Genomic DNA, 72,089 nt, shown 5'->3' with positions numbered 1-72,089 from the left:
ATGAGCACATTCTATCTTGATTTTAAACATCAATTGTGTGAACTAAGTATTTGTTTTGATATTTTGTTGCTTTTATCCCTGCATCTACCAAAATGCCATAGCATAGAATCCCAGTGAACATTTAACAACGAAATAAGTAAACTTACAAAGATAACTGATTTTTAAATGTGTTTTTTAATTGGAGGAAAATTGTTTTACAGTGTTATGTTGCTTTCTGCCATACAACCACACAAATCAGTCATAATTATATATATATATATATATATATATATTCCTTCCCACTTGAGCCTCCCTCCCCTCCCCCCATCTCCCGCTAGGTCATCATAGAGTGCCAGGGTGGGCTCCTCATGTTATGTAGCAACTTCCCACTAAGCTATCTGTTTTAAACAAGATAGTGTATATATGTCAATGTTACTTTCTCAGTTCATCCCATGGTCTCCTTCCCCTGCTGTGTCCACCAGTCTGTTTTCTACATCTGAGTCTCCATTCCTTCTCTGCAAATAGGTTCATTAGTACCATTTTCTTTTATATTCCATATTTCTGAGTTAATATACAATATTTGTTTTTCTGTTCCTGGCTTACTTCACTCTGTGTAATAGGTTCTAGGTTCATCCACGTCATTACAACTGACTCAAATTCATTCTTTTAGTAGCTGAGTCATATTCCATTGTCTATACGTACCACTTCTTTATGCATTCATCTGTTGATGGATATCTGGGTTGCTTCTATGTCCTGGATATTGTAAATAGTGCCACAATGAACACTGGGGTACATGTATCTTTTACAATTGTGGTTTGCTCAGGGTTTATGCACAGTAGTGGGATTATTTTGTCATTTGTTGTTCAATCGCTAAGTCATGTCCACTCTGCAACCCCATGGACTGTATCACACCTGGCTCCTCTGTCTTCCACTATCTCCCACAGTTTGCTCAAACTCATGTCCATTGAGTCATTTATGCTTTCTAACCATCTCATCCTCTGTCACCCCCTTCTCCTCCTGTCCTCAATATTTCCCAACATCAGGGTCTTTTCCAATGAGTTGGCTGTTTGCATCAGGTGGCCAAAGTTTTGGAGCTTCAGCAGTTGTCCCTCCAAAGAATATTCAGACTTGACTTCCTTTAGGACTGACTGGTTTGATCTCCTTGCAGTCCAAGGGACTCTCAAGACTCTTCTCTAGCACCACTATTCAAAAGAATCCATTGATGGATGTTCAGCCTTCTTTATGATCCAACTCTCACATCCGTACATGACTACTGGAAAAACCATAGCTTTGACCATATAGACCTTTGTCAGCAAAATGATATCTCTGCTTTTTCATATTGTGTCTAGTTTTGTCATCACTTTCCTTCCAGTGAGCAAACATCTTTTAGTTTCACGGCTGCAGTTACTGTCTGCCATGATTTTGGAGTCCAAGAAAGTGAAATCTGTCACTGCTTCCACTTTTTCCCAATTTATTTGCCATGAAATGATGGGACTGAGTGCTGTTATATTAGTTTTTCGACTGTTTAATTTCAAGCCAGCTTTTTCACTTTCCTCTTTCACTCTAATCAAGAAGCTCATTAGTTCCTTTTCACTTTCTGCCATTAGACTGATATCATCTGCATATCTGAGGTAGTTGATATTTCTCCCAGCAAAGTTGATTCCAGCTTGTGATTCATCCAGCTCAGTATTTTGCATGATGTACTTTACATAGACATTAAATAAGCAGAGTGACAATAAACAGCCTTGTTATACACCTTTCCCAATTTTGAACCAGTCCATTGTTCCATGTCAGGTTCTAATTGTTGCGTCTTGTCCCACATTCAGCTTTCTCAGGAGACAGATAATGTGGTCTGGAAATCCCAACTCCTTAAGAATTTCCCACAGTTTGCTGTGATCCACACAGTCAAGGGCTTTAGTATAGTCAATGAAGCAGAAGTAGATGCTTTTCTGGAACTCCTTTGCTTTCTCCATGATCCAGTGAATGTTGGCAATTTGAAATTTGATTTCTCTGCCTTTTCTAAACTCAACTTGTACACCTGGAAGTTCTCAGTTCACAAACTGCTGAAGTCTAGCTTGAAGGATTTTGAGCATAACCTTGGTAGCATGTAAAATGAGCACAATTGTATGGTAGTTTGAACATTTTTGGCATTGCCCTTCTTTGGGATTGGAATGAAAACTGATCTTTTCCAGTCCTGTGACCACTGGTGAGTTTTCCAAATTTGCTGACATATAGAGTGCAGCGCTTTCACAGCATCATCTTTTAGGATTTGAAATAGCTCAGCTGGAATTCCATCACTTCCACTAGCTTCATTCGTAATATTGCTTCCTAACAACTACCTGACTTCACACTCCAGGATGTCCTGTTCTAGGTGAATGACCACACCATTTTGGTTATCTGGGTGGTTGAAACCTTTATTGTCTAGTTCTTCTCTGTATTCTGGGCTTCCCTTGTGGCTCAGCTGGTAAAGAATCCGCCTGCAATGGGGGAGACCTGGATTTGATCCCTGGGTTGGGAAGATGTCCTGGAAAAGGGAATGGCTATCCACGCCAGTATTCTGACCTGGAAAATTCCATGAACTGTATAGTTTATGCAGTTGCAAAGAGTCAGACACAATTGAATGACTTTTACTTTCTGTGTATTCTGGTTACTTCTTAAACTCTTTGCTGGGTCATATGGTAGATTGATTGCTAGTTTTTTTAAGGAATCTCCATACTGTTCTCCATAAAGGCTGTACCAGTATACATTCCCACCTACAGTTCAGGAGGTTCCATTTTATCCTCATCCTCTCCAACATTCACTGTAGATTTTTTTGATGATGCCATTCTGAATAATGTGAAGTGATATCTCATTTTAGTTTTGATATGCATTTCTCTAATAATGAGTGATTTGGAGCATCTTTTCATTTATTTATTGGCCATCTATATGTCTTCTTTGGAAAAATGTCGCTTTAGGTCTTCTGCCCATTTTTTTTTTTTTTGGTTGCGTTGTTTGTTTTTCTGATATTGAACTGTATGAGCTGCTTATCCATTTTGAAGATTAATTCTTTGTCAGTTGCTTCATTTGGAATTATTTTCTCCCTTTCTGAGGGCTGTCTTTTCATCTTTTCTATAGTTTCCTTTGTTGTGCAAAGGCTTTTAAGTTTAATTAGGTTCCATTTGCTTCTTTTTGTTTTTATTTCCTTTACTCAAGGTGGTAGGTCAGAGAGAATATTGCATCAATTTATGTCAAAGAGTGTTCTGCCTATGTTTTCCTCTAAGAGATTTAGAGTTCCTGGCCTTACATTTAAGTCTGTTATCCATTTTGAGTTTATTTTTGTGTATGGTGTTAGGGAAGTGTTCTAATTTTATTCTTTTACATGTAGCTGTCCAGTTTTCCCAGCACCACTTATTGAAGAGGCTGTCTTTTCTCCATTGTATATTCTTGCCCCCTTTGTCAAAGATAAGATGTCCATATGTGCCTGGGTTTATCTCTGAACTTTCTAAAAGATAGCTGATTTTTACTAGTCTTAAAATTTGCTTGAGCATATAACAGAAATCAGTAAGGTGATAACAGGCAAGCCAACAAGCCATCTTCTTGAACTATCTAATGTCATTCATTCAATAAGTATTTATTGCACATTTCAGTCAGAAACAATGTCCTTCCTCCAGGGCTCAGAAGCAAAAAAAAATGAATAATTACATTCTTGGGATAGCTACTATAGTAGATGCACTGTTGGAGGATTTAACAAGATTTTCTAAATCTTCCTTCAGCAGTCCAGGCAAGACTACCTGGGAGAGATGACCTTTTGGCTATTTGTTATTAGAGTATTTACCATGTCAAATAATATTCAAGTGTGAGTAAGAAATTGTCAGGCAAACACTTATGTAGAAATAGATTATTCCAAGAGCACTGAACCACATATTTGCAGGTGCAGAATATTTTTTAAAAAGACACAAAGTTAATATTTATTAAAAGTAAATAGAGGCTAGGCATTTTGCAAAATGCAGTATCTTATTTGCTTCTCACAACCAATAATTTTCTGTATTCCTTCTTTTGTAGCTGAAAATATTCAGTCCCAGAGAAATTAAATTGCTTTCTTAAAACCACAAAACTAATTGCTGAATGGACAGGGTTTGAAATCAAGTCAGGTTGAGCAGGTAGGCCACGTGCCTAACAACTAAGCTACCCAACATCTGAACCAGAATAACTGAAAGTAGCTCAGCAGAGCTGAAATCCAGTGTGTGTGCATTAGGTAGTACAGAAGAAGACATCAGAAATATAGATTAGGGCAGATGGTAGAGAGCTGTGTGTGCTAAGGATTTAGGGTTTTGTTTTGTTTTGTTTTGTTTTCCTGAAGGTAAGAGGGCACCCCTGAAGATCTGAGTACAGCAGTGACAGGATTGGGTTGGTATTTTAGAACAGTTGCTTCCTATAACATAGTGTGCAGTAGAGAGAGAGCAAGCATAAGGAATTACCCTGAGAGATGCTGACAAACAATAAGAACTTAACTAAAGAGGTAGTGGCCTAGATTGAGAGATGAATGGAAGACTCTCTGGAGATTTGGGATGTAGTATCAGTAGAACTTGAAGAGTCATTGGATGAAAAGTGTGACTAAATAAAAAGCTTTGAAGATGCTTCAGATATTTCTGCTTTGGTTAATTGTGTGGTTTGGGGTACTGTTAACCAAAATGAGAAACTCCACAAAAGGACCATGTTTCACCAGAAGAAAATAAGCTCTGTTATGATTATCATACAGCTGAGTTACAGTATTACATTGCTTTCAGGTGGACAACATAGTGATTTAATATTTTTGTATTCCATTTAAAGTTATTATAAAATATTGGCTGTATTTTCTGTGCTGTACAATGTATCCTTATATATTATTTGTTTTACCATAGTAGTTTGTACCTCCTTAATCCCCTACCCCTGTCCTACCCCTCCTCCTAACAGTCTTCTCACCGGTAACCACTAGTTTGAGATAGCTGGATACAATCTGCTTTCTGATTTATCCCCTACCTCTGTTACATTCCCGTTTCCCATTGGTCTGCCTTTGACCTTCATGCTCCAGCCATTTTGAGCTCCATACTTGTACTTCTCTAAACAAGCCTTGCTCTTTCAATGCTGAGTATTACAGAGGCTGCTCTATCTTCTTGGACTTTCCCTTCACAAGAATACCCCTCTCCTGTGTGCTTTTAGTACTTCATACATACATCTCTTCAAAGTTATCACATCTCATTGTTACTATGTCTGCTTCCTTCATTAAATGTAAAGCCCCAACTGAGTGAGTCTTAATTTAATCACTTTGGAATACAATTTTTATTGTCCTGTAGCAAGTGCTGAGCCTGTCATTTGAGCTAATTAATGCTTTAGTAAGCCAGGACTAGAGAGATGGATGCAAAGTCTTCAGCATGCTGTTTCTTTGATAAAAGTAATATTTGTTATAAAAGCAATAGAGCATTATAGCTTAGAGAATCTTAGTTCCACAATTATCATCTTGGTGAATATTGGACATGTTACTTCTCTCTGCTATTTGGTTTTCTTACCTATAAAATAGGGATAATAGTATTACCTACTCATAGCGAAGTGAAGCCACTCAGTCATGTCTAACTCTTGGCGACCCCATTGACTGCAGCCTGCCAGGCTCCACCATCCATGGGATTTTCCAAGCAAGAATATTGGAGTGGGTTGCTATTTCTTCCTTCTCCAATCTACTTATAAGGTATTTTCTAATTTATTTTTTACAGTAGAACCTTGATAGTTAAAATATAGCAGTGTGTATATGTCAATCCCAAACTCAAAGTCTATCCCTCTCCCACTGCCCTTCCACCCTGGTAACTATAAGTTCACTCTCTAAGACTGTGAGTCTTCCTGTTTTATAAATAAGTTTGTATCATTTTTTAGATTCCTCATGTAAATGATATCATACTTGTCTTTTTCTGTCTGACTTATTTCACTTAGTATGATAATCTCCAGTTTCATCCATGTTACTGTATAACATCATTATTTCATTCTTTTTAATGGTTGAGTAATATTCCATTGTATATGTGTACCATATCTTCTTTATGGGGCTTCTCTGTGGCTCAGAGGTTAAAGTGTCTGCCTCCAGTGCGGGAGACCCGGGTTCGATCCCTGGGTCAGGAAGATCCGCTGGAGAAGGAAATGGCAACCCACTCCAGTATTCTTGCCTGGAGAATCCCATGGACAGAGAAGCCTGGTGGGCTACAGTCCACAGGGTCATAAAGAGTCGGACACGACTGAGTGACTTTACTTACTTTACTTATCTTCTTTATCTATTAATCTGCCAATGAACATTTAAGTTGCTTTAATGTCTTGGCTATTGTAAACAGTGCTGCAATGAACACTGAAGTCCACGTATACTTTCAAACCATGTATACAAACCAAGTCCACGTATACTTTCAACCATGATTTTCTCTGGGTACATGCCCAGCAGTGGAATTGCTGGATCATATGGTATCTCTGCTTTCAGTTTTTAAAGAAAACTTCATTCTCTTCTCCATAATGACTGTACCATTTTACATTCCCACCAACAGTGTAAGAGGGTTCCCTTCTTTCTATATCCTCTAGGCACTTGTTTTTAGACTTTTTGATGTGCACTCTGACTGGTGTGAAGTGATATCTCACTGTACTTTTGATTTGCATTTTTCTAATAATTAGTGAAGTAGAGTGTCTTTTTATATGCATCTTGGCCATCTGTATGTCATCTTTGAGAGAAATATCTATTTAGGTCTTTTGCCTCTTTTTTGATTAGGTTGTTTTTTGGATATTGAGCAACATGAGCTGTTTATAAATTTTTGGAGACCAATCCTTTGTCAGTTGCATCATTTGTGAATATTTCCCCCCATTCTGTAGATTGTCTTTTTGTTTTACTTTTGGTTTTTCTTCCCTTTCTTAAGATATTTGTGACCATTAAATAAGTTAGGACATATAAAGTGTTATAATGTCTTATGCATTAGAGAATTCAAACATTAGCTATTAATTTCCTGATTGATCATGATGGATTTTAATCATATGGTATTAGCCACAAGTTTCACTTTCTCTCTCTTTCCCTGCTAAGAGTAAGTCTCCCTTTTCTTAAGATCTAAGAGAAAAAAGTTCTACATTTAACAGTGAGCAATGCTCTTCACTAACCAGCTTTAAGAAAAGTAGAATTTAGGCTACTTTCATTTAGATGAAATGGTTGTCATTACGGTGTAAACAGCATTCCTTTCGTCTTCATAGCAGTCTATCAGACAGCTGCTGATAAATATATCCCTATTTTCCTCTTTTAAAGTATATTGAAACTAGAGATATTTGAGTCAATTACATAATAGAAAAAAAAACATAAGATAGTTAACAGATCTGGGTTTCTTTCAAAGTAAGTTTTATTTCTAAACTTTTGTGCTCTCAAAGTATTTTCCTACTAATCACAAAAGATCAAATTCATCATCAGACTTAAGGTTTATATCATTTAAAAATACATTGATTATATGTGCAATGATAATATTTTTATAATTAAAGAAGATGAAATTTACTCATTGGAAAAGACTCTGATGCTGGGAGGGATTGGGGGCAGGAGGAGAAGGGGACGACAGAGGATGAGATGGTTGGATGGCATCACTGACTCGATGGACGTGAGTCTGAGTGAACTCTGGGTTTTGGTGATGGACAGGGAGGCCTGGCATGCTGTGATTCATGGGGTTGCAAAGAGTCAGACACAACTGAGCTACTGAACTGAACTGAATCACAATGGTGTGATCACTCACCTAGAACCAGACATCCTGGAATGTGAAGTCAAGTGGGCCTTAGGAAGCATCACTAAAAACAAAGCTAGTGGAGGTGATGGAATTCCAGTTGAGCTATTTCAAATCCTGAAAGATGATGCTGTGAAAGTGCTGCACTCAATATGCCAGCACATTTGGAAAACTCAGCAGTGGCCACAGGACTGGAAAAGGTCAGTTGTCATTCCAATCCCAAAGAAAGGCAATGCCAAAGAATGCTCAAACTACCACACAGTTGCACTCATCTCACACGCTAGTAAGTAAAGTAATGCTCAAAATTCTCCAAGCCAGGCCTCAGTGGTACATGAACAATGAACTTCCAGATGTTCAAGCTGGTTTTAGAAAAGCAGAGGAACCAGAGATCAAATTGACAACATCCGTTGGATCACTGTAAAAGCAAGAGAGTTCCAGAAAAACATCTATTTCTGCTTTATTGGTTATGCCAAAGTCTTTTACTGTGTAGATCACAATAAACTGTGGAAAATTCTGAAAGAGATAGGAATACCAGACCACCTGACCTGCCTCTTGAGAAACTTATATGCAGGTCAGGAAGCAACAGTTAGAACTGGACATGGAACAACAGACTGGTTCCAAATAGGCAAAGGAGTACGTCAATGCTATATATTGTCACCCTGTTTAACTTATATGCAGAGTACATCATGAGACATACTAGGCTGGAGGAAGCGTAAGCTGGAATCAAGATTGCCAGGAGAAATATCAATAACCTCAGATATGCAGATGACACCACCCTTATGGCATAAAGTGAAGAAGAACCTAAAGAGTCTCTTGATGAAAGTGAAAGAGGAGAGTAAAAAAGTTGTCTTAAAGCTCAACATTCAGAAAACGAAGATCATGGCATCTGGTCCCATCACTTCATGGAAAATAGATGGAGAAACAGTGGAAACAGTGGCTGACTTTATTTTTCTGGGCTCCAAAATCACTGCAGATAGTGATTGCAGCCATGAAATCAAAAGACACTTGGCCCTTGGAAGGAAAGTTATGACCAACCTAGACAACATATTAAAAAGCAGAGACATTACTTTGTCAACAAAGGTCCATCTAGTCAAGGCTACGGTTTTTCCAGTAGTCATGTATGGATGTGACAGTTAGACTATAAAGAAAGCTGAGCACCGAAGAATTAGTGCTTTTGAACTGTGGTGCTGGAGAATACTCTTGAAAGTCCCTTGGACTGCAAGGAGATCCAACCAGTCCATCCTAAAGGAGATCAGTCCTGGGTGTTCACTGGAAGAACTAATGCTGAGGCTGAAACTCCAGTATCTTGGCCACCTGATACGAAGAGCTGACTCATTTGAAAAGACCCTGATGCTGGGAAAGATTGAGGGCAGGAGGACAAAGGGACAACAGAGGATGAGATGTTTTTTATGGCATCACTGACTCAACTGACATGAGTTTGGGTAAACTCTGGGATTTATGGTGGACAGGGAGGGCTGGCGTGCTGCGGTTCATAGGGTAGCAAAGAGTCGGACACGACTGAGTGACTGAACTGAACTGAAACAGATTAATCAACCACAGTAATTTAATGTGTTCTTTAGAGAAGTTTTTTCCATATAGTCTGTAGAGGGCGCCTCCTGACAATAAATTCATTTAATAAAATCCTGCCTGATATGGTAATAAATCAAATATTTTATTAAAATCTTGGTCCCATTCCAAATTATCCATTAATGCCTTTTAAATAAAAAATATTGTACTCTGTATCTTATTTGAAGGTTTTATCACTTATTGGATGTACTCATTATTTTGACATTTTCTGTGAAATATAAGTACTAAATTATTGAGAAATATACTGGGCTGTCTCAACTACATAGAACAGGAAAATAGATTAGTTGGTAAATCTTTATATTCTTTTATGCTCAATAACAAATAAGTTCTCAAAAGTTCTAAAGGGTTAGATATTTGTAAATAGTCTCTATTTGGAGAAGAAACAACGTTTAAATATTTCTGTCTAAGAAAGAGATCCACTGATCACATCTCAAAGTACTGGACTTTTCAGATGGATGTTTCTACTATTGGATGATTGTATTATCATTACCAAAAGCAAAGACACAGTCGTCCAGTCATAGGGCCTGTCTCTTATGAAAAAAAAAATCACTTTCTTTGGAGACAGCAAAATATTATGCTAAACCAGACAATAATCTACATCTCAATACTGAATTCCAATAGACTATTGCAGCAATATCCATCAGTCTATCCGTATACATACAAATTCAACTTTCAAATATTTCAGTCCTCCAGCACATCTGATATTGGAATTATTGGAGACTTGATAGGAAATATGTCTTAGAAGTGTTCAAGTAAATAAATTGCACCCAAAATATGAGCAGGAAAAAAATAAGAGACTATGAATGATTATACAGGGGAAACAAGTGTCTTGCACTTATCAGAGGCAATGAGAATAGAGAAGCCAGACAAAGAACAACTTAGGGAGCTGAATATAATGCCTATCAGAGATGAGGAAGAGAGGAATTTGCATAATTTATTTTTGTTTTGCAAAAATAAAAATGTTTTGCATTCCCAATGAAATCCTTTCTTCCATTCTAGACTTTCCAAGGTTAGGTAGGTGTGATTTCCTAACTTCAGAATCTAATTCCTTGCCTGCTTCCAGAATTGTTCTGTCCTTTTCTCTTCTCTCAGATTATATTTCTTGATTTTAGATCTTTAAAAATGCCTAGAAAAATAGCAAAGAAGTGTTTTTAGCAGATTTTTAGAATAACTGAAGTCATACAGCTCTGTCTCAGTTAACATTCCGCAGACAACACTAACGTGTTGACAACTACTAAACCATGATGAATTGTCCCCTAAATCAGTGCTACCACCGTCTGTATGGTCCATGGACAAGTGCCCCTCTGTGAAATTTTTGCTACTCATTAGGGATAAATAAGGAGGATGCTTGCTTTAACTGACAGTCTTGTTTAAAGAAGCTAAAGACCATGCCACCACTTTCCCTAATTATAGAGGACTAAATGCATAATATCAGGCTGCAGTTCCACTATTTTTTTTTTCAACAGCAAAACAGCTAAGAATTTAGTCCTTATTGCTAATTGTGTGATCAATGGGCCTGACACAACAGTTTCATCTGAGCCTCTTATTCTTATGCTGCTGAGGTTTTTTTTTTTTTAATCACCTACATATCTGAAGATAATGAGACAGTTCTACCAAATGAATACCTAATTGTTCTTCCAGGTTCCTCCAGGGAAAGGAAATCTTTGAGGCTTTAAAAATTGCAGGGCTCTGAAATCTCACTTCAAACTGTGGAGTATGATGCCTATTTCTAATTTACAGGAATAGGATAAGAGAGCTTTGACTGATATAGGATTTTTTAATTTGAATTAGAGAAAGCAATAATACCTTTTAGTGCAAAGGTATTGTGGTTTAATCCATAGACAGACTACAATTTATTTACATTAAATTAGAAAAATCACTACCTGTCAAGATAGGGAAAAATAAGTCTCTAGAGTGGACTGAGAACAGCCTTTCTGTGGCACAATAAAGTAGCACTATCTTATTGGAAAAGACCCTGATGCTGAGAAAGATTGAGGGCAGGAGGAGGAGGAGCTGGCAGAGAATGAGATGGTTGGATGGCATCACTGACTCAATAGACTTGAGTTTGAGCAAACCCTGGGAGATAGTGAAGGACAGGGAAGCTTGGTGGGCTGCAGTCCATGGGGTCGTAAAGAGCCAGACAAGAATTAATAACTGAACAACAACCTTTAACCTGCAGAATTATAAGCTTTAAAAATCAACAGTGTGAACTACTCCTTCAGTGTGAACTACACATAGCAATAAATTCCTCCAAAAAAAAATACAATGTGAAAAAAAGAACTGGGGAGGAGAACTTTACAATGGAGAAATCTAATGAACACCTCCACCAGGTGGCCAAGGTCAACAGCAATAGAGATTATCCCTGTTGATAGTATAGACCTTTGATATGAGATCATGAAAATGGCATTTTACCTTTTCAGTCTTCCTCTCCCAAACTCAATCTAATCATGAGGAAAAAAAAAAAAACAAAACAGTTAAATCCCAATGGAAGTACAGTTCTGCAAAATACCCAACCAGTGTTTACCAAAACTGTCAAGATTGTCCAAAACAAGCAAAGTTTAAGAAACTGTCATAGCCAAGAGGAGTCTCAGAAGACTAGTGAATGTTTTCTGGATGGAATCCTGTAGCAGGAAAAGATATCTAGTAAAAATTAAGGATATTTGGATAAAGTGTAGACTTTTGTCAATAATAATACATTTATTGGCTTATTAATTGTCACAAATGCACCATACTAATATAAGATGTTAATAATGTGGGAAATTAAGTACAGAGTATATGGTGTCTCTCTGTACTAGCTTCACAAATTTTCTGTAATTCTGTAACTGTTCTAAAAGAAAAAAATTATTTTAAAAATCAGTGGAGAGAAATCACTATAGAAATCAGGATAACTGAAATTTCTTGAGATAGTTCAAGTAGAAAAATTTAATATCAAGAATTGGTTACACACGTGATGGGAAAAGCTAAGAAACCAGACAAGAAAGAGCTAGAATCTGCTGCCACTCCAAGTGTTTGTGGCATCAAGGGATGGCATTAGCAGGCTTAGGAGCAACCATCCCAAAGAAGCTAGAATGATAGTGAGCAATCTGGAGGAACCTGGGGCTACCAAGGAAGGGACGAACTGGTGGAAAGCTGGAACCCTGAAGGTGATGCAGATCGTACAGGAAATGCCACCAGTGACAGAAGGAGAAGACATTTTCTGGATTCACCTCTTCTACTGTGTAGTCTTTTTTGCTAGTACCTCTCATTGACTTCACTAACTAGAAATCAGAAAGACATGGGAGCCTGGGCAATATGGTTATTTGAGGCAACAGAGTAGTTGGAGAAGGACAAATATGGATCTGAGAGCAAAGAGGCATCTAAAAAATGCTGCAATCTTTCTTTTAATAACATCTTGATATGTTAACACTAAGAGAAGACTGACTATTTAAGAAACTATAATCTATAATCTTTTCTACAAGGAAAGAAGAAAACCATATTTATGCACTTCCAGATGACTTTATTAGTGTTTAGTAATTCCTGTCATTTTTCACTCTCTTCTCACTTCTTACTCTCATCTCTCATTTTTAAAACTGTAATATGTTTCTCCTCTTATTATTCAGAATTAGCATTTATCTTCACAAGCAGTTTTACTCCAAACACTGTATCTTCTTAAATCAACTGTGAAACTTTTTCAAATTAGTTTCAAATGAGTTTCACTCAAAACAGCCATGTCATCTCATTGGGGAAGATAACATCAAAAGATTTATGAGCCCCTGAAAGAGAAGTCTGAAAAGAAGTTTATTCTTTTGCTATTTCATTGAAATGGAGAGAAGTAGAAGCACTTGTAATGAGCCAGAGATCAGTTGAATATAATGAATTTTCCAGTATGGCCAAACATTTGATTGTCTGAGATTAAGCACTGCTAAGAGATCGAGTGTGTCAGTGGGTGAGGCATATCAGGAAGAACACGATGCATAACCTTTCTTTGAGGCTTGTGTGAAATAAAGGTTGATACCGGTTTTGCTGTTTTTAACTTTCATTAAAGTGAGGAAATTTCACTGCCCTCCATGAATTCTCTAGCTGACACTTCCAGCTGAGAGACTAAGCCATGCTGCGGTCTGCCATATCTAAATCAAGACAAGACATGGGAGAGAACAACTCCCATCCTGCAGTCTATGATGGCATCCTCACCTTTCCACAATTCTTGTTGGAAGCCCTCAGTTGGAATTCTCTCAATAATAGGAACGCCTTATGCCCAAGAATATGGAAGGTAAAGAAAAGCAAAATCAACAGTGATACCAAATTAAAGTTTTTGTGGCTGTTCAGTCTCTAAGTCATGGCCAACTCTTGCAACCACATGAACTGCAAGACACCAGGCATTTCTATCCTTCGCTATCCCCCAGAGTTTGCTCAGACTCAGGTCCATTGAATTGGTGATGCCATCCAACCATCTCATCCTCTGTCACCCATTTCTCCTCCTGCCCTCAGTCTTTCCAGCATCAGGGTCTTTTCCAGTGAGTCAGCTCTGGGAAACAGGTGGCCAAAGTGATGGAGCTTCAGCTTGGGTTCAGTCCCTCCAGTGAATATTCAGAGTGGGTTTCCTTTAGGATTGACTGGTTTGATCTCACTGCTGTCCAAGGTACTCTTGAGAATGTTCTCCAGCACCACAATTCAGAAGCGTCAATTCTTTGGCATTCAGCCTTCTTTATGGTCCAACTCTGACATCCATATGTGACTACTGGAAAAGCCATAGCTTTGACAATATAGGCCTTTGATGGCAAATTGATGTCTCTGCTTTTTAATGTGCTGTATAGGTTTATCATGCCCCCATCCATAGTGATTTTGGAGCACAAAAAATAAATCCCTCACTATTTGCACTTTTCCCCCATCTATTTGTCCTAAAGTGATGGGACTGGATGCCATGACCTTAGTTTTTTGCATGTTGAGTTTTAAGCCAGCTTTTTCACTCTCCTCTTTCAACTTCATCAAGAAGCTCTTGAATTCCTCTCTGCTTTCTGCCACTGAAGTGGTATCATCTGCATATCTGAGGTTGTTGATATATTTCCTGGCAATCTTGATTCCAACTTGTGATTCATTAAGCCCAGCATTTCTCATGAAGTACTCTGTATAAAAGTTAAACAAACAAAGTGACAATATACAGCCTTGACATACTCCTTTCCCAATTTTGAACCAGTCCATTGCTCCATGTCTGGTTCTGTTATTTCTTGTCCTCTATACAGGTTTATCAGGAGACAGGTAAAGTGGTCTGGTATTCCCATCTCTTAAAGAATTTTCCCGTTTGTCACAATCCACACAGTCAAAGGCTTTAGTGTAGTCAATGAAGTGGAAGTAGATGTGTGTTTTTTTTTTAAATTCCCTTGATTTTTCTATGATCCAGCAGATGTTGGCAGTTTGATCTTCTGTTCCTCTGCCTTTTCTAAATCCATCTGGAAGTTCTTGGTTCACATACTGCTGAAGCATAGCTTAAAGGATTTAAAGGATTTAAAGGAGTATAATCTTGCTGTCATGTAAAATGAGTACACATGTATGGTAGTTTGAGCATTCTTTGACATTGGCTTTCTTTGGGATTGAAATAAAAACTAACCTTTTCCAGTCCTATAGCCACTATTGAGCTTTTCAAATTTCCTAGCATATTGAATGCAGCACTTTAACAGCGTCATCCTTTAGGACTTTAAATAGCTCAGCTAGAATTCCATCACTTCCACTAGCTTTATTCATAGTAGTGCTTGTGAAGGCCCTCTTGACTTTATATTCCAGGATATCTGGCTCTGAGTGAGTGATCACACCAGTCTGGTTATCCAGGTCATTAAGACCTTTTTGTACAGTTCTTCTGTGTATTCTTGCCACCTTTTCTTTATCTCGTCTGCTTCTGTTAGATCCTTGCCATTTCTGTCTTTATTGTGCCAGTCTTTGCATGAAATGTTCCCTTTGTATCTCCAATTTTCTTGAAGAGATCTCTAGTCTTTCCCATCCTATTGTTTTCCTCTGTTTCTTTGTACTGTTCACTTAAGAAGTTTTTATCTCTCCTTGCTATTCTCTGGAACTTCTGCATTCAGATAGGTATATCTTTCCCTTTCTCCTCTGCCTTTCACTTCTCTTCTTTCCTCAGCTATTTGTTAGGCCTCCTCAGACATCTACTCTGCCTTCTTGCATTTCTTTTTCTCAGGAATGATCTTGGTCACCACCTTCTGTACAATGTTACTAACCTCTGTCCATAGTTCTTCAGACACTCTGTCTACCAGATCTAATCCCTTGAATCTATTCATCACCTTCACTATATGATCAAAAGGGGTTTAAGTCATAACTGAATGACCTAGTGGTTTTCCCTATTTTGTTCAATTTGAGCCTGAATTTTGCAATAAGGAGTTGATAATCTGAGCCACAGTCAGCTCCAGGTCTTGTTCTTGCTGACTGTATATAGCTTTTCCGTCTTTGGCTGCAAAGAATATAATCAACCTGATTTCGGTGTTAACCATCTGGTAATGTTCATGTGTAGTCTCTTGGGCACTCTTTCAATCTAATAGGGATTTGAATGGCACTGTCTATATGGTGTTTGTGTATATACACTTAATGTATTACATATGTAAATATATATTTATATATTCAAAGATTATATATTGTATATGATATATAGTGGTGGTGGTTTAGTCGCTATGCCATGCCCAACTCATGACCACAAGGACTGTAGTCTGCTAGGCTCCTTTGTCCATGGGATTTCCCAGGTAAGAATACTAGCATGGGTTGCTGTTTCCTTCTCCAGGATATCTCCCCCACCCAGGAATTGAACCTGCATCCCCTGCATAGACAGATGGATTCTTTACCACTGAGCCATCTCAGAAGCCTCATGTGATATATAATTATATATTAACATGTCAGATATGCCTTCCCAGGTGGCACATGGTAATGAATCCATCTGCCAATGCAGGAGATGCAAGTGTGACCCCTGCGTCAGGAAGATCTCCTGGATGAGGAAATGGCAACCTGTTCCAGGTTTCTTGCCTGGATAACTTCATGGACAGAGGATCATTGCAGGCTTTAATCCATGGGTGTCACAAAGAGTCAGACCCAACTGAGCATGCAGGCACTCAGGGCTCAGTCATGTTGATTCTTTATGGCTCCAGGACTGTAATCCACCAGGCTCCCCTGCCCATGGAATTTTCAGGCCAGAATACAGGAATGGGTTTCCATCTCCTCCTCCAGGGAATCTTCCTGACCCAAGGATTGAATCCACACCTCTTGCATCTCCTGCATTTGCAGGCAGATTACCACAAGCATCACTTGGGAAACCCCATAACTTAAAATTTCAGAAATTATTGTGTTAGATATCTATGAGCTAAAACAGAAATTTCAGGGCACGTTTTCTTTTCCAGGAGGCTGTAATTATGGCAATGAGGAAAAGATGCTGACTTCCACACTCCATTTTCAGAACTAATCTCCACATCACCAGGGATGCCTTCATTACTTTGAAATATGCAAGCTTAACAGCATGATTTAAGCAGAATGGTGTACATCAGAAAATTGAAAGAAAATTAATGGGTTTTGTCATCATGTCCAGTACAGCTATGGCCAAACTTGGTGTGGGTAAGATTAAGAGGAAGGGTATACACAGGAGCAGAGACATGAGAAGGAAAGCAAAACAGATGCCTTAAAACTGCTCACCGTTATGAGACCTTCGTCTCCCCAACACAAGCCATTCACCAGATTGATAAGTAGCCTAAATACGTAGCCTAAACCCTCTATGCAATGGAAACTTAATCTTCTTAGGACATGAAATAATGACCTTCCCACCCTATCTTCCCCCAATTCGAACAAGAATGTCATCACACAAACTAATAGTGTAGTATAGTAAATGTTCTGTGAATAGCTGGAACATATTTCTTTTTTCTAAAACTCTAATAAGCCTCTGGCCTCTTCAGTTTTCCCATCCATCCTGCATACTGATGCCAGCTTAATCTACCTAAAACAGTAGGCAAGCAAGAAAATAAAAACTACCAATGGGGTAAAGCATCCAGGGTGCTTCAGTTCTGTTCAGTCGCTCAGTCATGTCTGACTCTTTGCGACTCCATGGACTGCAGCATGCCAGGCCTCCCTGTCCATCACCAAATCCCGGAGCTTACCCAAACTCATGTCCATTGAGCCAGTGATGCCATCCAACCAACTCATCCTCTGTCATCCCCTTTTCCTGCCTTCAACCTTTCCCAGCATCAGGGTCTTTTCCAATGACTCAGTTCTTCATATCAGGTGGCCAAAGTATTGGAGTTTCAGCTTCAGCATCAGTCCTTCTAGTGAATATTCAGGACTAATCTCCTTTAGGATGGACGGGTTGGATCTTCTTGCAGTCTAAGGGACTCCCAAGAGTTTACTCCACCACCACAGTTCAAAAGCACCAATTCTTCGGGGCTCAGCTTTCTTTATAGTCCAACTCTACAGCCACACATGACTACTGGAAAAACCATAGCTTTGACTAGATGGACCTTTGTTGGCAAAGTAACATCTCTACTTTTTAATATGCTGTCTTTGTTGGTCATAACTTTCCTTCCAAGGAGTAAGCATTTTTCAATTTCATGGCTACAGTCATCATCTGCAGTGATTTTGGAGCCCAAAAAAATAAAGTCAGCCACTGTTTCCACTGTTTCTCCATCTATTTCCCATGTAGTGATGGGACCGGATGCCATGATCTTCGTTTTCTGAATGTTGAGCTTTAAGCCAACTTTTTAATTCTCCTCTTTCACTTTCATCAAGAGGCTCTTTAAGTTCTTCTTCACTTTCTGCCGTAAGGGTGGTGTCATCTGCATATCTTAGGTTATTGATATTTCTCCCAGCAATCTTGATTCCAGCTTGTGCTTCTTCCAGCCCAACGTTTCTCATGATGTACTCTGCATAGAAGTTAAATAAGCAGGGAGACAATATACAGCCTTGACGTACTCCTTTTCTTATTTGGAACCAGCCTGTTGTTCCATGTCCAGTTCTAACTGTTGTTTCCTGACCTGCATACAGATTTCTCAAGAGTCAGGTCAGGTGGCTTGGTATTCCCATCTCTTTCAGAATTTTCCACAGTTTGTTGTGATCCACACTGTCAAAGGCTTTGGCATAGTCAATAAAGCAGAAATACATGTTTTTCTAAGGGGGGAAAAAGTCCTTTAAATCTGTACTGTTTGTAGCATACATTTTTATCTTCTTTTTCCGGGCACTAGGATTGTGACCATATTTGTTGGCTGGGATCCAAACTGTTCAGTTGTCCTCAACTATGCATCCCAGAGGTGGAAAGTTGCCCTGAGTGGACCCTGTGGGAGGGAATGAGCAAGAATAGGGTTCTGAAAGTCTGGGAACTGAAATCCACCTGAGAACCAGGAGTAAGGGGTTATTAAATGAAAGAATAGGAGATGCAGAGCCTTGAAGGCATTAAACCAGAAAATGGTATAGAGGGGTGATGGTCCAAAGGAAGGGAAATGGTCAAGAGGCTGGTCAGTGGTCAGTGGCTAGTCTAGAAAGAGCAGGAAGCAAGAATTAAAGCCAGGGAGCTCACTAAAGCCATGAATTCATGTTGAACTTTCTGTCTTGCAAAAAGAAAGCTAGTTCTTTTCTATCATCCAGAAAATGTTTCTAAAGTTGACATTTTAGTCACAAAGTAAATCTCTATAAATTCAGTAAATTGTACTGGCCATATTCTCTAATGAGTATAACTCATTAATGAGACTATGTAAAGAAAATATATTGTGCAATGCAGAGTTATTGAGAGATTGACTCCCTGGCAGGCAGCCTTCGGGTTGTTACTGAAACAAGCCAGCCTAGATGAAGGTGCCAAGAGCTCAGTGTCTGGAGATGGCAAACCCCAACTCCTTCTCAAACCATGGCACAAGACAGTGCTTGGCTTGGCCCACTATCCACTCTCCAGATATTTTTTTCTACCTCTTGAAGTATTATTAACCATCTTAGCTGATAATACTCTCAAGAGAAAAATGTCTTGAGGTAAAAACTCCAGAGCATCACAACACAGTAAGTGACAAAAAAAAAAAAAAAGCTGAAGTTTGCTATTCCTTATACATATGCTATTCCATTCCTTATAGATATACTATTCCTTATACATATATATTCATATATATATATGTATACACACACACACACACACACACACACACACACACATATATATATAAGCCATGAATTCACAACCGTCTCAGGCAAAAACAAAGAAAGGATCGAAATTCTGTGTATGGAGTTGAGCTGCATAAGTTGGTTGTATATTTTTGAGATTAGTTGTTTGTCAGTTGCTTCATTTGCTATTATTTTCTCCCATTCCGAAGGCTGTCTTTTCACCTTGCTTATATTTTCCTTTGTTGTGCAGAAGCTTTTAATTTTAATTAGATCCCATTTGTTTATTTTTGCTTTTATTTCCAGAATTCTGGGAGGTGGATCATAGAGGATCCTGCTGTGATTTATTTCTGAGAGTGTTTTGCCTATATTCTCCTCTAGGAGTTTTGACCCAGCAATCCCACTTCTGGGCATACACACCAAGGAAACCAGAATTGAAAGAGACACATGTACCCCAATGTTCATCGCAGCACTGTTTATAATAGCCAGGACATGGAAACAACCTAGATGTCCATCAGCAGATGAATGGATAAGAAAGCTGTGGTACATATACACAATGGAGTATTACTCAGCCGTTAAAAAGAATTCATTTGAATCAGTTCTGATGAGATGGATGAAACTGGAGCCAATTATACAGAGTGAAGTAAGCCAGAAAGAAAAACACCAATACCGTATACTAACACATCTATATGGAATTTAGGAAGATGGCAATGACGACCCTGTATGCAAGTCAGGAAAAAAGACACAGATGGGTATAACGGACTTTTGGTCTCAGAGGGAGAGGGAGAGGGTGGGATGATTTGGGAGAATGGGAATTCTAACATGTATACTATCATGTAAGAATTGAATCGCCAGTCCATGTCTGACGTAGGGTGCAGCATGCTTGGGGCTGGTACATGGGGATGACCCAGAGAGATGTTGTGGGGAGGGAGGTGGGAGGGGGGGTCATGTTTGGGAACGCATGTAAGAATTAAAGATTTAAAAATTAAAAAAAAAAAAAAAAAAAAATTAAAAAAAAAAAAAAAAAAAAAAAAAAAAAAAAAAAGAAATTCTGTGTATGTTGGGGAAAGAGGTGGAGAGAGTAGCAGGTAAGGTGGGCAACAGAAGGACAAGCAGTCAGTGGTGAAGGGCTAAAGAGAAGTCTCAGTCATTTCCTCTGAAAACACAAGTACTGGAGGCTGGCTTTTATGATGGCCAGTGGAGAGCTTCTCTCAGACCAGCAGCAATGGGATCTCCTGGGACTTGTGAGACATGTAAATTCTCAGGCACACATCAATTCAGTTAAGTTCAGTTCAGTTGCTCAGTTGTGTCCGAATCTATCCAACCCCATGAACTGCAGCACACCAGGCCTCCCTGTCCATCACCAACTCCTGGAGTTCACCCAAACTCATGTGCATCGAGTCAGTGATGCCATCCAGCCATCTCATCCTCTGTCGTCCCCTTCTCCTCCTGCCCCCAATCCCTCCCAGCATCGGGGTCTTTTCCAATGAGTCAACTCTTCGCATGAGGTGTCCAAAGTATTGGAGTTTCAGCCTCAGCATCGGTCCTTCCAATGAACACCCAGGACTGGTCTCCCTTAGGATGGAGGGCACACATCAGGTCTACTCAATCAAAAACTGGGCCTCTGGTTGTGGGACCCAGTGGTCTGTGTTTTAACAAGCCCTGCAGGTGGTTCTGATGCTCACAGGGAAAAAAAAAATTTGAGAACCATTGAGCTAGCAGGTAAGGCTAGTTTAAAAATAGGAGGTAGAGTGAACTATAGGAAAACTGGAAGAGAGACTTTCTTGGGAATTTCTCCTTTAAGAAAACATGAAATTTCATTTGACTAGTTCCACATTACAGAATAGCAAGTTCTATTTGCTAAACAGGTGGCACAGTGGTAAAGAATCCACCTGCCAATGCAGGAGACAAGACTCGGAAGACAAGTCACAGGAGACCTGGGTTTGATCTCTGGGTTGGGAAGATCCCCTGGGGAAGGGAATGGCAACCCACTTCAGTATTTTTGCCTGGGAAATCCCGTGGGCAGAGAAGCCTAGTGGGCTACAGTCTATGGGGTCACAAAGAGTCAGACATGACTGAGCACATGTGTATGCACACACACACACACACATACACACACACACATAGATTTACTAGACAGGTGTGCCTGGTGGCTTATATTTGTCCCTTCCATCTGCTCTTCACCCTTTCCCACCTGGGCAGGAGAAGCTGACTTATAGGGGCTGCATCAAAACGTCCCTGTCTCTGTGGTTCTGCTTAGATTCAGTCCATGGGGAGCCCCAGCATGAAAGTGCACAGAGAAAAGATGATGAGGTCAGAGGTCAGTTTATTTCCCTGGTTCCCTCTCTCTGTGGGTTGCCTCAGGCTGCCTGTGCCTTTTGATCAAGGTCATTTCTCTTCTCTAGGTGTTCTCTCTCCAACGTTCTCTTCTTCCTGATTCTAGCAGAAGCTCCCTCCCCTGATCCCCTTAAGCCTAGGAATGGTGTCAACTTTATTGCTACTATTTCTGAATAACTTTACGATTGCCTGTGGTTCTACTAAAACTCACCCACACCTTTGCAAAATAAGCTCTTTAAAAATAGCACCTTTGGCAATAAACTCACCACAAATTAACCAAACTCAAGTGTTCCATCTGCTATTTATTGGAACTCTGTGTAAGACTTAGCACCTCCTCCAATCCTCTAAACCCTCTGATGCTTCTTATCTCTGCTGCAGTTGCATCCACTTCTGGTTAACCGCTGCCAGGACCGTGTTGCCTAAAATCAACTTACCCTGGGCCCTTTCCCTAATCTCAAGGACAGTCAGGCTGACTAGCCATGTGCTGAGAGTTTCTGATTGTTGCCACCACTTCTGGGCCTGAATGGAACACTACCCCACGAGGACTGATATACGACATCCCAGACAACCATAGAAGGGATAAAATGATGAAATGAAACCAGGAAGTTGATGGTGGTTGACCAATCGGAACTAGGAGACAGGAGGGACCTAGGCAGATCATGCTCTGATGCATGGATCTTCCTTGCAGTCATGAAGAAAAGTCTCCCAGGCCAAGCAGATGGACTCCCAAGAAATACGTTGTGTCTGTGTGGCTCATGATGAAGTAGCAGTCAGCAAGGTCAACTATCACTTCCTAATGCTTCTCATTTTTCTTTTTCCCCCAAGCCATTTCCTAACCCTTAAGAAACAAAACAACAAAACACAACTATACTCTTCTGGACTTGAAGGTATAGTAGACTGATTATATATAATTGGGCTTTCTTTGATTACTTAGGATGCCAAGGAGTTTCAGAGCTGTGATAAAGAAGGTCATTTTACATTTCTATAAATGTACTCATCATGCTTAACAGATGAAGTATCATTGTGCTTTGAAAACAATCAATACAGTACTATGCAAATATAGGATAGAAACACCACTTATACAGATAAAGGAGTGTAATTTATAAACAAATGCTCAGTGTATGGCAATAATGCAAACTTATTTTAAATTTTTATTTTTTATAGTAGTTGATTTAAAATATTGTGTTAGTTTCAAATGTACGGCACAGTAATTTATTTATATATTTTTTCTTTTTCAGATTCTTTTGCCCTGTAAGTCATTACAAAATATTGAATATAGCTCTCTGTGCTATATAGTAGGTCCTTGTTGGTTATGTATTTTATATATAGTAGTATGTATATGTTAATCCCTAACTCCTAATTTATTACTCCTTTCCTCCTTTTCCCTTTGGTAATTATGTTTGTTTTGAAAGTCTGTGAATCTGTTTGCAAATATGCTTATTTATATCATTTTTAGATCCCACATATAAGTGATATCATATATATTTGTCTGAGTTACTTCATGTAGTATAATAATCTCTAGGCCCATCTGTGTTGCTGCGAATGGCATTTTCTCCTTCTCTTTCGTGGCTGAGTAATATTCCATTGTACGTATTTACCACATTTTCCTTATCCATTCCCCTGTCAATGGACATTTAGGTTGCTTCCATGTCTAGGGCTATTGTAAATAGTGCTGCACTGAACACTGGGATGCATCCATCTTTTGGAATTATGGGTTTCTCTGGATATATGCCTAGGAGTGATATTGCTGGCTCCTATGGTAGCTCTCTTTTTAGTTCTTCAAGGAAACTCCATACTGTTTTCCATAGTTACTGTACCCATTTGCATTCTTTCCAGCAGTGTAGGAGGGTTCCTTTTTGTCCATACCCTCTCTGGCATTTATTATTTGTAGACTTTTGAATGATGGCCATTCTGACTGATGTGAGGTGATACTTCATTTGAGCTGTTTTGCACTTCTATGATAATCAGTGATATGAACATCTTTTCATGTGCCTTTTGGCCATCTGACAAACTTAATTCCTTAAAAATCACTTTAAAAATTGAATGCATAAGGAAAAAATAGTTTACAAATTGTTTTGAGTTCTTACTATCTGATGACCAGGTGATACAATAAGTAATGTTTATAAATTTCCAGCTGGTATTATTTAAAACTCTGGTTTCTAAACTGTGCCTCACTGAATAAGAGGTATTTTCAGAGATTCTAAACCATATGTATATCTTCACAAACAATACCATTCAAACTGCCTGAAGGAACAGATTAACATTGAAACTCTTGAGTAAATTTTAATTTAAAATATTATACAATAATAATGATGTGGCAATGTAAGTTCACTGAATATAGCAAACATATCATTGTGAGGCAGAATGTTGGTAGTAGGGGTAGCTGTGTATGTGAGCATAAGGAGTACATTGAAACTCTGCTTTCTGTTCAATATTTCTGTGACCCTAAAACTGGTTTTAAAATAAAATTTGTTAATAAATGAAAGAAAGAAATGTTATCAAAATACTTCAGAACTATTGATTATGAATATTTAGTTTGCTTTTTATTTTTGCATAAATTTAATAGATATTGCTTGGAAATGAGCCTAAAATTGGAAAGAACTGTAAGGCAGAATAACAAAATTACAAAAATTAAAAAGTGTGTGAATATAGTAATAAATGAGTCAAATTTGGAAGCACAGAGTAATCAAAAAAATATTGGAAGAGATACATGTGGATGATATAAATAATACTTGGGGGAAATCCCAATTTGATTACCCTGTCAGATTTCCCACTTTGATGATAAATAGCCCTGTTTTCACCTAAGGCATAGATAATAAAATCAAAGGAATGGAAAATTCTATATTACCCAATGAGCTAGAATTTTTACTTAAGATATTTATGGTAAACATCTAAGCAATGAGCTCCAGTTTCAATTGCAGTAGAAATAGATGACGTTTAATGGAACGTAAGTAATCCAATTTTAATTAGATATCTCTTCATTAAGCAACTGAAACATTTATGTGAATCACCATTTCATCAAAACCTAATGAATCTTTTAAATTTTTAATGTTACTTCATTACAAACATTCTTCTTTTAATACAAACTTTTATAAATAGTTCCTTTAACATATATCATTGGTTATAATATTATTATTATTAGATATTTTATCATTTTAATGACAAAAAACTCTCATCCTTGTACAGAAATAAAATTTTATGTATGTAGTATAAAATGTATATAAACATGTTTGTTTATTCCAGTTTATGTACTTTTGCCAAGATTTGCCCTGAAGATGATTCATTTTTATAAATTTTTCTGAGGCTGGATCTGAATTTAGATTGGAAATTTTACAATTTACATAGAATCTAGAAGTGTATATTGTTGATATTCAGTTATTACCTGGGTTCCTAATGACAGGTGAGAAGTTGCTTTAAAGAGAAGTTGCTGTTCAGACACACACACACACACACACACACACACACACACACACACACTTAATTTACCTCCCATACCAAAGTGCACTGAATTGTCTTTTCTATTTCCATGGTTCCTTAAGACTCCTGATGAACTAGCTGCTTACCCAAGTTATGTGAATCTTCAAAGCCCTTCCCCAAAGAGTCAAGCACCCATACAAAAGAAAACTATCCAAGACTTTTAAAAATTATGTCTAAAGAAGGATAACATCTGTATAGAAAAGTTCACAAATCATAAATAGACAACTTAACATGAATCCACCCATATAAATGCCACCTATGTCAAGAAATAACCATTCAAGTTTAAAGTAATATCATAATCATCTTAGTTGGGAACGGCACTCTAGTTCTGGTGGTTGAAATAAAAATTTTGACAAAATGTTTACATGGTTTTAGTTTCAAGGTATATATATATAGACAAAAGGATTTTAAATGTTATGTGTGCATTGGTGAATTTCCCATTTTTAATGTGGAAAGAAATAAAAAATATGAATATATATTTGTTATGACAATGTTATTATGATATGAAAACTAAAAACATCCTTATGATTTGTCATCTATGATATTTCAGAATTAATTAAATTCTGTTATTTGATAATTATAATATTAATTATAGAATACATTGCAGTTATATATTAATTATATAGTTCATTATTAATAATTCAATTAGAACTACAGTTTGTAAAAATGCTATTAAGAATGTGGGGTTTACTGCAAAAGAATGCTCTCTAAACTAATCTTTGGAAAGTTCCGTTACGCTTTCTTTTTTTCCTTTTGGAAAAACTTTGCATAGGTCCAAAAGGTTCATGTTCTTTATTTCCTTCATTTCTTCCTTCCTTCCTTCCTTATTTTCTTAAATCATTCTGGGTGGATGGTCCAAGGGTAGATTTGAGTTTATTGAACAGGGTTAAAATGTCATAGAATTTAAGATTAAAGGCCTGATTGATGTTTTCATAATATTTGCAGTCATCCAAGTACCCTGAAGACATGAAGAGAGACAGGTCATTTTATGTAGTTTTAACCTTTTCTCCATGTGTTAGAATACTACCTGGGTAATCCACTCTACCTCTATTAGCTTTTCTTCTTCGAGTATACACTCCACCATATCTTTTCATCCCCATTTTCTATCTGCCTTATGGATGAATTAAACTCATTATCAGGTTGTATGCTGCTTTAGAATGGAACTGAGAAACTAAATTAGAGAAAAGTCCTAATACCTATGACACTCTGTTTGAGTGTTTATGTGTACTGCACACCAACAGACCTTTGACTATTGGTCAATATTTGCAACTTGCCTTCAAGGGCATCAATCCCTACCTCTTCTTTTAGCTTGAGTGGCCTCCAGACTTTCCCCTCAGTGTAAGGCTGGCTCCTTCTCTTTGAAGTGAGTCTACTTCACTATTAACAGGCCTTGTTGATAAACAATGGAAAATATTCTCCTTTTATGAATGTATGTTGTCAGGGAAAGGAACTCTAAGTATATTTCAGTTCTCCTCACTTCCAAGATCTAGTTTTCTAAAGAATCTTAGACCACACTGCCTTAGCAAACTAGTGGGGCTCTTTTGGTCAATTTCATTTTTTTCATGTCATTTTTGGTAAACATATGAATCTGATGAGCTGGCTACTTGGACAGCATGATTCAGCGATGCTGTATTATTCTGTTCCCCTTAGATAAGTTTGACAAGGGCAAAAAGTAAAAGCATACTGTGTTCTTTTGTTTTATGGCTTACATTGTGATCATTCTTTTTCATTTTATTTTGTAAGAGCTCTGTTAGAGAACAGATGAATCTGGCCGCTCTGTGCTCAACAGGAGAAAGGACAAGTTGAATTTGGAATCCATCATGATGAGTCACCTTATATACAGAGGAAAGCAGGGTGTCTGTGGAGGGAGAAGCAGTGATTGGACAAGGACACTTTAAATGCAGGAGCATATTTTATGCCCCTCATAAAACTAGGACAGGGTAAGCAGTTTAGAGATAGTCTCAGATCTCTCCTAGAAATCTGAAACAGTATCACCATTAAGGAAACAGCCCTCACCAAAAGAAAAGAAAATTAATATCTAATTATTACTTAGAAAGTAAAGGCACTTTACTGAAAAACCATACTAATTCTGAGTTTGTTGCTATTTTATTTTTAAATAACTTGTTTTGGCTGCGTTAAAGAGAGGAAAATCGCCTCAATTTCTGGTTGAAATTCCCTGGTGGTTTAGACAGTAAAGAATCTGCCTGCAATGCAGGAGATCTGGGTTTGATCTCTGGGTCGGGAAGATCCCCTGGAGAAGGGTATGGCAACCCAATCCAGTCTTCTTACCTGGAGAATCCCCATGCACAGAGGAGCCCGGGCAGGCTACAGTCCACGAGGTCGCGAAGAGTCAGACACAGCCTGAGCAACTAAGCACCCGTTAGGTCATTCTCCCATCCTCTGTCTGTCTCTCTAGATGAAAGGAACTCGGTGAACTTTGTCCGAACTACCTTCACTCTCTGCAGCAGCAACATAGACCTTTGGGGAAGAGGTGTAGGTGTTGGTTCCCACTGTTTCCTAATATTTCTTATAAATTGTGTTCTATTTGACAGAATTGCCTTGGAGTTTGCATTATTGGGAACTGATAGTTTTAGCATGAATAACCAGTCACTTCTGTGTGTAGGATTTTGTCCTTAAGTGTTTGCTTCCATTATCCTCAGATTTGATGGGTTGGGAAGATGAACTAGCCAAGTAAACAAATTAATGATACACAATCAGTTAGTGACAGCTATGAAAAGAACAGAATAAGAGATTTGAAAGTGATTAGGAGGAGACATTTAGCTAAGTAGTAGGAAAGTGTTTTTTGAAGAGGAAACATATTAACAGAACTCTGAAGAGGAGCCAATAGTGACAAAATGAAAAGATTAGGAAATGAGTCAGAGGAGACAGATAGGGCTAGACTTTGTAGACCATTATAAGGAATATGAATTTAAAGTTTACTGAAAGACCACTGAAAACTTTTAAGAAGGGAAATGACATGATTCGACTTATGTTTTTAAAAGTTCACCCAAGGGACTTCCCTCGAAGTCCAGGGGTTAGAACTCAGTGTTTCCGGTGCCAGGGGGGCAAGATTTTCAACTCTTGGTCAGGCAACTAAGATCCAACAAGACATGCTGCAAAATAAAAATAAAGATTCATACCAGGTACTGGGTAGAAAATGTACACTGGGGAAGGAAAAGTACTGGAAACAGAAAAATACGTTAGGAGGCATTTGTGATAATGCAGGTTGGAGATGGACATCATTTGACCTAGGCTCGTTTACATGGAGATGAAGATAAATTACCTGGTCATCATCTATTTTAAAAGACTTACTGTTAAATTGGAATTGGGCTGTAGTGCAGGCCAAGGACATAGAGAGTAGAAGAAGAAAATGATCAGTTGTAAGGGAAAGAAAGGAACTAAGGATAACTCATATTATAGCCTAAGCTGCTGAAGGAATATATTTAAAAGTCACAGTGAACTACAGGAAAAATAGTCAACCATGTAGACTAGTAGCCAAGCTCAGTTATCTTAGGTAAATGTAGATGTTTTCCTCTTTTCTGGAATGTCCTGCTTATTTTTCTATTCTGAACATGAAAGGGAAATGTAGAAACTGAAATTTGTGTTGTACATAATTTAAAAATCAAAGAAACTGAAATAATTTAAAATGATATGACAAAAAGGTAAAGTTAGCAGACTTAAAGCATATTGGTATAACTGAAATAGGAGCTCATTTTTTTAAAAAATATTGACTTATACAGCAAAAATTAGCAGTTTAGACATTCACAAGACTGTAAATCCATGCACTCAGCTAAATCATAGAAAAATATTTTGCAGAAAAAACTGAATATAATTTATGAGGCAAATCTGCTCATTCAAAGAACCAGTGACATTTGTTAGTTCCTTCCAGCCAAATATCACCAGGGACACAAATCTCAATTTTATTGCTTTTGCTGTGAGTGAGAAGCTACCCATGGCAAATCCTGGGGCAGCTTAGTAAGAGGGTGTGAGAAATACTTAAGAGTAGGATCTGGGCTTTGTGTTAGCTGCTTTGGGGAGGGTTTAAAAAAGGAAAGATTTTCTCTAGCTTGGAGGCTGTCAGAAAGTGGAGCATAATTATGTGACTGAATGTCTTAATAAATCTTACCCAGAAGGTCAGAAGAATGAAATGGAGCTAAAGACTTCAGTTAAAAAAAGCAGTAGTCACTCAGCTGGAATATTTTATCTTTCTTGTGGTTTGTACAGTAGTTATGTTTTTGCCTGTGCTTAGACATGATTATACAACTTTGGTTTTGCCGTGACTAATGTCAGTTCTCTGGTGAACGGTGCATGTCCAACAAACGAATACCAAGACCTAGCTATGAGTACCAGGCCAGCTACGGGCTGTCACGGGCAGTTTTTCTTTCTAGCATTGACATTATGAGTGACTTCTCCGTGAACAGGTTTTCTAGCCCGTCTTCACATAGATTACTTTTATTCATTTCTTCATTTTAGGTAATTGTGAGGAAATGAATATATACCCACATAGTGTTACATTGCTAATAATACAACTTTTTGTATTCTTTTAACCATAGTGCTTACTCAAAGACAACATTTTTGGTTTTGGTATTTCTTTTATTTTTCATCTTTAAAATATTGTTTTGAAATGAGAGAGGCAATAATGTGTGAAAATTAATGTTAAGAAAATCTATTACAACATAGCAGCTGGAAGACAGAAAATTATTCTCTAACATTCTAATTTGTTTTTAGAGCCTACTGAAATAACATTTGAAAAATAAAAATGTAGAACATAAAAGATACATGATTTCCTGTTTGAAATTTAATATTATAAACTGAAAACTGCACAACTTAAAAACTGAGAAATATAGTTGATTTGGAAGACCTGCTGAGGACTTAAGCCTGGGAAACAGGCTCTGCGATGACCCTAAGGGACTGTCCTGAAGAGCTAAGGGAGGAGCCAGGATATATATAGGAGTTTTTGCAGCAAAGACCAGGTATTCAGAACATTAAAAGATAACTTAATTACAAAGAACCTGCTGCTGCTGCTGCTGCTAAGTCGCTTCAGTCATGTCCGACTCTGTGGGACCCCAGAGACAGCAGCCCACCAGGCTCCCCCATCCCTGGGATTCTCCAGGCAAGAACACTGGAGTGGGTTGCCATTTCCTTCTCCAATACAAAGAACCTAGTATCTCAAATTAATGAGTTTAGCACTTTCCTGTATACAGGAAGATGCAAGAGTCTGGACTCATCGGTATGCACCTTAACTGTCTAGAGCCATTTTCCTGCCTTTTCCATCCTGAATCCCCTCAGTGTGCACAATTGGGGATGGCTGCAGTAGCTGATGGCTGCAACATCCTTTGTTTACTGATATGGTGAGTGACATTCTTCCTCTACAGTGTCACCTCTTGGTCATAAATTTAACCAGTCTTTGGGAGGGATTTCATGTCCCACAATGCAAAGCAAGCTCACTCCTAGATCAGGTGACTATTCTGTTGATAGGTCACTCAATGTGTTAAATATTGGCTTTGACCCAACTAATAATCTAAAATCTCTGGATCACCTGATTTAGTCTGTTATGACGCAGGAAATGTTTTTCCTTGTTGCTTCTTTTCATATCTAGAGTTGTCCTAATTATTCTCAGCTCAGTTCAGTCACTCAGTCGTGTCCAACTCTTTGTGATCCCATGAATCGCAGCACTCCCAGCGTTCACTCAGACTCACGTCCATTGAGTCGGTGATGCCATCCAACCATCTCATCCTCCTTTGTCCCCTTCTCCTCCTGCCCCCAATCCCTCCCAGCATCAGAGTCTTTTCCAATGAGTCAACTCTTCGCATGAGGTGGCCAAAGTATTGGAGCTTCAGCTTTAGCATCATTCCTTCCAAAGAAATCCCAGGGTTGTTCTCTTTCAGAATGGACTGGTTGAATCTCCTTGCAGTCCAAGGGACTTTCAAGAGTCTTCTCCAACACCACAGGTCAAAAGCATCAATTCTTTGGCACTCAGCCTTCTTCACAGTCCAACTCTCACATCCATACATGACCACAGGAAAAACCATAGCCTTGACTAGACGGACCTTACTCAGCAAAGTAATGTCTCTGCTTTTGAATATACTATCTAGGTTGGTCATACCTTTTCTTCCAAGGAGTAAGCGTCTTTTAATTTCATGGCTGCAGTCGCCATCTGCAGTGATTTTGGAGCCCCCCAAAATAAAGTCTGACACTGTTTCCACTGTTTCCCCATCTATTTCCCATGAAGTGATGGGACCAGATGCCATGATCTTCGCTTTCTGAATGTTGAGCTTTAAGCCAACATTTTCACTCTCCTCTTTCACTTTCATCAAGAGGCTTTTAGCTTCTCTTCACTTTCTGCCATAAGGGTGGTATCATCTGCATATCTTAGGTTATTGATATTTCTCCTGGCAATCTTGATTCCAGCTTGTGTTTCTTCCAGTCCAGCGTTTCTCATGATGTACTCTGCATATAAGTTAAATAAGCAGGGTGACAATATACAGCCTTGATGTACTCCTTTTCCTATTTGGAAGCAGTCTGTTGTTCCATGTCCAGTTCTAATTGTTGCTTCCTGACCTGCATACAGATTTCTCAAGAGGCAGGTCAGGTGGTCTGGTATTCCCATCCCTTTCAGAATTTTCCACAGTTGATTGTGATCCACACAATCAAAGGCTTTGGCATAGTCAATAAAGCAGAAATATATGTTTATCTGGAATGATCTTGCTTTTTCCTTGATCCAGCGGATGTTGGCAGTTTGAACTCTGGTTCCTCTGCCTTTTCTAAAACCAGCTTGAACATCAGGAAGTTCACGGTTCACGTATTACTGAAGCCTGGCTTGGAGAATTTTGAGCACTACTTTACTAGAGTGTGAGATGAGTGCAATTGTGTGGTAGTTTGAGTGTTCTTTGGCATTGCCTTTCTTTGGAACTGGAATGAAAACTGACCGTTTCCAGTCCTGTGGCCACTGCTGAGTTTTCCAAATTTGCTGGCATATTGAGTGCAGCACTTTCACAGCATCATCTTTCAGGATTTGGCACAGCTCAACTGGAATTCCATCACCTCCACTAGCTTTGTTCATAGTGATGCTTTCTAAGGCCCACTTGACTTCACATTCCAGGATGTCTGGCTCTAGGTGAGTGTCACACCATCGTGATTATCTGGGTCGTGAAGATCTTTTTTGTACAGTTCTTCTGTGTATTCTTGCCACCTCTTCTTAATATCTTCTGCTTCTGTTAGGTCCATACCATTTCTGGACTTTATGGAGCCCATCTTTGTATGAAATGTTCCCTTGGTATCTCTAATTTTCTTGAAGAGATCTCTAGTCTTTCCCATTCTGTTGTTTTCCTCTATTTCTTTGCATTGATCGCTGAAGAAAGCTTTCTTATCTCTTCTTGCTATTCTTTGGAACTCTGCATTCAGATGCTGATATCTTTCCCTTTCTCCTTTGCTTTTCGCCTCTCTTTTTTTCACAGGTATTTGTAAGGCCTCCCCAGACAGCCATTTTGCTTTTTTGCATTTCTTTTCCATGGGGATGGTCTTGATCCCTGTCTCCTGTACAGTGTCACGAACCTCAGTCCATAGTTCATCAGGCACTCTGTCTAACAGTTCTAGGCCCTTAAATCTATTTCTCACTTCCACTATATAATCATAGGGGATTTGATTTAGGTCATACCTGAATGGTATAGCAGTTTTCCCTATTTTCTTCATTTTGAGTCTGAATTTGGTAATAAGGAGTTCATGATCTGAGCCACAGTTAGCTCCTGGTCTCATTTTTGTTGACTGTATAGAGCTTCTCCATCTTTGGCTGCAAAGAATATAATCAATCTGATTTCGGTGTTGACCATCTGGTGATGTCCATGTGTAGAGTCTTCTCTTGTGTTGTTGGAAGAGGGTGTTTGCTATGACCAGTGCATTCTCTTGGCAAAACTCTATTAGTCTTTGCCCTGCTTCATTCCGCATTCCAAGGCCAAATTTGCCTGTTACTCCAGGTGTTTCTTGACTTCCTACTTTTGCATTCCAGTCCCCTATAATGAAAAGGACATCTTTTTTGGGTGTTAGTTCTAAAAGATCTTGTAGGTATTCATAAAACCGTTCAACTTCAGTTTCTTCAGCATTACTGGTTGGGGCATAGACTTGGATAACTGTGATATTGAATGGTTTGCCTTGGAGACGAACAGAGATCATTCTGTCGTTTTTGAGACTGCATCCAAGCACTGCATTTCGGACTCTTGTTGACCATGATGGCTACTCCATTTCTTCTGAGGGATTCCTGCCTGTAGTAGTAGATATAATGGTCATCTGAGTTAAATTCACCCATTCCAGTCCATTTTAATTTGTTGATTCCTAGAATGTCGACGTTCACCCTTGCCATCTCTTGTTTGACCACTTCCAATTTGTCCTGATTCATGGACCTGACAGTCCAGGTTCCTACGCAATATTGCTCTTTACAGCATTGGATCTTGCTTCTATCACCAGTCACATCCACAACTGGGTATTGGTTTTGCTTTGGCTCCATCCCTCCATTCTCTCTGGAGTTATTTCTCCACTGATTTCCAGTAGCATATTGGGCATCTAATGACCTGGGGAGTTCCTCTTTCGGTATCCTATCATTCTGCCTTTTCCTACTGTTCATGGGGTTCTCAAGGCAAGAATACTGAAGTGGCTTACCATTCCCTTCTCCAGTGTACTACATTCTGTCAGGCCTCTCCACCATGACCCACCCGTCTTGGGTTGCCCCACAGGCATGGCTTGGTTTCATTGAGTTAGACAAGGCTGTGGTCCTAGTGTGATTAGATTGACTAGTTTTCTGTGAGTATGGTTTCAGTGTGTCTGCCCTCTGATGCCCTCTTGCAGCACCTACCATCTTACTTGGGTTTCTCTTACCTTGGGCATGGGGTATCTCTTCACGGCTGCTCCAGCAAAGCACAGCCGCTGCTCCTTACCTTGGACGAGGGTTATCTCCTTACCACCACTGTTCTTGACCTTCAACGTGGGATAGCTCCTCTAGGCCCTCCTGGGCCTGCTCAGCCACTGCTCCTAGGGTGGCTCCTCCCAGCTGCCACCCCTGGCCTCAGGCTCGGGGTGGCTCCTCAGGGTCACAGCCCCTGACCTCTGACATGGGGTGTCTCCTCCCAGCCGTTCCTGCGCCATCACAGCCTGGCAGTCTGGGCCGCTGTCCCTGACTTCGGATGTGGGATAGCTCTTGGCCGTGCTTAGTGCGCCGGCCTGCTGCCACCACCGCCTGCACTTAGTGCGCTGGCCCGCGCACTAATTATTCTATGTAGAGTTATACATATGATCAACTGCTTCAAGATTTTAGCCATTATTAATTTTGTCTGGTTACACATTGGATAATACTAGATGCAATCTTACAAAATAGACAGGATAAGTAATATAGCTAGTAACATTACTAAGGTCATGGTACAGCAGAGAGATACAAAGCATTGATAATTTTAAAACAAAGAACAAATTAAAACAATTACTAATATAAACAGTTGTAATCTGATTGCAATAAACCAGCTGGAGAAGTCAAATCATGGAAGGATCAGGTAGAGAGAAAAATGTTTCATCTTTGTTTACAAAGTTTCACTTTATCCATTGTTGTAGATCATAGTGTAAGAGGAAAGATTTTTCTGGAAAATAAAGTTTTAAAAATACATACATTGGCTTTATAAGTCATAAAATTATAAATCATATTTAACAGTTTATTAAGTTCTATGTAATTAATCTTTATTGATATGAATGTAGTCATCAGGTTTTTTATTAGTTTTGTAATTTCTTACTCAATTCAGTATTGTTTAATTTGGCAAAAATTCCTTTTTTTTATGACTCTTCTTAAAATCTTCATTTCATAAAAGCATCAAAGTAATGATTGTCTATAAATGACAAGGCTTAAAAATGGCATGGTTAAAGATCCAATTACAATGCAATTAATCAGAAACTTGATATTTCTGTGACATATAACATTTTAAGATAATACCTAGAATTATGACTGACAACATATCACTGCATACCAGACTTTTAGGAATTCCATACAAATTTTAGAATATATGTATCAGTGAAATTTACTTATACCCTAAGAAGATTTATCTTTAATCACATGACAATGCTTCTCAAGGAATTTCACATACCAAATAAGCCTATCTCTTCTCTGAGACCTCTAGGGATTTGTTTGAAGTATCCCCAAGTTAGCAGGAGGTTAAAAGAACTTGAGTTACAATTTGATATTAGGGAAGTTTATAGAAAATATTTAAAAAATTTTAAAATACTTGGTCAAATAAGATCATTAATCACTGTGAAACAACACTTATTTACTTAACCAAATGACAAAAGATTTCAAAAACAAATACAGATCAGTTAAAGGCAAAGAAACTCACACAGCTATTATCAAAATGCAATATTTCAAGAAAACTGTGTTCTCTTAACAGAGAGAAGTTACATACACTGTCTTGTACTAGCCTACTTTTAATGAAAAAATCCATTTACCTAATTAAATTTATTCAAGCCTGACCATGTACAAAAGTCTTTTTTTAATATAAATGTATTTATTTTAATTGGAGGCTAATTACTTTATAGTATTGTAGTGGTTTTGCCATACATTGACATGAATCAGCCATGGGTGTACATGTGTTCCCCATTCTGAACCCCCCTCCCACCTCCCTCCCCATCCCATCCCTCTGGGTCATCCCAGCGCACCAGCCCAGAGCACCGTGTTTCATGCATCGAACCTGGACTGGCAATTTGTTTCACATATGATAATATACATGTTTCAATGCCATTCTCCCAAATCATCCCACCCTCGCCATCTCCCACAGAGTCCAAAAGACTGTTCTATACATCTGTGCCTCTTTTGCTGTCTCGCATATAGGGTTATCATTACCATCTTTCTAAATTCCATATATATATGTTAGTATACTGTATTAGTGTTTTTCTTTCTGGCTTACTTCATTCTGTATAATAGGCTCCAGTTTCATCCACCTCATTAGAACTGATTCAAATGTATTCTTTTTAATGGAGATTCCTTAAAAAACTGGAAATAGAACTGCCATATGACCCAGCAGTCCCGTTACTGGGTATACACACTGAGGAAACCAGAATTGAAAGAGACACGTGTACCCCAATGTTCATCGCAGCACTGTTTATAATAGCCAGGACATGGAAGCAACCTAGACGTCCATCAGCAGATGAATGGATAAGAAAGCTGTGGTACATATATATAATGGAGTATTACAAAAGTCTTTTTAATGGTTCCTTTTTCACAAATCTTTCACAGCTTTCAGTATTCACATTAGTTTGGCCCCTTATTTTCCCTTCCAGGAACAAGGATTTCTAGGACAAAATAATTCTTTCCACTTAAGAAAATGGATTTCCATTCCTTATACTTTCTTTTATTTTTCTTGCATACTGAATTGTTTTCCTTATCTTTAGCGGTCTAAATTACCTATTATATTTTTAACTCTTTGAAACATAATTTTTATTATATATTATATATTAGAGAAAGCTGATTTGCAATATGTTAGTTTTGGTTGTAAACCAAAGAGATTAAGTTATACATATAACCATTCTTTTCAGATTCTTTTCCCATTAGTTCCTTTGCTTTACAATAGGTCCTTGTTGACTATTTTATATACAGTAGTGTATATATGTTAATCTCAACTCCTAATTTATCCCTCCCTCCCACCTTTCCCCTTTGATAACCATAAGTTTGTTTTCTAAGTCTGTGAGTCTGTTTCTGTATTATAAGTTAGTTCATCTGTACAATTTTCTAGACTCCACAAATAAGTGATACGATATTTGGCTTTCTCTGACTTCTGTATGATAATCTCTAGGTCCATCCATGTTCCTGCAAATGGCATAATGTCATTCTTTTTCATAACTGAATAATATTGCAATGTATATATGCGCCACATCTTCTTTATTCAATCTTCTGTCAGTGGACACTCAGGTTGCCTCCCTGTCTTGGTTGTTGTAAATAGTGCTGAAATGAACACTGGGGTGCAGTATCTTTTCAAATTATGGTTTTCTCCCAGATATATGCCAAAGGAGTGTGATTGCTGAATCATATAGTAGTTCTCCCGTTAGTTTTTTTAAAGAACATCTATGGTGCTTTCCATAATGATTGTATCAATTTACATTCCCACCAACAGTGTAAGACAGTTCCTTTTCTCCACTCCCTCTCTAGCATTTATTGTTTGTAGATGTTCTGATGATAACCATTCTGTCCAAATAAGGTGATACCTCATTATAATTTTGATTTGCTTTTCTCTAATAATCAGTGATGTTGAGCATCTTTTCATATGCTTTTGACCATCTGTATGTCTTCTTTGAGGAACTATCTATTTAGATATTCTGCACATTTTTTGATTTGGTTGTTTGTTTTCTTTTTACATTGAGTTATAAGAGCTGTTTGCATACTTGAGATATTAATCCCTTGTCAGTCACTTTGTTTGCAAATATTTTCTTCCATATGTGGCTTTTCTTTTTATTTTGTTTCTGGTTTCCTTTGCTGGGAAAAAGTTTTTAAGTTTATTGATTAGGTCCTATCTGTTTGTCTTTGTTTTTATTTTTACTTCTCTAGGAGGTAGATCCAGAAAAGATATTGCTGCAATTTATATCAAAGAGTGTTCTGCCTGTATTTTCCTATTAGAGTTTTATAGTATCCAGTCTTATGTTTAGGTCTTTAATCCATTTTGAGTTTATTTTTGTGTATGGTATTAGAGAACATTCTAGTTTCCTTCATTTACACGTAGCTGTCTGGTTTTCCCAGCATCACTTATTGAAGAGACTGTCTTTTCTCCATTGTATATTCTTACCTCTTTTGTCATAGATTAATTGATCATATAAGTGTAGGAACATTTCCAGGCTCTGTTCTCTTCCATTAATCTATGTGGCTGTTTTTATGCCAGTACCATACTATTTTACTTGCTGTAGCCTTGTGGAATAGTCTGAAGATAGAGAACCTGATTCCTCTAGCTCTGTTTTTCTTTCTCAGGATTGCTTTGCAAATCTATTTAGGGTCTTTTGTGTTTACACTAAAAATTTTTAAAAATTGTTATAGTTCTGTGAAAATTGCCATTCATCATTTAATAGGGATGGCATTGAATCTATAGATTTCTGCGGATAGCATACTCATTGTGACAATACTGATTCTTTCAATCCAAGAACTTAGTATATCTTTCCATCTGTTTGTGTCATCTTCAATTGTTTTCATTAGCATTTTATAGGTTATAGAGAACAGGTCTTTTGCCTGCTTAAATAGGCTTATTACTCGGTATTTTATATTTTTTCATGTGATGGTAAATGGGAGAATTTCCTTAATTTCTCTTTCTGACCTTGCATTATTAGTATATAAGAATGCAAGAGATTTCTGTGTATTAATTTTGTATCCTGTAATTTAGCAAATTCATTGATCAGCTCTAATAGTCTGCTGATAGCATCTTTAGGACCTTTATATAGACTATTATGTCACCTGCAAACAGTGACAATTTTACTTTTTCTTTGCTAATTTGGATTCCTTTTATTTCTCTTTCTTATCTGATTGCCATGGCTAAGACTTCAAAAACTATGTTGAATAAAAGTGGTGAGAGTCAATATCTTTATCTTCTTCTTGACCTTAGAGGAAATGCTTTTAACTTTTCACCATTGGGAATGACATTCACTATTGGTTTTTCATATATGACCTTTATTATGTTGAGGTAGGTTCCCTCTGTGTCTACTTTCTGGAGAGTTTTTCTACATCTATTGGGATGATCATATGGTTTTTAATTCTTTAATTTGTTAATATGGTACATCAAACTGATTGATTTGCAGATATTGAAAATCCTTGCATCTCTGGGGTAAATCCCACTTGGTCATGATGTATGGTCCTTTTAACATATGTATACTTAGTTTTAACAATATTTAAAATTGTTTAAAATATTTAACAATTAAATTAACAATTTAGTATTATAAAATATTATAGTGTTAACCCTTAAAAATCTTAATCTCTAGTGAAAACTGACAAGCAGCCAGCAATTTTGAACTGTTTGTCATACCAGCATTTTCTGATTAGAATATTCCATAACATCTAGAAACATGAAACTTCTAGAAAACATGTGAAAGAGCTGCACTCAATATGCCAGCAAGTTTGGAAAACTTAGCAGTGGCCACAGGACTGGAAAAGGTCAGTTTTCATTCCAATCCCAAAGAAAGGCAATGCCAAAGAACACTCAAACTACCACACAATTGCTGTCATCTCACACGCTAGTAAAGTGATGCTTAAAATTCTCCAAACCAGGCTTCAGCAATACGTGAACCATGAACTTCCAGATGTTCAAGCTGGTTTTAGAAAAGGCAGAGGAACCAGAGATCAAATTGCCAACATCTGCTGGATCATAGAAAAACCAAGAGAGTTCCAGATAAACATCTATTTCTGCTTTATTGACTATGCCAAAGCTTTTGACTGTGTGGATCACAATAAACTGTGAAAAATTCTGAAAGAGGTGGGAACACTAGACCACCTGACCTGCCTCTTGAGAAACCTATATGCAGGTCAGGAAGCAACAGGTAGAACTGGATGTGGAACAAGAGACTGGTTCCAAATAGGAAAAGGAGTATGTCAAGCCTGTATACTGTCACCCTGTTTATTTAACTTATATGCAGAGTACATCATGAGAAACGCTGGGCTGGAGGAAGCACAAGCTAGAATCAAGATTGCCGGAGAAATATCAATAACCTCAGATATGCAGATGACACCACCCTTATGGCAGAAAGTGAAGACGAACTAAAAGTCCTCTTGATGAAAATGAAAGTGGAGAGTGAAAAAGTTGGCTTAAAGATCAACATTCAGAAAAAGAAGATCATGGCATCTCATCCCATCACTTCATGGCAAATAGATGGGGAGACAGTGGAAACAGTAGCTGACTTTATTTTGGGGGGCTCCAAAATCACCGCAGATGGTGATTGCAGCCATGAAATTAAAAGACACTTACTCCTTGGAAGGAAAGTTATGACCAACCTATATAGCATATTAAAAAGCAGAGACATTACTTTGTCATCTAGTCATCTAGTCAAGGCTATGGTTTTTCCTGTGGTCATGTATGGATGTGAGAGTTGGACTATAAAGAAAGCTGAGTGCTGAAGAATCGATGCTTTTGAACTGTGGTGTTGGCGAAGACTCTTGAAAGTCCCTTGGACTGCAAGGAGATCCAACCAGTCCATCCTAAAGGCGATCAGTCTTGGGTGTTCATTGGAAGGACTGATGCTGAAGCTGAAGCTGAAGCTCCAATACTTTGGCCACCTGATGCAAAGAGCTGACTCATTTGAAAAGACCCTGATGCTGGGAAAGAATGAGGGCAGGAGGAGAAGGGGATGACAGAGAATAAGATGGTTGGATGGCATCACTGACTCAATGGACATGGGTTTGTGTGAACTCCGGGAGTGTGATGGACAGGGAGGCCTGGTGTGCTGTAGTTCAAGGGATCGCAAATAGTCGGACATGACTGAGCGACTGAACTGAACTAGAAACATACCGTTGCCTCATGGCAAAATTTCTTTCCTTAATATAGTACAAGATGTGTGTCTAATTAACCCAGTATCTTTGGTTTCTCTCTTGGTGTGTTAGTTGCTCAGTCCTCTCTGACTCTTTGCCAGTCCATGGATTGTAGCCTGCCGAGCTCCTCTGTCCAAGGAATTCTCCAGGCAAAAATACTGAGGTGGGTGGCCATTCCCTTCTCCAGAGGATCTTCCTGACCTAGGGATTGAATGTGAAACTCCTGCCTTGCACCTGGGCCACCTGGGAAACCCAAAGTACTTGAAATACAAAGCAATTTTTAAAATAACGTCATTTACACTTTAAAAACTTAGTATCACTCACCTCCTGGTAGACGTGTAGAGACAGAAGAAAGCCGATATTATAAAAAGATTAATGTCAATTCACATATATTCTCTAAATTCTCTTGGGGCTACTTATGTTTATATTCCTCCTGTAGCCATCTAATTTAAATTTTAAAAAAAGACTGAAGAGATTTGGAGTCTTCAGGTAGGAGTTACCTCTCTGTCTTTGAGGAGAAGGAAGGTAGACTTATCCCAGGAGGTGAGAACTCTGTGATCCTTGTGGAAGAGTTTCAAGTTCCAGCCTGGAAGAAAGATTGTTTGACTGGCTCAGTTACAATTGCTGGTCTCCTCCTGTGTTCCAGGCAGCACCAAGCAAATGTAGAAGAATTCTAAGGTGAAGTTATATTGTTGCAGGAAAGAGTGGGGTGCCAGAGGAGGGTCATATCCCTGGTCTAGGGAGAGTCCCTGGAATGGGACAGACTACCAAGTGGGGGTCCTTGATTTCTCTCTTGGAAGGAGACAAAAGTAGGTAATATTAGACCCATGTAGCAGTCAATGTTTCAGTATTTTATATTATTTGAAATAACCTATACATTCAATGAATTTCCATCATTTAACTTAATTCAGCAAAATTCAAGTTAACCAAAATCTGAAGAAACCATTTAGACAGGCATACCCAAAACAATGGAAAACACCCTGATGCTGGAAGGGATTGGGGGCAGGAGGAGAAGGGGACGACAGAGGATGAGATGGCTGGATGGCATCACAGACTCGATGGACGTGAGTCTGAGTGAACTCCAAGAGTTGGTGATGGACAGGGAGGGCTGGCATGCTATGATTCATGGGGTAGCAAAGAGTTGGACACGACTGAGCGACTGAACTGAACTGAACTGAACCCCAAACATAATTTTTCCTAAAGAGTTCACCTGAAAATTCATGTCATTTACCTTTATTTTATAACTTATGAAAATTATACCAAGTTAGTTCTCTTTTTCTTGCTGACAAGCTCTCCAACAGAAATATTTCTTTCTTTAATATTGACTCTTTTCTGCACCACATGAACTTGAAATTCATTCTGACCAGTTTACTTTTTAGAAACATTTAATTTGCAAGTGCTTCCTTTAAAGTCAACTAAATAAAACTCTTTTTATAAATTTAATTTTGATAACATTATCTGGAGGTAGAGACATGTCCTATATAATGTTTTAACTTGATTAATTGATGTGTTGCTGGCCTAATATCTCAGTGCAATTTTTTATAACCTTTTAAATATTTACCCTAGTTCTGTACTATAAATGTAGAGTGGATTTGTTTGGGCCCCTTTCATGTTGGCCCATCTAATCTTAGGTAGCACCGTATCAAAACCTGTTGCTTTAATCCTAATGTCTGTCTCACTCTTCCCATTTCTTTAATAAACATCTATAGATTTGTCTTTTGGGAATGAGTCCCTTTAAATTTCTACCATGTAGGGAAGAAGTCTCAACTTTCTCTTCAGCTTTTTTTCTTTTTAATTTCCATGTTAATCAACCTAAGTAATGTTAATTACCCTTAAACATGTATTAGCATTTGTAAGGCCCATTGAGGGGAAACAGAGACCACAAGTAAGACTTCCAAAACCATTTGTTTGTTTGCTTGCTTATTTTAAACTAAAGTGAAGTTGTTCAGTCCTGTCCGACTCTTTGTGACCCCGTGGACTGTAGCCCACCAAGCTCCTCTGTCCATGGGATTCTCCAGGCAAGAGTACTGGAGTGGGTTGCCATTTCCTTCTCTAGGGGATCTTCCCGACCCAGGGATTGAACCCAGGTCTCCTGCATTGCAGGCAGACGCTTTAACCTCTGAGCCACCAGGGAAGCACATTTTAAACTAAGGGAGTTCCTTCCTACACTGTTGGTGGGAATGCAAACTAGTACAGCCACTATGGAGAACAGTGTGGAGATTCCTTAAAAAATTGCAAATAGAACTACCTTATTACCCAGCAATCCCACTGCTGGGCATACACACCGAGGAAACCAGAATGGAAAGAGACACATGTACCCCAATGTTCATCGCAGCACTGTTTATAATAGCCAGGACATGGAAACAACCTAGATGTCCATCAGCAGATGAATGGATAAGAAAGCTGTGGTACATATACACAATGGAGTATTACTCAGCCGTTAAAAAGAATTCATTTGAATCAGTTCTGATGAGATGGATGAAACTGGAGCCGGTTATACAGAGTGAAGTAAGCCAGAAAGAAAAACACCAATACAGTATACTAACACATATATATGGAATTTAGGAAGATGGCAATGACAACCCTGTATGCAAGACAGGAAAAAAGACACAGATGTGTATAACGGACTTTTGGACTCAGAGGGAGAGGGAGAGGGTGGGATGATTGGGAGAATGGCATTCTAACATGTATACTATCATGTAAGAATTGAATCGCCAGTCTATGTCTGACGCAGGATACAGCATGCTTGGGGCTGGTACATGGGGATGACCCAGAGAGATGTTATGGGGAGGGAGGTGGGAGGGGGGTTCATGTTAGGGAACACATGTAAGAATTAAAGATTTTAAAATTTAAAAAATAAAAAACTAAAAAAAAAAAAAAAAACTAAGGGAGTTCCTAAAATTTTCCCAGGTGGCACAGTGGTAAAGAATCTGCCTGCCAATGCAGGAGATGTGGGTTCAATCCCTGGGTCGGGATTGAGGAAATGGCAACCCACTCCAGTATTCTTGCCTGGAAAATTCCATGGACAGAGGAGCCTGGTGGGCTACAGTCCATGGGGTTGTGAAGAGTCAGACACAACTAAGCAACTAAGCACACACAAGGGAGTTCCTAGGTTAACCATTATGTATATATTTTTTCCGCCTTGTTCCCTGCTATAAGTACCAATAAGATAGCTGTTTATAATGAGAGCTCCCTAAAATTTTACCAATTTAGAAGTTTCTCTAACTGAAAAGATTCGTCATCTGGCTGTTAATAAGATATCTAAACAGTGACTCAATAAGATGCAAGAGGTATTCCCACAAGAGAGTGAGAATACCTGCCTCCTAAACAGGATCCAGAAAGTTTATTCTGAAAAATGGTCTAAGAAAGTAAAGGTCACTGTTGCCAGGTTGACTCAATGAAGGTTAAGATGGCAAAAAGCCCCTGAGAATTGGCACAAACAAAAGACTGCTAAGACTACCAATCTATTAGACTGACAACGAAATGTACACCAAGTGTATACTTTCCCAATGGCAGAGATCAAGTTGTCAACACACACACGCACATAAAAAGTTCAGGTAGAGCATTTACATCTCAAAGGCACAGGGAGAGAAATGCAAGTTCCTCCTAGAACAACTTTTGTTTAAGGTCAGAATTCTTAAAAGATGTTTTATCAAGTCAGCTTTCTCTAACTTAACTATGTACACAATTGTTTACTGATATGGCAGGTGACTTTATCCACTATATGTATGATCTTTTACTAAAGTATGATTATTTTAAGAAATTCAAACCAGTTACAAAAGATTACAATTTACTAAAATAAAACCCCCTTACTCCCATCCCTCAGAGAAAATCATTGTTGTTAAATATTTTGCTGAATATATAATGCACAGATGTATATATTTATATCTACAAATATTAAAAGAAATCACACTGTGTATACAGCTATATGTATAATTTTACACATAAATATACCGCATTGAGTGAAATTTTATTTTGCTGACATAGATTGAGCCAATTCCATACTGATTAGATTTACATAGGTCTTTTAGCCGATTTTCACCAATACCAATACCAATACCAATAGTACTTGAAAGGTTCTACTTGCATGTTTGTATATTTGTCTGATTTTTCTCTTCTCCTCATGCTGCTGCTGCTGCTAAGTCGCATCAGTCGTGTCTGACTCTGTGTGACCCCATAGACGGCAGCCCACCAGGCTCCCTTGTCCCTGGGAATCTCCAGGCAAGAACACCGGAGTGGGTTGCCATTTCCTTCTCCAGTGCATGAAAGTGAAAAGTGAAAGTGAAGTTGCTCAGTCATGTCTGACTCTTAGTGACCCCATGGACTGCAGCCTACCAGGCTCCTCCGCCCATGGGATTTTCCAGGCAAGAGTATTGGAGTGGGGTGCCATTGTCTTCTCTGCTTCTCCTCATACCTACAGGTAATTTTTTGTAAAACCAGCAGTTTCTAACTTCAAAATATATTTAATTTCACCATGTTCATGTTCATTCTTATCACCTGAAGTCCAAGCAACTGTCCTACAAACCTCCCAACCATTCACTCACCTTTGTTTCCTTTCCTTAGTTTCACTTGCAGCGCCAGGACCACAGAAGAGCCTGAGAGACCTCTGTCTTGTGTTCCTCAAAGTTTCTCTATCTCAGCACTATTGCCATTACAAATTGGATGATTCTTGGCTACTATTCCAAACCTTGTAGGATATTTGGCAGTATCCCTGGCTTCTATCCTCCAACATCAATACCAGGACACCCGTTGTGATTCCATAACTTACTCAGATATTGCCAAATTGTCTCTGATTGAAAACCACTGCTAAGCATACTCCTTCACATTCTGATCAAATGTCAATTCTTTACTAACCTGCCCTGATTACATATCCCTTCATTCTGCCTTTGTTCTGGTTTGGCACCCTGGCCTCCTTGCTTTTCTACATCAATCTCTCTTTCCCTTTGTGCTTGCTTTTCCATCTGTCTTAAATGCTGTCCCCCAAGTCAATTCCTGGTTACTTTCTCACTTCATTGGCGTCTGCTAAAATGTCATTAGAAGAGAAGACTTCCCTGGTCACCCAGTATAAAGTATCCTTTCAATTTCAATCATTCTCTCTTTATCCCCACTTGTAAAAATGTAATTGTTCCTATCTGATATTTTTAAGTAGAAATATCTGCTTTAAATTTACCTCTTTCATGTGCATTAAAATCAAGGAAGAGGTAGACTCTCAATAGAACTAGATGGGTTTCCTTTGTAGCTCAGTGGTAAAGAATCTGCCTGCAATGCAGGAGATCCCAGTTCAATTCCTGGGTTGGGAAGATCCCCTGGAGAAGGGATAGGCTACCTACACTATATTCTTGGGCTTCTCTGGTGGCTCACTGGTATAATAGCATTTAATATTGCTGAAAATGAATTGTCATAATGAAATAAGCTCAAGTTCAAAGGAGTCAACCAAAAACTAAGATAAGAGGTGTGTGTTGGGGAAAGAGAAAGAGAGGACACACAAGAATGTGGCAAAATTGGTAAACTGAGTGCATTTACATGAAATGTATGCAGCTCTTCTTTGCATCAGTCTTGCAGTTTCTCTGTAGATGTAAAAATTTAACAAAAATTTTTGGAGAGCAATAAGCTATCATTTAAATATTTATTTGTATATGTCCTCCCACCTACTGTATAGTACCTCTTTTTCTTTAAAAGTTACCTCGACAGAGGGATGGGATAGGGAGGGAGGTGGGGTGGGGAGGGAGGTGGGAGGGGGGTTCAGGATGGGGAACACCTGTACACCTGTTGCAGATTTTGTTGACGTATGGCAAAACCAATACAATATTGTAAAGTAAGTAGCCTCCAATTAAAATAAATTTATATTAAAAAATAAACAACTTGTAAATTAAAAAAATAAATAAAAGTTACCTTGACTCCTTTTCATTCTCTTCCAAAGACAGAACAATAGTCTTAACATTTTTTAGTTTGACCCAATTCATATGACAACTGAATCAGAACAATTTGTAATTCTGTTTACCTATGCATGTGATTAACAGAAGTACCTACAGAAGCTCTATAGAGAATGTTCTTCTGAATTTTAAAGAAACAGACACGCCACTTTTGAAGAGTGCACACAGGTTTTCAGGTGTACTGGGACCTAGAGCAAAGCAGTCACTCCACTCAAACCTGGAACAGACCTACCTGTAGGTCTTAGAAGATCTCCTGGGGAAGTGGAGGTCCACTGTGGCTCACAGTTGGAGCAAGATTAGTAGCAGACACCCCAGGGAATATTCATCAGGATGTGGTCTTCCAGGGGTTGCCATTTTGGCACCAAGACTTGGCTCCATCCAGCAGTCTTCAATGTTGAAATGCCTCAGGCTAAACAACCTACAGGGTGGGAACAAGCTATCAGCAGACAGGCAAAGTCCTCCTATAAACACACCCCTTGCCATGACCCTGCCCACCAGAGGGAAAAGATCCAGGTCTACCCACCAGTGGTCAGGCACCCATCCCTCCCACTAGGAAGCCTGCACAGTCCCTGAACCAACCTCACTCACCAGGGATAGACACCAAAACCAAGAAGAATTACAGTCCTGCAAACTGGAGAAAGGTAATCACAGGCTTAGAAAGTTAGACAACATAAGATGACAGAGAATATTAATACATGCCAGATGACAGAACAAGGTAAAACCCCAAAAGAACAATTAAGGGAAGAGGAGATACCTGAAAAAAAATCAGCAAAATGATAGTAAAGGTAATCTAAGAAATGTTTAATAAAGAACTGGAATCTTTGAAGAACAAACAGATGAACTGTAGAATAACTGAAATGAAAAATACACTAGAAGGTGTCAGCAGCAGAATAAATGAGGGAGAAGAATAAATAGGTGAGCCAGAAGGCAGAGCAGTAGAAATCACTGTTGCAGAACAGCAGACAGAAAGAATGAAATGATGAGAGTCTAACAGACTTCTGGTACAACATTAAATGCACCAACATTTGCATTATAGAGATCCCAGAAGAAGAGAGAAAGAACCTGAGAAAGAATTTCAAGAGCTAATAGACAAAAGCTTCCATAAAATGGGAAACATTCACTGAAGTTCAGGAAGCATAGAGAGTCTCACATAGGATAAACCAAGAAGAACACACAGAGAAACATATTAAACTGGTAAAAATTAAAGAGAAAATATTGAAAGCAACAGAGGAAAAGTAACAGATAGCATGCAAGGAAATCCCCAAAAGTTTATCAGTGGATTTTTAAACAGAAACTCTAAAGGCCCGAAGGGAGTGGCACGATATATTTAAAGTACTGAAAGGGAAAAACTGAAACCAAGAATATTCTACTCAGCAAGGCTCTTATTCATATTCAACAAAAAAAATCAAGAGATTTTTATTCATATTCAACAAAAAAAAATAAAACGCTAAGAGAATTCAGCATTACCAAATCCGCTTTACAACTAATGCTAAAGGAACTTCTCTAGACATAAATAAAAAGTCCATAACTAGAAATGAGAAAATTATGAATAGGAAAGCTCATTGGTAAAGGCAAACACACAGTAAATGTAGAAAATCATCTATAAACAACTATGATATCAAAACTAGCAATTAGAGGAGAGTACAAAAGCAGGAGATTGGAAATACATTTGAAATTAAGAGACCAACAATTTAAAACAATCTTGTATAAAAGAGACTGCTATATCAAAACCTAATGGTAACTGCAAACAAAATCTACAGTAGATACACAAAAAGGAAAAAGCAATCCAACTACACTAATGGTACTCATCAAATCACACAAGACGAGACTGAAATATGAAGGAAAGAAAAACAACCTACAAAAACAAATCAAAGACAGTTAACAAGATGGCAATAAGAATACAGATATCGATAATTACCTTAAATATGAATGGATTAAATCTAAAAGACATAGACTTGCTGAATGGATACAAAACAAGACTTGGATACGTTGTCTTCAAGAGACCCACTTCAGATCTAGGGACAGACTGAAAGTGAGAGGATGGGAAAAGGTATACCATGCAAATAGAAATCAAAAGAAATCTAGGGTAGCAATACTTATATAAGATAAAATAGACTTTAAAATAAAGATTGTTACAAGAGACAGAGACAAACACTACCTAATGATCAAGAGGTCAATCCAAGAAGAATGTATCACAATTGTAAATACACATGTACCCAATAAAGGTGTACCTCAATATATAAGGCAAAAGAAGAAACCGACAGTATCACAATAATAGTTGGGGACTTTAACACCCCACTTTCATCATTAGACAGATTTTCCAGATAGAAGATCAATAAGGAAACATGTCTTAAATGATCCATTGGATTAGACGGACAATTTATAGAACATTCCATCTGAAAAGAGCAGAATACACCTTCTTCTCAAGTATACATGGAACATTCTCCAGGAGAGGTTATGCTGGACATCAAAGCAACTCTTGGTAAAATATGAAAATTGAAATCATATCAAGCATCTTCTCTGACCACAATGCTATGAGATTAGAAATCAACTCCAAAAAAAAATTTCTGTAAAAAGTACAAATGCATGGAGGCTAAACAATATATTACTAAACAACTAATGGATCACTGATGAAATTAAAGAGGAATAAAAAAATACCTAGAGACAAATGAAAACAAAAAAGTGACAATCCAAAACCTATGGGACTCAGTAAAAGCAACGCTAAAAGGGAAGTTTAAAGCAATATCATCTTACCTCAGGAAACAAGGAAAATCTCAAAAAACTTAACATTATGCCTAAAGCCACTAGAGAAAGAAGGAAAAACAAAACCCAAATCTAGCAGAAGGAACAAAATCATAAACAATTGAGATTGTTTATGATCAAAATCATAAACAAACAAGAGATCAAGTAAACAATAAAATAGAGCAATGAAACTAAAACCTGGTTCTTTGAATAGAAAAACAAACACACACACAAAAAACAGTACAACTAGAAATGAAAAAGGAGAAATATAACTGACAGCTGCTGCTGCTGCTGCTGCTGCTGCTAAGTTCCTTTAGTCGTGTCCGACTCTGTGCGACCCCACAGATGGCAGCCCGCCAGGCTCCCCTGTCCCTGGGAATCTCCAGGCAAGAACACTGGAGTGGGTTGCCATTGCCTTCTCCAATGCATGAAAGTGAAAAGTGAAAGTAAAGTCGCTTCGATCGTGTCCGATTCTTAGCGACCCCATGGACTGCAGCCCACCAGGCTCCTCCATCCATGAGATTTTCCAGGCAAGAGCACTGGAGTGGGGTGCCATTGCCTTCTCCATAACTGACAGCAGAGGAATACAAAGGATCATTAGACACAACTGCAAGCAACTGTATGTCAACCTGGATGACAACCTGGAAGAAATGGACAAATTCTTAGAAAAGTATAACCTTCCAAGACTGAACCAGAAAGAAGTAGAAACTATGAACAAGGTATCACAAATACTGAAATTGAAACTGTGATCAAAAAACCACCCCAAAACAAAAGTCCAGGTCCACATGGCTTCATATAAGCATGCTATTAAATGTGGTAAAGAATCTGCCTGCCAATGCAGGATATGAGGTTTCAGTCTCTAGGTTGGAAAGATCCCCTGGAGAAGGAAATGGCAACATATTCCAGTATTCTTGCCTGGAAAATCCCATGGACTGAAGAGTTTGGTGGGCTATAGTCCATGAGTTCCCAGAATCAGATATGACTTAGCAACAAAACAACAACAAAATTAAACATGTGGAGAAGAGTTAACAACTATCCTTTTAAAACTATCTGAAAAAAATGCAGAGAAACTCATTCTATGAGGCCATAATACTTTGATACCAAAATCAGGCAAAGATATTGCAAAAAAAAAAAAAGAAAATTATAAGCTAATATTACTAGTGAACCCAAATGCAGAAATTCTCAACAAAATACTAGCAAACTGAATCTAACAATAAATTAAAAGTATCATTTACCAGGATCAAGAAGGATTTATCCCAGGGATGCAATGATTTTTCGGCATCTGTAAATCAGTGTGATATACCACATTAACAAATTGAACCATATTATCATCTCCATAGATACAGAAAAAGCTTTTGACAATATTAAACACCCATTTATGATAACTCTCCAGGAAGTGGGCATAGAGGGAACCTACCTCGTGTTGAGTTGATTAGCAGCTGACACTTCCTCCTTCTGCAGCTACACAAAATATAGTTGTTTTTCCACTTTCTAACTCTTTATCACTGACCAAACCTTCCTGTTACTTCATCTTTTATCCGGAAAATTATGATACCATTGATGAGTTTACGGCCCAGTCCTAACTCACCAGGAAGTCATTTGGGATGATATTGTGTATTTTGGTAACTCTGAGAGCTATCTAATTCCTTTTGTTCCTAAGATTCTCTTCTCAGCTTATTGTCTGTCAAATGTCTCTGAAAAAATCACTAGTTTAGAGACATTTAGGGGGAAATGAGAAGAAATATATAACATGAGCACCCGTTTGAATTAAGATTGATTTAAATTGGCCATAAAAAGCTCTGATTAATTAATTTAATGACTGTAGTAAATGCCGTGCCTATTTTTCTTCTTAATTCTCTAAATCATTAACTGTGTGAAAAGGGAGAGTAGCACCTTTAAAGATATTTTCTCTGTTGAAGTTGCCTTTGAGTCCTTATCACAGGGACTATTTCTCATCTATTTCTCCTTTTTCTGTTGGTAGTTCAGGAAAAAAAATGTTTGTGAGCTACAGAAATTTTTTACAAATTTTGCTTGTAGCAGCAAAATTGTTTATTTTAGCAGCAACATAACCTGATACTACTTCAGGGGAGATTAAGCACAGTGGAAAACCTAAGTGTATTTCAGGCCCAAGCACAATCAATCCTTTTCTGAAAGCCATATAAAGCCAACATTTTTACTTGGGTAAAAAATGATGTAACATTTTCTGCTTCCAAAAAATTTCTAAACTGTTTATAGAAACTGAATTACTGTTAGTATAAAGACTCCAAGAAGAAAGTGATCAACTCACTAATAATTGTTTTCCATTGCCTTTACTGTGTGAAGGTAAACCGGTTATTTCTGCCAAAATAGCTAACTAAGCTTAAATTAGTCACAGGGAAATGAAGAATATATAGGCTATGTTTTATTTATTTTTATTTTTTTCTTTATTTTACTTTATAATATGGTATTGGTTTTGCCATACATTGACATGAATCCACCACGGGTGTACATGTTTTAAATCAGAAGAATTGGATTCAAATGTCTGGTGAATGACATTGATTATTAAATGATCTGAATCTCAGTTTACTCATCTATAAAATGGGGGAGAGTTATTATAAGGTTAAAGACAATGTATAAGAATTAAATGTGATAGTCTTGGTGGCGTGTAAGAATATTCAACATCTTGCTTGTCTCATAGTCAACACTCACTAAAAGTTCATGTGCTCACACATATTTCTTCAAAGGTTTATTAATTTTTTCTACTTTCATGCATATTAGCAACTTATGATATTAGCAACTTGCTTGGATTTGGAACTTAGTAATAACTTCACAGCAGTAGTGATTTTCATGGCTCTGGCAGGACATAGTAATAGCAGTAGAAATTAGCAAATTTTCTGGCTAGCAATGCAGAGCATCTAAAACTAATATCACTAATGAGACTAGTGAACAGTGTAATTGAATTTTTCCTTTTCCCTTTTTAAAAAAAGAATAAATTCCCTTAGCAAATGTTTGCTTATTATTACTGATATTTTAAGAATTGTATTATCTTTGGGGAGAAGAGGTACGAGGGGATGACTATTAATGATTCTTTTTGTCTCAAAATATGCTATGTCACTGAATCAGTTAAGTTTATGATATGAACTGCATCTTGCTATTCCTGACTCTTATACTTTTGACAGTACCTATAAAAATTTCAGTTTCCTCAACCTCACAGAATATGGTAAGCATCATACACCTCATTTGTGTGTGTGTGTCTATATGTTCAGGTTCATGGTAAAATGCACCAAAATGTTTCATAGTCAGAATTATGTAATCTGGATTTCCTGGAGCTTCATTTTTAAATAAGTTTACATGACTACTATAATAAATCTCACTCTATTTACAGTGAAATTTGGTATCCAAATCAAACAATAAAATACATACTTATATTTGTTTTATATAGCCTACATAAGTGTTTTCTTTTATTATGTTATCTTTTAAAAAACTATGAATTATTTTCACTGTTTCTGCAGAAAAGAAAGAAAAAAACTATAGGATTTCTTTATATGTGAGACTGTGAGTTAACTATTATTTTAGCCACTGTGTGCTGTTTATTGCATTCTCTCCAACTCCTCTGGAAAATGGAGGAGGAAAATATTGTTGGATTGCCTCTTTATTTCTCCCTATATGCTGCTGCTGCTGCTAAGTCGCTTCAGTCGCGTCTGACTCTATGCGACCCCACAGACAGCAACCCACCAGACTCCCCTGTCCCTGGGATCCTCCAGGCAAGAACACTGGAGTGGGTTGCCGTTTCCTTCTCCAATGCATGAAAGTGAAAAGTGAAAGGGAAGTCGCTCAGTCGTGTTCGACTCTTCTCGACCCTGTGGACTGCAGCCTACCAGGCTCCTCTGTCCATGGGATTTTCCAGGCAAGAGTACTGGAGTGGGGTGCCATTGCCTTCTCCATTCTCCCTATATATAATAAATCAAATCATGAAAAATTAGTATAATAACAGGAAGAGAACAACAAGGCTATGAGTTATAATGAAAATATGACCAAGAATAGAATTTAATTTGATAGCAATTTTTAGTTCCTTTTCACATTAATTTTGATGTAAAGCAATTAGAGATTTCATACTTTAAATATATATTTTAACATATATTATCTCCATTATTAAAAATTTCTTAGACTCAATGTTAAAATATTAAGTTTCTAATATAAAGCTCAAATAACTAGGTCTAGTATTAATGGCAAGAGGGATAGTATCTGGAAGTATATACTGGAGCCTATTTTATTTTGGCAAAAAGATGTTGGATTTAAAGTCTTCCCCTTTCTGCTCAACTTAAGCTGTATATTGATAACTTCTCCTCATATAGGAATGCTCTAGTTTTTCCCATATCAAAAACTCTTTCCTAACACAGTATCAACTTGATACTACTCAAGTTCAGGATTTACTACATTACTGATGAACCTATCTGCAGGGCAGCAATAGAGACAGAGACAAAGAGAACAGACCCATGGACACAGCACGGGAAGGAAAGGGTGGGATGAATTAAGAGAGTAGCATTGAAACATATACATTACCATATGCAAAACAGGTAGCCAGTGGGAATTTGCTCTGTGACACAGGGAGTTCAACCTGGTGCTCTGTGACAACCTAGAAGGGTGGGATGGGGTGGGAGGTGGGAGGAAGGTTCACAAGGGAGGGTACATGCCTATACCTATGGCTGATTCATGTTGAGGTATGGCAGAAACCAGCACAATATTGTAAAGCAATTATCCTCCAGTTAAAAATAATTGTTTTAAAAAAGATTTATTACAAAGCTACAGTAATCAAAACAGCAGAGTTTGATGAAAGAATAGACAAATATATCAGTGAAACAGAATAGAGAACCCAGAAATAGACCCACATAAATACAGCCCACTCCTTTGATAAAGGAGGAAAGGCAAGACAACGAGGAAGACAGTCCATTCAACAAATGCAGTTGGAACAACCAGACATCCACATGCCAAAAAAAAAAAGGTAAACACCGAGCTTAAAGCTGTCACAAAAATTAATTTAAAGTGAGCAAAGACCTATATATAAACACAAAATTATAAAGCTGTTAGAAGATAACAGAAGAAAAAGTCTAGAAGAACTTAAGTATGGAGATAACTTTATAGACAAAATATCAAAGGCACAATTTATGAAAAAAATAGTTAATATGCTATACTTTATTAAAATTAAGTACACGTTACTCTGCAAAAGACAATGTCAAGAGAATAATAAGACAAGCCATGTACTGGGAGAAAATATTTCCAAAAGACCAATCTGATAATGGCTTATCAAAAATATATAAGAATGCTTAAAACTCAACAATAAGAAAACAACTCATTTTTCTTTGAAGGCTCAAAACTCTTAAGGATAATGCAACAAAGAAGATATACAGATGAGAGGTCACCATGTAAAAAGATGTTCCACATCATATACCATTAGGAATTGCAAATTAAAACAATAATTAGATATCACTACACACGGAACTGAACTGAACACACTTATTAGAATGGGCAAAATCCAAAACACTGACATCAAATACTTTGAGTATGTGGCACAACAGAAGTCTTATTCATTGCTCATGGTAATGGCAAAATGATATAGACACTTTGCAAGATGCCTTGATATTTTCTTACAAAACTAAATACAATCTTACTGTATGAACCAGCAATCATGCTCCTTGGTTTTTACCCAAAGGAATTAAAACCTTATATCTACACAACAACCTGTATGGCGGTGTTTATAGCAGCTTAATTCAAATTGCCAAAACTTGGAAACAATCAATATATCCTTTAGTAGACGAATGGATAAATAAACTGTAGTACATCCAGACAATGGGATATTATTAAGCACTAAAAAGAAATGAACCATCAGGCCATGGGAGAAAGTTGTGTGTGTGTGTGTGCTCAGTCATGTCTGACTCTTTGTGACCCCATGACCTGTAACGTGCCAGGCTTCGCTCTCTATAGAATTTTCCAGGCAAGAATATAGGAGTGAGTTGCCATGCCCTCCTCCAGGGGATTTTCCCAGCCCAGAAATAGAACGTGTGTCTCTTGTGTCTCTTGCATTGGCAGAAAGATTTCTTTTTAAAAACCACTGGACCACCTGGGAAGCCTTAGAGGAAAGTTAAATGCATATAACTAAGTGAAAGAAGCCAATAGGAAAGGACTCTGTAAAACCTGATTCTAACTACGTTACATTCTGGATAAGGCAAACCATGGAGACAATAAAAAGATCAGTGATTTCCAGTCATTAGTGGTGAGAGAGGAAGAATTGATTGGGAATAGAGGACTTTTTAGGGCAGTGAAATTATTCCATATGTTACTATAATGATGGTTACATGTCATTACGCACTTGTCCAAATTCTGTGCAACACGGGACATGGTTCTTGAGAAGGTCATGAGAACCCTCCTGCTCTGTCACTACAGCCAGTGTCAGTTACCAGCCTCATTTCATTTGATGTATCAAAAGCATTCCTCTCCTTGAAAGACCTCTTCCCTTGGCACCCTCAATCCCCTTGGCTTGCACTCCACTTCTAGGATTCCTTGTTGGACTTCTATTCCCTTGCCTGCCTCTTTCATTTACCTGTTCTCCAGACACCTCTTTTCTGCTCTCTTGTCAGTAGACACAGCCTCCTGACTGATTTAACAATCCCTAAAGCTTCAATTTCCATCTTAGTTATAATGAATCTCAAAGATATATTTTCAGAGTATACCACCATTTTCCTTAATGTATCATATCATTCTTATTTCTAGCAGCCTCATGACTCTTTGGGTGTCCTGTAGAATCCCAAATTTAGTGTGTCCAAATTTGAACTTATCCTTTTCATCCAGGAAGAGAAACTCCTCTGTTTCCTGAATGAAGGACATTACATCTAAACCAGCAACCTGCGTTTACCCTCTACTTCATTTTCTTACCATCAACATCCAATCTGATCCTGTGGATTCTTTCTCGTAGGTATGACATCTTTGCTAGTTACTCTTTTCTCTATACCCAAGATGTGGGGAAACCATCATCTTTAATCTGGAGCATGGAAATAGCCTCCTTACACTTCTGCTGCTGCCTGTAGCCAATTCTTCATGCGGCCTCAGAGTGATCACTCTAAAATTCTAAAATTTGAATCCTGTGTGAGTCATGCCATTTCACAGGGTGGGGGGTACATTTCAGTGAGAATTTATTTATCACTCCTATGATTGCCATGTAAAAGAATTATTCCAAGTCAACACTGAACTCAAGAGTTACACTGTGGTAATCACTTACCCCAAAATGGATGCAGTTAATTTCATTGGTGACTTTGGAAGAATTACTGCTCGTTGTGACTCAGATGCTTCCTTTCTGGTTCTCTAGAGGTTCATACTCCTATCAAACACAACTTTGATGTTTTGATAGACCAGAGGTGCATTTGATAGGAATCTCTACCCTTGCCCTCTAGGGTAAGACTGATTTTCTAGAACAGCCTTGGGTCTAGGATTCTGAACAAGGAAGCATATTATGTCTGTGTGAATACCTAAGCACCATATGTCAGTCTAGCCATTTAGTAATAAGGGGGATAATTTATTTTTGATTTGTCTTAATCCATATTCTATATCTCAGTGAGTTCAGAGTTCCAATGGGATAAGCTTAGCTATTTATTGGTCTCCTCAAGCCCCAACACCTACTGTCTTAATCAGTAAAATTACTGATTAAGACTGGCCATGAATGCATTGAAAAAAAATATATAACAGACTGGGATCCCTGACAGGGCCCTATTGTTTTCTGTGGCGATTTTGAGACAGGCTGGGAACTGGGCGCCTTTCCCTGCAGTCCTGCAGTGCTTGCACCTTGACACACCTCTCCTCAAGCAACAAAATATAAAGAAACTGCATCAGATTAAAAATCACTGCATGTATACACAGTTAGGACAACTTCTGGACAAAAGACACAAAGGGACCAAAAAACCCATCTGCCACTTTGGAAAGGCCCAGAGCAAAACCAGAGGGTTGGGTGCAAAAGCTGGGTACTGCACATGCCTCCTGCATGCACACCACTTAAGCCACCCCGCAGGCCCAACCCTGGACGTGACCATACCCTTACCCCATGTAAAGAATAAACTTCCCCACCTTAGCGAGTGAATGAGCAAAGGAATCTGTTGTTTGTTATCACTAACCCATAAAAAAGCAGGGTCCCAACCAAACCCTTGCCTGAATTTCTTGTCTGGCCTCTGATCAATTTTTACTGATTAAGAAGGCCAACAATCCTGGTGGGTAACAGTTTAATAAGTGGGACAGATTTTCACTTGCACTGTTTGCAAAGCCTTATAGTTTCTGGTGCCTGTTTTTCACAGGTGTGACCCTGGCTTTTATCTGCTGTGTCCTTATCAGGAAGCCCACAAACAGCTGTTTTTCTAGAGTCAGAAGTGAACATGCTAGTCTTTGAAAAATAGCAGGTCTATTGAAACTTTAGCAAATATGAGCCTTACTATGAAATTAAGACATACTTACTATGACATCGCTTGGCAGCAGGTACAGACAAGCTGCTCAAATTCTCTTGTAAATATTTTGAAAGTATACTGTGGTCTGAAGGAGAAGACAGTAGAATGTCTAACCATATAGATTTCAGTGATTTAAGAGGTATCGCCTATTGCATAGCTTCACATTGGCTCTTGGCTTACTAATTAGAAAACTTCTGAACATATCTCTAGGATTCTGAGAGTGAAGTCCCTTGTTTTGAAAACAGCATGTCATTTCCTTATAAATAGAGAAGCTAAGAAGGCAGTTTACAAAACCTTTCCTTAAAAAGATTTCTCTTTGATCATTTTTAAAAACATGCTTTTGTTTTACTATCAGAATATTACAATAAGAAAAGTGAAATAAAAAAATTAAAGGAGGAAAAAACTCCTCAGGAGAAAGATTGAAATCTTAGGGGCCAAATAAGACTAAAGGCAATGACGTTGCGGAATGCCAGGGTAAACCTGAGGCAAATATAACAGGGAAGAGGAAACACACTAGAAAGAAGCAGGTGTTAAAGAAGCTTTTAGAAAAGAAGAATATTTCTTCCTACATCTAGATCAGTAATGAGTTTGAAGAATAAATAAATCTTAACAGAAGAAGCAAAGTCTCTAAGAGCAGCAGCCTGGAACTCCTCTCCCAGTGCAGTGAGAATCAAGAACACAATGGAAAGTGTGCTCTTAAAGTTACAACTAGAGCTCACAGTAATAGTTTTTGGAGAAACCACCCTTTAAAAACTGAGGCTGTTATAACAAGTGGTTACAAAACATCAGGCAAATTTGTGATTGGAAGACAAAACCAGCATAACATTCTCAAAGTATTACTAGGTAAGTTTTCAAAGTAATATAATCATTGTAAGCAGAATTTATGTTTTTAGTCTGAATATCTTCCTTGAAATCTGGATTCTTGTCAAAGGAACAGCTGACATTTCCCTTTGACATCAAATAGGCACCCGAAACTTAACACACCCTAGATAGAACATCTGATCATACGTGCCATACCTATGATCTCATCCTCAGTCTTCATTGCTGTTAGTTCATCAGCAGCAATAAATTTACAATAAATGAATTTAGACTTAGCTCTTTTATACCCCATATCCAATCTGACAGCAGGACCTATCAACTATGTCTTTAAAAATGTGTCCAGAATCTAATCACTCCTCACCTAGATGACTATAGCTCTTTTTCCCTTACACCCACATAATTCATCCTCATAGAGTAGCCAGCATGTAACTTTCAAAACAGAATATCCTGTGCTCAAAACCCTCCAACTAGTACTGTAACTCTTGTACATATGTAGGAGAAAGTGTGAGTTTAGCAATATCTGCAAAAGACAAAACATCTTCGACCCAACTGTTCCACTTCTAGGTGTATAACAAACAACAACAAAAATGTGTACAAAAATGTGTAAGAATATCCATAGCATCGCTAATAGCCCTAAACAGGAAAAAGACACAAATATCCATCTATACTAGTATTAGAAAATTCTTTGGCACTCAGCTTTCTTCTTAGTCCAACTCTCACATCCATACATGACCACTGGAAAAACTATAGTCTTGACTCGACGAACCTTTGTTGACAAAATAATGTCTCTGCTTTTTAATTTGCTGTCTAAGTTGGTCATAACTTTCCTTCCAAGGAGTAAGAGTCTTTTAATTTTGTGGCTGTAATCACCACATGCAGTGATTTTGGAGCCCAGAAAAATTGATGCTTTTGAACTGTGGTGTTGTAGAAGACTCTTGAGAGTCCTCTGCACTGCAAGGATATCCAACCAGTCCATCCTAAAGGAGATCCGTCCTGGGTGTTCATTGGAAGGACTGATGTTGAAGCTGAAACTCCAATACTTTGGCTACCTGATGTGAAGAGCTGACTCATTGGAAAAGACCCTGATGCTGGGAAAAATTGAGGGCAGGAGGAGAAGAGGACGACAGAGGTTGAGGTGGTTGGATGGCATCATTGACTCAATGGACATGGGTTTGGGTGGACTCTGGGAGTTGGTGATGGACAGGGAGGCCTGGTATGCTGCGGTTCTTGGGGTTGCAAAGAACTGAACTGAGTATTAGAAAATAAAAGTAATGAAATTAAGAAGCTTGTCAAATATTAAGAACTCAATTGGGCCTCCTCAAGTAATGGGGGAATAGCAGAAGAAAACAAAAACACAAGTAAATCAGTGGGGGGAAAAGGTGTGATCACAGCAAAATGAAGACCTGGACTATAAAAACATCCAGAAGCAGTGTTGTGAGAAGAATATGGCAGAGTTATTGTCCTCATACTTCTCAATGCAGATGCAGTTGAGGATTCTTATGAGGCTTGTGAAGCTCTCTAGTTGACAGAAATACATGACTGGGGAGGAAGTCTTTTCAAGGGAGTGGTTTTCACAGGTAGGCTATCCTGCGGCAGAGGATCCCACTGTGCCCCTGGGTCAGGGGAACACAAAATGATCACAGGAGACAGTGTGCACTGTGACCAGTGGAGCCCATTCTCAGCATTCCAGCAGGCTGCTGTAAGCCTGAAACTCAACGGGGAAGTAGAAAAGAAACAGGAAAAAAGGCATTTCGAATAAAATCTGGTAACTGGGGCAGCCACCATTGAAATGTCTAAACATCAAGAAAGCAGATGCTATCCTTTGACAGAAAGGAGTATGTAGATTTTTTTTTCCCTTGGGAACTATTAAACTTGTGATACAAACTTAGCTTCTTGATGAGCTATGTCCCTTTTACTAAGTATACACTCACTGGGCACAGAGTCCATTTACCACGGTGGAACAGAGATTTCCTCATTTATTCCAAAATTCCCCTCACTGGCATATATTTAAAATCATCAACTAAAAATGCCACATAGTTGTTGTCATGATGCCAAGGAACAGAGGATGAAGTTAGATGGAAGAGTAAATACTCCAGGCATAATCAGTAAGCCATAACATTATTTTAACCAGAAATAGTGGAAGGAATGAAAACATTGCCGTGGCTCAGAGTTTCATTATACATCATTACTCATCTGCCATACAGAAAGGAACATCTGTATTTTGTAAGCTAAATAACTCCGAACTGTGATTGTAATAAACCCATAGTCTGTTGTCAGAGTGATATCACACAACAATTGCCAAGTGCTATTTTCTTTTGCCTTTGACTTTTAAACCTGTGGTTTTACCATATTCAGAACAGATTACTACCTTAATGAACATGTTAACTTTAGCTGACAATTTGAAAGTCTAAGAATCCTCCTGCAATGCAGAAGACCTGGGTTAGATCCCTGGGAGGGAAAGATCTCCTGGCGAAGGAAATGGCAACCCACTCTAGTATTCTTGCCTGGGAAATCCCATGGACAGAGGAGCCTGGTGGGCCACAGTCCATGGGGTCACAAAGAATCAGACACAGCTGAGTGACTAACACTTTGACTTTGAAAATTATGTAACAATAAAATAAAATCTGATTGTTTGCTAATCAGTCTGAAAATAAATAAAACTTTAATGTAAAAACTTTACATTATAGACTTCAGTTATTAAGAGATTAGGAATTTTCATATTCTTATTTAAGTACTAATTTGCATATAGTGATAGTACGTTAACAGATACCTAACTTACCTTACACTGATGTGTTTATATCCATTATTATTGATAAAAATTAATATCTTCATGATATTCTAATATTATATGGTTTTATGACCACTGTTTGAAAGCTTATAGAAATGAGATGCTTGCTAGTTTTTCCACTCAGGTCATTGCATTCTCTGACAATTCTTATAATGAAAAAAATTCCTTAAGTAGAAACCATTTCTGATAAACATCCACTTAGTGGCCTGACACCTGTTATCTATAAAACAGATGTTAAATCTCCTTTGTCTATCACAAAAAGGCTACCTTTTAATAAAGGCAAATAATCTAATCCTAACATTCCAAGACATCATTTAGTTTCCCAGAGTCCCTCTTAAATTGGAAGCATAACTGGATATAATTCTTCATGTGTATTCTCAACAGTGCAGAGTTCAACAGGACTATTCTCATCATCCCTTGAGCCAAAATATAAACTTTAAAAAACTCTGCTATAATAATAAATGAATTTAGCAAAATTAAAGGATAAAAAATCAACACAATGATCAGTAGAGTTTCTATTACAGTAGTAACAAACAGACCAAAAAGGAAATTAAGAAAACAATACCATTTACAGTATCATTAAAAAGAATGAAATACTTATGAATAAATCTAACCAAGGAGTTGAAAGACTTGTACATTCATTGACAAAAAAAGTTGAAGATAAAAATAATTGAACAGTCATCCTGTGATCGATCACTGGTTGGACAACTTAGTATTGTTAAAATGCCAATATACCCAAGGTGATCTATCCCTATTAAAATCCCAATGGCATTTTTTGCAGAAATAGAACAATCCATTCTAAAATTCATATGGAATTTCAAGGGGCCATGAGTAACCAAAATAAGCTCTAAAAAGAACAAAGTTAGAGGTGTCACATTTCTTAGTTTCAAAGTATATTAAAAGACTACAGTAACAAAACAGTGTGATACTGGCATAAAAACAGACATACAGACTAATGGAATAGGATAGAGAGCCAAGAAAATGAATCCTTATGTCAATTGATCTCTGCCTAATGTGCCAAGATCATTAAATGGGAAAAAGAGTGTCTCCTCAACAAGTGATGCTGGGAAAGCTGTATATCCACATGCCAAAGGATGAGGTTGGACTCTTATTTTAGAATATGTAAAAAATTATCTCAAAATGGATTAAAGACTGAAATAAAAGACCCCAATACATAAAACTCCTAGAAGAAAACATAAGAGAAAAGCTTCACTACACTGGTTGTGGCAATTTCTTGAATATGACTATGAAAGCACAGGAGACCAAAGCAAAAAATAGATAAATCAGAATGCATCAAACTGTTTTTCTCTGCATCACAGGACACAATCAATAGAGTGAAAGGCAATATATGGAGTGGGAGAAGATATTTGCAAATTATATATCTGATAAGTTGTTAATATCCAGAATATAAAAGAACTACAACTTCAACAATAACAAAAATAAATTGAGTAAAAAGTGGGCCAAGGACTTATAAACATTTCTCCATAGATGATATACAAAAGACAAACAAGCACATGAAAAGGTGCTCAACATCACTAATAAGCAGAGAAATGCATATCAGAACAATGAGATGTCACCAGATACCCATTAGGGTGACTACTGTCAAAACAGAAAATAAGAATTTGGAACACTTGTGAAATTTTCATGGGACTGTAAAATGATGAAGCTTCTATGGAAACAGTATAGAAGCTCCTCAAAAATCAAAACTGCCATATAATCCAACAGTCCCACTTCTATATATATATCCAAAAGAATTGAAAGCAGAGTCTGAAAAAGACAGCAGCATGCTCATAGCATTATTCATGATAGCCAAGAAGTACAAGCAACCCAAATGTCCACTACAAAATGAATAAACAAAATGTAGTATATATCTATGGTGGAGTATTATTTACTATTAAAAAGGATAAAAATCTTTCCACATGCTACAGCATAAATGAACTTAAGGGCATTATGCTAAGTGAAATAAGTCAGTGACAAAAAGAAATCTTGTATGATTCTACTTATATTAGGTATCTAAAGTACTCAAATTCATAGAAACAAAAAATAAAATGGTAGTTACCACAGATTAAGAGAGAGGAAATGGAGAGTCATTGTTCAATGGGTATAGAGTTTCAGTTTGCAAGAGGAGAAAGAAAAGCTCTGGAAATCGGTTGTACAGCAACAGGAGCACACCCTACACTTCTGAACTGACACTTACAAATGACTAAGATGGTAAAGTTTACTCACTGTTATTCTCTCACTGTTATTCTTTCAAACTTATATTCATTATGAAATGCTACTCTATTATGCATGAAATTCTATGCAGTTTTCCAATACTTAATTTATATTTTCTATCCAGACTGGGCAAGGGCAGTACCTCAGGTGCAAATTTTAAGGAGGTGCCAAAAACTTAATAGTCAAGATAAATAATATTTTAATGCATTATTTTTAAAAATCAAAATTCCATGAGGAACAAAATATCAAAATTTAAATACAGACAGAATCAGTAAAAGTGCCATGTCAAGCTATACTGGGACCTGGGACAAATGAAAAAATCAGTAATACTATTCAAAGTCAAACTTTTTTGTTCTCCACCCACTGTCAGATGATCTTGTCATAATCTTACCAGTGAGACTGAATTCATCTGATCTAACCTCCATCGCATTTCCTCCTCTTTGAGCTGTCAGAATTTCACTTTTCCTTTACTCCTGTCTCTGACATGTTCTCCCTGTTGGTATTTGGTATATTTGGACTCATCTTATTTCCACTATATGTTTCCTGATTATGTTTTTTAATTGATAGCACAACCACACTCCCAGATACTCAAGATTCAATTTGTTACTTTAACTCTACCTTCTCTGTCAACAGTTTTACCCATTAAATTGTAAATTCTAATTGTGGATTCTAACTCAGTCCCTCATTTCTATTTCTGCTGCCACTATCTTTATTTGACACAGCAGTTGTGTTTGCTACTACAATTTGTACCAGTTAAATACCATTAAGAGACTTCTCTGGTGGCTCAGATGGTAAAGCGTCTGCCTACAATGTGGGAGACCCAGGTTCAATCCTTGGGTCTGGAAGATCTCCTGGAGAAGGAAATGGTAACCCGCTTCAGTATTTTTGCCTGGAAAATCCTATGGACAGAGGAACCTGGTAGGCTACAGTCCATGGGGTCACAGAGTCGGACATGAGGGACTTCACTTTCACTCTCTTTCACTTTCTGAATACCATTGAAGTGTCTGTTTACCATGTCATGCCTTTGTATAGTTCAAGCTCTGAAAGAAGTATTCTTTTTCTCTACACTTATGATCATTTTAGCCAGTTCCCAAGAGCCAGTCATTAAGTCTTCAGTGATAAATAAAGCTAGAAATAATCACAACCTCTATGGAGTTTTTATATCAGTCAATTCAGTTCAGTTCAGTCACTCAATCATGTCCAACTCTTTGTGATCCCATGGACTGTGGCATGCTAGGCCTCACTGTCCATCACCAACTCCTGGATTTTACTCAAACTCGTGTCCATTGAGTCAGTGATGCCATCCAACCATCATCCTCAGCTGGTAAAGAATCTGCCTGCAATGCGGGAGACCTGGGTTCGATCCCTGGGTTGAGAAGATCCCCTGGAGAAGAGAAAGGCTACCCACTCCAGTATTCTGGCCTGGTATCAGTCCCACATGATTTAAATCCCTAGTTTTGATCTTATTAATGAAATGTCTCCTATCTGTTACAAGTTGTTAGCTCCCAGAAAGCAAGTTCAATGTATGTACTTTCAACACCAAGCAGAGTGTGAAACTGTGTGAGCGTGCGACGATTGAATGAATAATTACTTTGAATCTCCTTATATAGTAATTTCCCCATATTATACATTATATAACACTAGCCACTTAAATGCTGTTGGCCTGGAGGAGAAAACGGAGGTTCATGAATCGTCACAGACAAAATGTCTCCCCAGGGAATTGAACGTTTTTTATTCGTTCACAGGTTAGGAAGTTAAAATGTTTAAAATGTTCAACATGTTCTCAGCCCTTAGGAAACCACTAGAGTGCAACCAAATACATTAACACTGTCATCTTGAAATAGAGTATATATTTTTCAAGCTTAAGATAACGATTATCTCAAGTGTGCTTTTGAGAAGACCAGATAATTTACACATTAATTAAACTCAATAATACTCTTCTGAAATTGTCATTTGGAAAGAATGGTACCGCATAATACCCACCAGGATATCCATACAAAACAAAAATATATATTCTACAGTAATAAGTGGGCTTATATTACAGTTGATGACATAGCTTTTCTAATTTTCCAGATATTCCAGGGGGGAAATTGCTCCTGAAAAAAGAGTCATCCACAAAATGGCTAACAGGCTTCTGAATGCAGCTGTAAGAAACAGTCATTCGCAAGTGTTTATTGCATACCTACTCTGCTGGAAAGTATTAGCAAAAAGTATTACAGAGCATCATTGATCTTTATTGGAACAAAAGTAGAGAATAGAATTCCAGGAGAAAACATAGAGTAAACCAAAGCATAAATGTGCGCTTGAACAGAGCATCACTATGAAGGAAAACAAATGAATTTAGGAATTCAAATACAATGGGTCAATTCAGGTACTAGGTCACAATAGAAGTAAGCTGACAGATACTTAGGATTTCCAAATTTTATATACATTTCTTCATTTAAAAAGAATTTACTCATGGGTCTGAAATTTTGTGAAAAATTATATTTATTTATTTTATATATAGTAAATAGTTGTTTGCACCTCTCTGTAAACCTATAGGCTTAATCCCTTATATATTGCCCATCCCCCTACAGTCTCTCTAATGGTACCTCTAATTTGTTCTCTATATCTGTGAGTCTGTTTCTGTTTTGCTATATTCATTCATTTTACTTTTTAGAGTCTACATATAAGTGATACCATGCAGTATTTGTCTTTCTCTGTCTGATTTCACTCTCCAAGTTCATCCATGCTCTTGCAAATAGCAAAGTTTTATTTTTTATGACCAAGTAGTATTCCATTGTGTATACATACCACTACTTCTCTATGCATTCATCTGCTGATGGACACCTAGGTTGCTTCTGTCTTGGCTACAGTGAATAATGCTGCTATGTGTCTGTTTTTTGTTGTTGTTGTTGTTGTTGTTGTTGTTTTACCAGTACCACACTGTGTTGATTACTATAGCTTTCTAATACAGTCTGAGGCCAGGGAGGGTGATTTCTCTTGCTCTGTTCTTCCCTCTCAGGATTGTTTTGGCCATTCTGGGTCTTTTGTGTTTCCATAACAATTTTAAACATATTCTAGTTCTATGAAAGGTGACCTTGATTTGCTTTATAGGAATTTGTATTGAACCTATAGATTGCCTTGGGTAGTAAGGCTGTTTTAGCCACATCAGTTCAGTTTAGCCACATGATTACCAAAATTCAGGGTCACTTAATGCAAAACTCATGAATAAGGAAGACAGTATATTTACTGAAAAATATCTGTAAGTAGAACTGTGCAGTTCAAATCATATCATTCTAAGGTCAAGTGTACATGTGAGAGTGACTTTAAGCAGTGGAAATGGCAACCCACTCTACTGTTCTTGCCTGGAGAGTCCCAGGGATGGGAGAGCCTGGTAGGCTGCAGTCCATGGGGTTGCTAAGAGTCAGACAGGACTGAGCTACTTCATTTTCACTTTTCACTTTCATGCATTGGAGAAGGAAATGGCAACCCACTCCAGTGTTCTTGCCTGGAGAATACCAGGGACGGGGGAGCCTGGTGGGCCATCTCTGGGGTCGCACAGAGTCAGACAGGACTGAAGCGACTTAGCAGCAGCAGCAGAGGAGCTAACTGCCTGAGCAGACAGCCCAGAATCTACTTTGCTCCCTAGAGTTGCACCAGAGTCCTGCATTTAGCTCCTGTCTATAATTATATGGGTAGGAGTTTTATATAGGTAAGTAGTCTCAATCCCCATCATTCCAGTGACTCACTGGGGAAATTTATGCTTGTCATCCATGAAATTTTAGGTTCTGTAGGATTAGAGGTCCTAATCCCAAAGTGAGGTGCACTCTTTCCAGGAAATATAGTGAGGGTCTTTTTGAACTATAAAGTAAGGCTGTCTGGAAACCAGTAAATGAGAAGTCAGAATCTAAATAGGGATAATATACTCTGATCACCGAAAGGTCATAGGACTGCTTTTATCAAAGTGGGAGAATATAATTCAGGTGCTCCAGTTGGGTTCTCTTATGACTTCCTATCTCAATTATAACTGTGAATGAACACAAGCCTAAAAAATGTATGGCTTCAGACTTTCCTTGTGGCTCAGCGGATAAGAATGTGCCTGCCACTGCAGGGGATACAAGTTCCATTCCTGGTCCTGGAAGACTCCACATGCACCGCAGCTCCTGAGTGCACACTCTATAGAGCCCGTGAGCAGCAACTACTGAAGCCCCTGTACCCTAGATCCTGCACGCTGCAACCACTGCAGCCCACCTGACTAGAGCCCATGCTCTGCAACAAGACAAGCCACTGCAATGAGAAACTCATGCACCACAACTTGCTGCAATTAGAGAAAGCCCATGCAAAGCAATGAAGACCCAGCACAGTAAAAAACAATAATAAATAAATAATTATATATTTTTAATGTATGGCTTCAAAGGGCTCAGATGCTTCAGGAATGACAGTTTGGATCACACCACTAGGTAAGTTAACAAGACGTACAAATGTAAAAGCGCAAGATGAGGAAGATAGAATCAGATGCTAGTGGAAGGAAAGCTAGTATCAGGTTCAAAACTAACTGCAATGACTGTATCCGCAGTTAGCTCACTAAGGCTTCTAAGTTCGCTCACTCTTCTACATTTTCCCTCAAGAAGAAAGCTCCATGAAGACCCGCTCCATTTGGAAAGTGGAATTATGCCGCACAAGTTATGGACTTGGAGGTGCGCCACTCACATGTCTTTTCAAGACAGCACTTTCTGCGATGAGCATAGCTATTCTCCAGCTGTAGCACCTTCCATATCCTCTCAGCTACAGATCACAAATTGCCTTTGGCCAGTAAGTATAAAACTCCCTTCATTCATTCCCCTTCTTTCAGTGATTCCAGTCTTGCATTACTTGACGACCAATGTCTGCAAATAGCTTTTTCATGTATTTTGCTCAGTTTTTCAGTTGTTTTACATGGAGGAATAATTTCCATTCCAGTTATTGCTACCAGGTTGGAAACAGAAATCCAGTGAACTTTGAATAATGTATTTAATGCTTCCTCAGAAATCATTTATGCCTAATGCACTCAAATTACAGTACAGAGTGAAATACCCAATTAAGTCTAACTTTGGTTGTTTTGATTCAAAGGAAAATGTAAAGAAATTCTAAAACATTTCTTGTCCATAAGCTAAGAATTAGATAAACATTATAATAAATTAGGACACACAAATCATTTTGTTATTGAAAGTTGTTTGGGTAGATCCTGTTATTTAGTTAATGGATCTGATAATATCCACAGGCTTAAAAGACACATATGCCTAAAATCATACATATATATTGATCCCTTTTTAAGATATATATTAGACTTTTTAAGAAAACAACCTAGTCAAATGGATATGTAAGTCAACAAAATATCAGCCCCTGAAATTTTTTAGATGGATCACAATGGAACGAATGTTAAATGCAGCCCTAGGAAACTGCAATGTCATTAGATCATTAAATATTTATATATATGAGAAAAATTGCTTTGAAAGAAATCTAAATATCAACAATCTAATCACTATTTTTCAATGTTATGAGGTTTTCTGGTTTTAACTCTGCAAATATTTAATGGGGCTAATAACTAGACAAATTTTGTATGAAAACTCTAATAATATAAAGATTAAATAAACAAAATCCCAAAGTCTTTCCAGTGATTTGTCTAATTTGCCAAATCTAGTTAGTAACCCAACCTTGTCTAGTGCCCTTTCTACAATTATTATGCTGCCAAAACCATAAATAGCCAATGTCATATGTAACAAACATTCCCTTCTTTCCTCAATAGTTCTTATGACCAGTATTGTAACTTAAGACATCTGTTTCTCATGACTTATCTCAAAGCAAATATTGTCTCAGCATAGTGGTAAGACATTAAACTTCCCCTTTCTCCTTACACCCAAGTGTTATTTCTAGTGACAGGATTGTAATAAGCAAAGAGAATGTAGTTGAATTCTGGGGGAAATGTCAGAAAATATGACGTTAAAGATAAACCTGTATCATAGTGTTGAAGTGAAGTGAAGTGAAAGTCGCTCAGTCGTTTCTGACTCTTTGCTATCCCATAGACTATACAGTCCATGGAATTCTCCAGTTCAGAATATTGGAGTGGGTAACTGGTCCCTTCTCCAGGGAATCTTCCCAACCCAGGGATTGAAGCTGGGTCTCCCACATTGCACGTGAATTCTGTCCTAGCTGAGCTACCAGAGAAGCCCAACTAAGGGATAATCTTGCTTCCCTGGGTGGCTCAGTGGTAAAGAATCCACCTACCAGTGCAAGAGATGTGGGTTCAGTCCCTGGGTCGGAAAGATCCTCTGGAGAAGGAAATGGCAACCCACTCCAATATTCTTTCCTGGGAAATCCCATGGACAGAAAAACCCATGGTGGGTTATAGTCCATGGGATTCCAGAGTCAGACATGTCTTAGTGACTAAACAATAATAAGAACAAAAGAATAATCTTGCTGTTACAAGGTATGGATAGAAGGAATCCAAATAAAAGGCTTGCAATTAAAGGGCACTTTTACACAAATAATAATGATAATTTCATTTTTTAAATTGGCATTAGAACCTTCTGACATTGTTGTTCAGTCACTAAGTTATGTCTGACTCTTTGCAACACCATGAACTGCAACATGTCAGGCTTTCCTGTTCACTATCTAGATTACAGTAAACTAAATTTCATTTTGAATTTGACTTCATATTTAAAGCATTCTTATATTTGCCATGATTAGATCCATTGATATAGATGAAGACAGAAAGCTCAGTTCACTGAACTCGTTTATTCAGCCTCTTTTCATATAGTACTGTTGAAAAAGCTCTTGAGCCATTCTGGATTAAAAATTACCTAAGATGATCAAATGATCTAGTGATGTGATATGTTTGTACAACAAAGTTTATGAAGTCCATATACAAGTTTTTTGGGTTTAATATTAAATTTTCTGTATTTTTATCAACCTCTATGATTCCATTTTTCTTTACCTGACCAAAACATTGTTACCAAGTAGGTAACAATGTGATTTTATCATAATTTTTAAATCATTGTTTCTTTGGAAGAAACAAGTATCAAACACATGTTAAAAAGAAAAAGCTTACTTCACTCTGTATAATCGGCTCCAGTTTCATCCATCTCATTAGAACTGATTCAAATGTATTCTTTTTAATGGCTGAGTAATACTCCATTGTGTATATGTACCACAGCTTTCTTATCCATTTATCTCAGAGTGAAGTAAGCCAGAAAGAAAAACACCAATACAGTATACTAACACATATATATGGAATTTAGAAAGATGGCAATGATGACCCTGTATGCAAGACAGCAAAAGAGACACAGATGTGTAGAGCGGACTTTTGGACTCAGAGGGAGAGGGAGAGGGTGGGATGATTTGGGAGAATGGCATTGAAACATGTATACTATCATGTAAGAAACGAATCACCAGTCTATGTCCGATGCAGGATACAGCATGCTTGGGGCTGGTGCATAGGGATGACCCAGAGAGATGTTATGGGGAGGGAGGAGGGAGGGGGGTTCATGTTTGGGAACGCATGTACACCTGTGGTGGATTCATGTCAATGTATGGCAAAACCAATACAGTATTGTAAAGTAAAATAAAGTAAAAATAAAAATTAAAAAAAAAGAAAAAGCGATTTTGTCAGTGGAATTAAGCTATGCTTCAGTTAATATTCCCAAATAATTTAGATATATCTTTTATTACAACTTGTCTGTACTGTTATTTGAAAAATAAATTTCTTTACATATATGAAATATCAATTTCATATATGAAATGTGAAAGTAATATTTAATATAAAGATAAATTCAGGAGTAGGTTTTCTCAAAAGCTTTTGGTTTGGAGAACTATTTGTTGTGATTACATTTAATATTTTTCTTATTTTAAAATAAAGGAAATATGTTTAATAAAATTTCAATAGGCAATTTAGTTAAGGCCAAAATGTGATTCAGTTATAAACAATGAAAACTCAAATTGCTTTAAAATATGATCATTTGAAATAGCTTTTACTTCATATTCATGCAGGCGTGCTAAGTTCAATGATGTCCAACACTGTGTTACCCCATGGACCGTAGCCCTCCAGGTTCCTCTGTCCATGGGATCACACAGTGTTGGATATGCAAGAATACTGGAGTGGGATGCTGTGGCCTCCTCCAGGGGATCTTTCAGACCCAGGGATCAAACTCACATCTCTTACATCTAATCTACATTCTTGGGAGGGATGCATTTTTTGGTGATTTTTACCTTTAGAAATCCCAACAGCTTCTCACAGTGAATAGATAGGTTGATTTTATGTGTCTGGCAAGGGCAGAAGAAATGTAATCATTTTAAAATATACCCAGGCCTTATTCATAATAAACCCCTCCTCTCTAGGAAGAGAGAAGTCACTGTAACATTATCCTCTAATTCCTGCAAGTTTCAGCACTCTTT

This window comes from Ovis canadensis, chromosome 6 (assembly GCF_042477335.2).
Source record: "Ovis canadensis isolate MfBH-ARS-UI-01 breed Bighorn chromosome 6, ARS-UI_OviCan_v2, whole genome shotgun sequence".
NCBI classification, from domain to species: domain Eukaryota; kingdom Metazoa; phylum Chordata; class Mammalia; order Artiodactyla; family Bovidae; genus Ovis; species Ovis canadensis.
This window is presented reverse-complemented; position numbering follows the sequence as displayed.